At 42.0% G+C, this 72,089-nt stretch overlaps 2 protein-coding genes and 9 non-coding genes across 14 annotated transcripts in view; 4 read left to right on the top strand and 7 right to left on the bottom strand.

The window, feature by feature from the left end:
* Positions 1 to 15,695: 15,695 nt before the first annotated feature.
* On the bottom strand, positions 15,696 to 32,954 carry LOC111216519. Its single transcript, XM_022738046.1, has 7 exons — positions 32,052 to 32,954; positions 23,165 to 23,267; positions 21,185 to 21,250; positions 20,836 to 21,032; positions 18,515 to 19,646; positions 17,070 to 17,205; positions 15,696 to 16,721 (listed from the first exon to the last, which is right to left on the bottom strand). The coding sequence occupies exons 1-6, from the start codon at positions 32,121 to 32,123 to the stop codon at positions 17,078 to 17,080; spliced, it is 1,698 nt and encodes a 565-aa protein (XP_022593767.1). The 5' UTR covers positions 32,124 to 32,954; the 3' UTR covers positions 15,696 to 16,721; positions 17,070 to 17,077.
* A 9,802-nt stretch (positions 32,955 to 42,756) lies between these two features.
* Positions 42,757 to 42,828, top strand: trnac-gca. Its single transcript has one exon. It is a non-coding gene; the product is annotated as a tRNA-Cys (tRNA).
* A 483-nt stretch (positions 42,829 to 43,311) lies between these two features.
* On the top strand, positions 43,312 to 43,383 carry trnac-gca. Its single transcript has one exon. It is a non-coding gene; the product is annotated as a tRNA-Cys (tRNA).
* Positions 43,384 to 43,794: 411 nt separating this feature from the next.
* trnac-gca lies at positions 43,795 to 43,866 on the top strand. The gene has a single exon. It is a non-coding gene; the product is annotated as a tRNA-Cys (tRNA).
* Positions 43,867 to 44,301: 435 nt separating this feature from the next.
* Positions 44,302 to 44,373, bottom strand: trnac-gca. Its single transcript has one exon. It is a non-coding gene; the product is annotated as a tRNA-Cys (tRNA).
* Positions 44,374 to 44,976: 603 nt separating this feature from the next.
* trnac-gca lies at positions 44,977 to 45,048 on the bottom strand. The gene has a single exon. It is a non-coding gene; the product is annotated as a tRNA-Cys (tRNA).
* A 260-nt stretch (positions 45,049 to 45,308) lies between these two features.
* trnac-gca lies at positions 45,309 to 45,380 on the bottom strand. The gene has a single exon. It is a non-coding gene; the product is annotated as a tRNA-Cys (tRNA).
* A 557-nt stretch (positions 45,381 to 45,937) lies between these two features.
* trnac-gca lies at positions 45,938 to 46,009 on the bottom strand. Its single transcript has one exon. It is a non-coding gene; the product is annotated as a tRNA-Cys (tRNA).
* A 544-nt stretch (positions 46,010 to 46,553) lies between these two features.
* trnac-gca lies at positions 46,554 to 46,625 on the bottom strand. The gene has a single exon. It is a non-coding gene; the product is annotated as a tRNA-Cys (tRNA).
* Positions 46,626 to 47,027: 402 nt separating this feature from the next.
* trnac-gca lies at positions 47,028 to 47,099 on the bottom strand. The gene has a single exon. It is a non-coding gene; the product is annotated as a tRNA-Cys (tRNA).
* Positions 47,100 to 69,061: 21,962 nt separating this feature from the next.
* Positions 69,062 to 72,089, top strand: part of sun2 (Sad1 and UNC84 domain containing 2) — a 13,827-nt gene continuing 10,799 nt past the window's right edge. For 3 of the 4 annotated variants that reach the window (XM_022738286.1, XM_022738287.1, XM_022738290.1), the window contains exon 1: positions 69,062 to 69,354. The gene's annotated coding sequence lies outside the window, so the exon portion shown is untranslated. Of the gene's footprint in view, positions 69,355 to 70,344; positions 70,441 to 72,089 lie in introns of all 4 variants that reach the window. The other variant, XM_022738291.1, reaches the window with a different exon arrangement.

Raw genomic sequence — 72,089 nt, 5'->3', positions numbered from 1 at the left:
CTCTTAAAGTGATGCTTACCACTTATCGCTGCGAGTTGTTTGCTTTTCTCATTAGCAAACCTTTGATAAAGTATGGGAAGCTCGAGGTGACAGCTGTTTGGGAAATGATCGCTGCTATGTCTAGTGCAGCCATTATGCTATCTTCAGCCCCTCAAAGGTCACATGTTTTGCCTGTTTCAGTTTTTAGCTGGACACTAACTGGCACTACAAATCTTTTCACCCTGATTTATACCACACAGCACGGCTATGTGCTGTATGCAGTAAGACTTGTAGGAATGTACATCCTGTGTGAAGGTGAGAGGTTCACTTGACAAATTGCATGTGCTTGTGTATATCAGTTTTTATAATAGCCGTATCTGTATGTGCTAAACTTTTTATTTAATGATTTATGTAAACATAATGTACTGAGAGAGAGAGAGAGAGAGAGAGAGAGGGTAACAGACCAGTTGGAAACTGTTCTTGCATGTGCGTCTCTGTGTGAATGTGTGAGCGTGTGGTTAGTGCCTGATGGACCGCAGCTCCCGTTATAGCCCCAGAGCAGTGATTAGAGTTGTCTGTGAGCTGATTAATATTCTCCCGAGACGCCGGGCGAGGTGAGAGAAACGATTATGGGATGGACAGATAATGGAAAGATAATGCCCCCATGGATCACACTGTCAGAACAGAGAGAGACAGAGCGTGAGGGAGGTAGGGAGGAAGACAGGGTAGAGAGGGATGTAAGTACAGAGAGCAGGCCGAGTAGAAAAAAAACTTTTTAAAAAGACTTGGAAAAGTGCAATGCACAGGGATTAGATGGAATAAAAGGGAGGAGGGGTATAGGAGGTGAAGAGGAAAGGATGGTAAGAGAGTAAGGAGGGAGGAGGGGAAAGTTAAGAACAAAGGATGCAGATCACAGAGAGAGACTGAAAAAAAAGTATGTGGAAACCTCTGTCAGCATTGACACAACGCTTAATGCAAAGCTCTCTATAGGAGCTGGTGTTCTTTAGCAGTGACTAAAGTGACATCTGGATTTAGAGACGTCAGTAGACAGGGTGTAAAGATGTGGTCGACACATTTTGCTGGCATGGTTTGGGTTCGCTTGTCCCCTTAGAGGGAAGAGTCACTGCGAATCAATACAAAGTTGTTCTGAGTGAACACCTTAATCCTGTGATGAAACATTTCCATCCTGGTGGGAGTAGTCTCTTCCAGGATGACAATGCCCCCGTCTGCAGGGCATGAGGGGGCACTGAATGGTTTGATGAGTATTAAAATGATGCGAATCATATGGTATTGCCTTCGCAGTCGCCACATCTCAACCAAGTTTAACTCCTAGGGGAGATTTTGGATTGATTAGTTCGACAGCGTTCTCCACCTCCAGCATGGAGCTGTGATCCTGTTCTGGTGACACAGAGTGGCCCAACACCACGAAGACACTTTATGTTGGTTTGTCCTTTAATTTCAGGTCACCTGTTAGTAGTTGTCTATTCATCAATGTAACATGATCCTACTTTTCCAAATTGTGTTTCCAGAAAAACATATTGTTAATTGCTAATGCCCTTGATTTTGGAATTTGATGTTAAACAATCATGTATGGTTGTTTTAGTGTCTGCACACTTTTGGCCATGTAATGCGGAAATGGAGATGGAAATGAAGGGAGAGAGAAAGGAAGAAAAGAGAGATGGAGGTGGAGGGAGAGGTGTTACGGGCAGTCGAGGGAGACGAGGGCAGGGAGGGGATTCATGAGAGTGAGGAAATAGTAGAAAACAGGTACAGAGGAGGTCAAGAGGAGAGAAGAGGGGAGGAAGGTAATCAAAGATAAGGAGTGTTGAATAAAAAGATGGACAGACGTGAAGAGGCAAGGAGAAAGGGAGTTCTTAGAAGAGGAGAAAGTTAAGGAGGGATGCAGAGAAAGGAAGGAAAGGAGAGAGGAAGGGAGCTCAGAAAGAGAGGGGAAGGATAAGAATGGAGTGAGGGAAGGGGAGCCAACAGCAGCAGAGGAGTAAATCCAGCCAGTGTTTGGCCCAGCATAATCTATGCCAACATAATAACGTCACTGACAAGCCTGGCTGACAAACAGCAAGGCTGAGAGGAGGAGAGAAAGAGCGATGGCGGGAGAGACTGAAGACGGGTGAGAGAGGTGATGCAAGGCTACTCAGCAGAGGAGGAGGAGGAGGAGAAAGGCTGTTTGATTAAAAGGAGGAGGAGGTAGGAACACACATCAGTGAGAGAAAATGGAGGGGGGAGGCTGTGGGAGATGTAGAGCAGATTTTTGGGAGATCAGTGTGTCAGCAGCTTAACTGTTGAACACTGAACACTGTTCAGACCTGCTGCTAAGATCTGTCCAGGAAGATCTGATCACAGCCGGAGGCTAAAAATACAGGTGTCAATGCAACAAAGACGTACTGAGAATCCGATCACCCGAACTGGAACTACATTTTGGAAGTGGTCAGAAATGCATGTGGCCTCGTTTGTAGTGTCGTGTGTGTGTGATCACAAAAGAGTTCCCTTAACACACTCTCTTTGTGTGCATGCATAGAAACAAATGTACTCAACTTTATTCATACAGCAACTTACACAACTGTATATTTATGTGCTGAAGATGAAATGCTTCACGTTTATTGCCCGCACCTAAATTGTGTGAATGTAACAGCTTGAGGGGAGAAGCTTGTTCAGTCTAAGTGAAGATAAAGTCATGCTTATAGGTTGAGTTTTCTGAAGTGCTTGTAGTGTTGATCGGGGAAGCAAAATCCAATGATGAATAGTCATGGGAGATTGAGTTTGAGAACAAGCTGATGCCAGGAGTAAATGTAGTTCACATCAGACACAACCTTCACATCTGGGTACAAGTCGTCAGGTCTAAACAGGGTCTGTAATCCACGTGGAGATTTGCTCTGATATTCAGGGGTATACAAGTCAAATTCACGGAGGTCCAGTTTGACAAAATTTCCTCAAGCAAAGTCTCAGCCATTTTTATAATAAACAATCTCACCACATCTTTACAACTGAAAAGCTTTATCTCCTCCTTCTCTCTTTCTTTACATTTAACTTCCCACTTTCGTCCCGATTCCTCTGACGTTGTCTATCGTCTTGTCTCTCCTCTGTGTATGTAGCGTGGATGTATTATGAGAACTTCTACACTATAACCTTATGAAGTCTTTTGGTAGCATACATGTATGGTGTGTAGCCTATCACTCACTGACCCGAGTCTCAGTGATTGGCCAAGTTGCATCATGTGACTAAACCTTTCAAGACCTTTTAGAAGCTAAATGCTTTTAGGAAGCGTAGCTACGTCTTTGTTATAGCACTTTCAGATTTCAGAAGTGTAACATATGTGTTCATCTCAGCCCATTATCCTAGCAGTTACATTTATATCGGTCCATGTAACTTGAGACAGGATTGCGTGGATGTAGTGTAGTGCATCCTATTTTCATCTGGGAGACCATTTGCGCTTGTGTTCTGTCATAGACCTGGAATTAATGTTTGCTTTTTTAAGACCTAACCCGCAATCTGTCCTGCAACAAAGTTGGATATGCTACAAGTGTTCAGTTACCTAACCTCAGTCATATTGTAATACCATACTGTAGCTGCAATTTATAGATGTTGTGGAAAAAACTTAATCTGGGGTTTTTGCAGAACCAATCATTGTCAACATTGTGGCTGATTGATGTGTAGTAATTTCTATCTATATGTACAGCAGAGTTTTCTTTCTGCCACCACCTTCAAAACATTAATCCAAAACAGCATGCTATTTCTGCACCCCGGCAAATCCACCAGGGACGAATGGAGGACTTTAACATAAGTGCTCTCATCACTCAAGTTGACCAGCCGGGCAAAGTTCCTGGACACTTAGTGCAGTCTGTCAGCGGATGAAAAGTTACTTCTATTACAGTGGAAGGACAAAGTAAAATCCTTCTTTTTCTTTATGTAACAATGGTTAGTCTTCCGCTATGTACAGATCCATCAGTATGACAAACCTCCTTAATCAATGTCTTCGACAGTCAAAATGAAATTCATCTTTTTTTCTTTTTTTTTTTTTTTTTTGCATGGGGCTTATGATGCTGATCAACTCAAAAAAGTTTTAGTTTGACCTGGGTTTGAGGTCTTAGGATTTCTGTCTCAGTTTTAGGAGCGTGATGACATTCCTGCTGCAAGTGTTTCTGGAGATATGTGTGTGTTCACCCATAAGCACCATAATTGTCTTTTCATTCCGCGGCTTCATAATTGACCTTTTGTGTGTGACTAACCATCTGTGTGACTCCAGCCGTCCAGTTTGAACATTTGTGTCTTTTTGGCGAAACCGTGTGAGCTGCTCATTGTTCCTTCTCTCTTTCTCTCTCTCTTTCTCTCTCTCTCTCTCTGTCTGTCTCTCTCTCTCTCTCTCGCTCCATCACTGGTGTAAGAAAACGCTGGAATTCAAAGCATGCAATTTGTACTTCCTGTGTTTTCCCCATGTTGCTAAGGTAGCACTTCCTGTCTCAGGAGCTGGAAAACACTGTTCTGATGCAAAACACAAGTGTCCACTCTGGGTAAGCATGATATTATTGTGCTACGCACGTCATTTTGGCAGTAAATTGAACTTGTACAAACAAGCAACATGTTGTGTAATCTATAGAGGAATTTGCTTGTGTATAGACCAAATCAGAGCTAAAAAGAGAGATTATATTGGACTTATATTCATCAGGTGGACAGAAAAACACCTCCAAAACATTTCAGTGTACTTTGTCTGTGCAATGTGTTAATAGGCAGCTGTTTGCTAACACACTTTATTCTGCGATGATATGTCAGTTGGATCCGCTGCCCCCATGTGGCTGAAATTTCTATTACAGCTTTAAAGGAGCAATTTGTAAGTTTTGCTATCGCTACATAGCCAGCGTTAGTATTAACACCAGTCCGGAGGAAATGTTGTGAGTTCAGCGTTAAACTTCATTCCTTTACGCACCAACTGCTGTCTCCAGAGGTGGAAAGAAACACCAGTGTTAACTCTTGTCTCTGTCACGTCTTTTCTGCTACTGAAGTTAGTACGCTAACCAGCTAGCCCGTCTTGTGACTTTGCGATAGTGACTCACTATTACCCTGAAGACATAACGCTGCTACAGTGGGCGGATTATAACCTCTTGTCTTGTAAACACAACGATGACCGAAGCAAGTGAAGTCAAGTGACAATCACCACCACTCGCCCCTGGCAAGAAACCATGTTCAGCGGCAGAGAAAACTTACAAATATCTTCTTTTAATGTGACAACTCTGCAGTCAACTTTTTGGACTTTTTTCTCTTCCACTCTCCAGCATTAGCTGAAAATAGGAAATAGAAAAAATACCTTACTTAGGAAAATGAAGAAACACTTATCATGAAACAAATTTAAAACAACAGGTTCTTATAAAGATTATCTTTAAAAAAAATGAATGAATGAATGAATTGTCCTTTTTGCAGTGCTCCCTCTCTCACACACTTTAGCATTTAAAGTAGCCTTGCTTTGTTTTCTCTCTCTGGCTCTCCCTCTCTCTCTCTCCTTTTTGACAGTCACACCAGGTTCATGACCCCAACTCGGCCACAATGGGGAGACTGAAATACAGTCCTGCTGTCACTTTGTCAGACTCATCTCTCTGTCTCTCTCTCTGGTCCTGACAGCCTGTGACAGTACGGAGGGGGACACACACAAAGTCACACACAGACTCGCATTCTTTGAGTCTTAGTCACTTGCTCACAGAAAATGCCATTGTCAATATCCAGAGAAACAGACGGGGGGGGGGGGGGGGGGGGGGTGGTACTAGTGGAGGGGGTCAAAAGAAAGAGAGGATGTTGAGCGTTGACTTGTGACTTTGTGAAAAGCCTGCCCTCGTATTTTTCAGCTGTCAGCGACGGAGGGAGACAGAGAGATAACAACTGAAAGAGAGAAGGGCTGATAAGTCCAGTGGTGAAGTGATGAACAGCTGATGGTCTGTTTGAAATGAGGCATTGGATGGAATCAGAAATTGTCCCCATTTAGTTCATGTTTTGGATGAGAAATGGCAAGATCCTGCATTGTGGATGTTAGAGATTTAGCATTATTCCTCTTTAAGTCCGTCCATCCGCTTTCTGCTGCTTATCCAGGGTCGAGTTGTGGTGGCATCAGGTGAGGTAAAGTAGTCCAGACGTCAGGGATCGAACGTCGGGCATTCCCAGGCCAGATCAGATATATAATCTCTCCAGCATGTTCTGAATCTACACCGGGGCCTCCTACCAGCTGGTCGTGCCTGAAATACCTCCAATGGAAGGCGCCTAGGAGGCATCCTAACTAGATGCCCCAACCGCCTTAACCGGCTCCTTTCGACGTGAAGCTCCCCCCAGATGTCAAAGCTCCTTACCCTCCTTACCCTATCTCTACATCTGAGCCCAGCCACCCTGCAGAGGAAACTCATTTCAGCCGCTTGTGTCCTCATTCATTCGGTCACTACCCAAAGCTCATGACCACAGGTGACTGTCGGAACAAAGACGGACCGGTAGATCAACAGCTTTGCCTTTTGATTCAGCTCCCTCTTCACCACAATGGTCTGGTGCAACGTCGGCATCACTGCTGATGCTGCACCGATCCACCTGTCGATCTCCCGCTCTATCCTTCCCTCACTTGTGAACAAGACCCCAAGATACTGAAACTTCCTCACTTGGGTAAGAAACTCCATCCTATCCCAAGGGGAGAAATCCACCGTTTTCCGGCTGAGAACCATGGCCTCAGACCTGGAGGTGCTGACCCTCATCCCAGCCGCAAAAAACATTTGCAAGAAAAATGGGAAGAATTAAGACAGTACCTTAGTATTACTGAGTTCATGTTGTTTGGAATATGTGTAGTATTGAATTGAGAAATTAGTTGGTAATTTCGGTTCTGTAACCACTGATGCTTTGTTCAGTCATGTCATTTCCCTCTCAAGTCAAGAAGTCAGTTTCTCTTCTCTCTTCTCGAGGTCATTCACCCAGTGTGACAAAATGTCTTGGGCTTCATATGTAGTGTGTGTTAATCCCATTGATTTGATAGTGTGTGTGTGTGTGTGTGTGTGTGTGTGTGTGTGTGTGTGTGTGTGTGTGTGTGTGCGCGCGTGTGTGCGTGTGTGTATGTGTGGGTGTAGGTGTGTGGGTGTGTGTGCGCATTGGGTTTGTGTAATAAACAGATACACCTGGCTTCTTGCATAATCTAAAGCCTCCAAGGCTGCGGCACACCTCCACTGTAAGAGTTTCCACTGCACTGACTTCATGCTGATGATATGCAGGCACATGCAGATACACATACACACACACACACACACACACACACACACACACACAAGGATACACACATATGCAAATATAGTATGCAGTGCACAAACATTCAAACAAACATGCACACAGACAGTAGAGATGCACTACACACACAACTGGGCACAAAATCGTGCACAGACATACCGTATATACACATGGACACACACACATGCCGTAATTCAGGAAGCACAAACATTAACATGTAAATGTTTTGTTTTTATACAATCACATTATATACAAGCTCTCTGTATATTGTACATAAAGCTGCAGTCTCTTTTTGGATGTGGGTTCATGTGTTTAATCTTGTGTGACTCTACAGTTGATGGTTTAACCAACTAGACGTGCTGAATCAGCACTGAACACTTTTTAATCACAGAGAAAACACACACACACACACTCTCTCTCAGAAAATGGGACACCGCATGCACACACACGTCCTATAAGGGAAGGGTATGACAGGGCGACTGAGCTACAACATAATAACCACTGGGCCAGCGAGGACAACAGCGGATTAGAGAGTGACAGAGGGTGCGGGAGAGAGATCAGGGTCATTACAGAGTGAGAGTGCTGAGCAGTAGGTAGGCCTGATAACAGACCAAAGAGTGAGTGATGAGGAGGTGAGTGGGTTAGAAGAAGAGGGAAAGAAATGTAGGAAGGAAAAAATTAAGCATCTGATCGTCACTGATGAAGATGATATACGATAATGCGGCCAAAAGTATGCGGACATGTGACCATTACACCACATATATATACGATTGTTGAATGTTTTATTCCATTATTCTGCTGCTATAATGGCTCCACTCTTCTGGGAAGCGTTCCACCATATTTTGGAGCCTGGCTGCAGGGATTTGCTCCATTTTGGCTACAGGAGCATTTCAGTCAGCCTTCTCATAGTGAGTGGAATAGATTATTATTTGAATGTAGACTATGAACAGTGTGGATGTTTTGCATGAAGGCTCTGTCCTTATCACTCCCCGCAAGGAAACTGCAGCAGGGAGCGGGGAGAGACGATAACTTAAGCCTAGGGATCCTACGGGTGGATGCTGGGGTGGAGGCAGGGCTTATCAAATGCTTTATGAACAGAAGCAACAGCAGCAGGGGCAGAAATTGTCAGCATAGCTGTCAGGTGAGAGGTCTGGTGGGCATGGCAGCAAAAGAGTAAGCAGAGCACTGATGGCTTAAGAACATTGCCGTGATCAAGATGTTGCATTGATGTCGTTGTAGGAAGAGCATGTTAACTCTGCATCAGCTTTGCATTATTAGTGAGGTTGAACACCGATGCTGGGGCGAAAAAGGCCTGGCCCGCAGTTGGCAATCCACTTCATCCCAGATGTGTTGGACGTGGTCGAGGTCAGGACTCTGTGCAATCTGTCCAGTCACGTTCCTCTGCACCGAACTCACAAACCCAGACCGGAAAAACGAAAATGTGCACATGAACGTTGTCATGTTGAAACGGGAAATAGCCTTTCTCAAACTGCTGCGCAAAGCTAAAAGACACTCTTCTCTAGAATACAATCGTTTGCTGTAGCACTGGAACCAGCCCGGCTGTACACATACATGTGTCCGTATTGTGCATATAAATATGTGAGAACACTCGTATGTTCCAGGTCTTAATTGTCATAGGAAATTAAAAGCAGTTAATACTGCAAATGGAAAATATTTTTGTATTTATTGGTGGGGGGAAAAAAAATGCAGTATTAGTTTAAATCACAAGGCGGCTGCAGAAGAGTAGAGACTCACATCCCTGTCCAGCTTCTCTATTGTGTTTATTGAAACATTGTTCTTTTGGTATCGATAGATGCAGTTGGAAGACAATTTGTATGAATTTATACCTTGAAAACTTAACTGACAAAGTCCTCACTCCCCCAACAGGAGGAATTTGTGACAATATTACACAATTATGATTAATATTTAATTGTTTTTTTAAGTTCCCATTCAGTATCGTTCACATTTCTTTTTCAGATTTTTAAAATGCACACTGACATAAATAGATCAAAGGTCTATATGAACTGACCATCACTGTGATATCACCATGATTTGAGGTTATTTTGGTTATTTTGTCACATAAAATTTTCAATGGTGAGATTTCTGCACAGCAGATCATCAGGAAAGTGTGTGTGTGTGTGTGTGTATTTTGAGGATGTGAGTACATGCAAAATGTTGCAACACGGGTACCACATTACACCACATCCCCCAAGAAACCAGAGACAAATATAGTTCTGGTTCGAAGGAAAGGACCGTTCCTCTTTCTATTCCCTACTGTTTTCGTGTGAAGGAAAAGTGCAGAGCGACGTGATGAGGAGAGTATGATGAAAAATTTGAGGACTATATGAGGGGGAAAAAATCTGGATCTTAGCAGTTCTGTGTGAAAAACAGGACAGGGACAAGAAATGAACGAACATGCACTTCTTGTTTCACTTCTGTAAACCTCATTGGATATCTGGAAATGAGCTAATACCTAGTTACCGTAACCAAGAGCCCTGGGACAAATAAACGTGTTCTTAAAATACTACAGGCTGTCCTGGGGATCTGCTGGCTCCAGCGCACACTCCAGCTTTTTTTTTTTTTTCTTTTCTTCCAGGGACTGAAGAACAGGGTTAATGAACAACTGACTTAGGGTCCCAGAGCAAATAAACTCTTCAAGTATTTTCAGACCAAGCATGAGGACATGGTCAACACCCTGTTCAGACCCTGTGAGCGGAGCTCCCTGTGCAGGAAAGTTAATTTCCCTGAGGACAAAAACTTTATTCATTATGACACCTTGCACATTGAAAAAGACAAGTAAAAAATAAAATTCATGAATGGTTTTAATGTCATACTATGATGACATCCAACTGTGTGCAGACATGTAGCAAGAAAGTTGAACCTCTCATTGTGGGAGGCAACATTGATTTTGAGCGCAACAGATAAACGCAAGAGAAAATGATCTGTCTTTCTCTATCGATTTTGTCTCTCACACACATACAGTCCAGTAATTATGACTTCAGCTTCTTGTAAGATAATAACAGGAAATTGTGCAGGATGATGTGCGGGAAGGCTGAGTACCAAGCTATTGTGTGTAGAAGTAGAATGATGACAAATATGGAGCAGGAGCGACAGCTGAAGTACTTTGTGTGTGTGTGCTTTTGTACTTATTTATACAATCTTTGGGAGGACTTGATCATGCGAGTTTAGACATTTTTGGAAAGTGAGGTAATTTAGGGTGGTCTTCACTTCTCCAAGGGAAAGTTTGAGGGGCTAAGACCTGGTTTTAGTGTAAAAGGTCAGATTTAGACTTGAGGTCTGACTTTTGAACTCTTATCATAACCAAGCCATATAAATGAAAGACTTGAGACTTGAATTGGACTTTGACTTCTTTGAGGTTTTTTCAATGGTATGCAACTTTATTGTTTTCTGGCATGTTGCCAAAGCTGTTACAATACATTACAGTACATTATGAGATAGTCTGGGGCAAAGAGAATACACTAAGGAACCAGATGTCTGGCGTTTGTCAGAGAGCACATGCGGTGGCCTGTTTAACGGTAAAGGTTAGAATGAGACTTGAGACTTGGACTCTCATCAGACTTGAGCTATGAAAATAAATGACTTGATTCTTGACTTGAACTTGACCTCTGTGAGACTTTACTTGACCTCACCCCGAAAGACCTGAAAGCAAAAAAAAAAAAAAGTTTCAACCTGGTGAAATCCCAGAACAGCACAAAAGAGAGAAGGTGAGATGAGCCTTTCGTGGCCACACATCTAATTTTAGGCCTTTGCATTGTAAGGACTTGGTCTCAGCAACGTGTCAAACCACTGTCATGTTAGTGTAATCAGTATTCAGAGACCTGGAAGATTTGTAGCTGACTTACAGTTTGCTTACAAATACATGTGACTTTATTTGAACTCTGCAACTTCGAACTTGACTTCTTCTTTGACAAAACTTGAAACTTGACTTTCACTAGTCCCCGAGGACGTAAAAACATCTCAAGTTTAAGGTGAGTGTTGGAGGCATGTAGTTAACAGTTTTGGGGATAGTTGAAACGTTATGTCAGGGGGCTCCCCGCAGTCAAATCCAGCTCCGCAGCTGGTGTCTATAGTAAAGCCAGTAAAGTTTGAGAGTCAAACTTGCAAATGAGTGTTCAGAATAATGTGCACGCGGGTGTGCATGTGCGTGTCCTGAGACAGAGGGTGGACTGAGGACAAAGTGTGGGAGGGCTAGACGAGGCCGCACATGGAGCCACAACACCCCCACAGCAAACAAGAGGGAGACCAAACTACCAGCCCAGCCCATACAAACACACTCTCACCACATGACAACACTATTGTGGTAGAGGGAGACTGTGTGTGTGTGTGTGTGTGTGTGTGTGTGTGTTGTCAGTGGGGTGGGGTGGGGTGGTGATCTGGGTTTCCTCCAGAGAGTGAAACAAACGGAGTGAGGGAGATTCACTTCCCCATTGGGACAGACAGATAATATTGACACAGTCTGTCACAATAAGAGGCAGACTGAGCCAAAATCTCCAGCCCCAGGCCGAAGGCTGCACTGAGAGTCTGTCCAACAAATGAATTAAATCTGATTTCAAGAGATTTTTCAATCACAAGACGTGTTTTTCTTGAAATTGAGAAAGAAACAAATGATAAATCCAAATGTATCAAATTAAACTTGTTCCACTGTGATTCAGAGCAAAGAAACAAACCATAGGTGTGGTCTCCCCTCAGATGACGGGATGCTGCAATTGTTACCATCATACGCTGATGATACCCTCCTATTCTTTCCCAAAGAAACCTGACAACCACCGCATACCTACTGGCTGGCATGTGGGGCTGTCTGTAGGACTGTCTAGTGGACATAGAAGCAACTAGATGCTAGATACCTTTCTCTGGTAAACTGTGACGAACCAGGCTGGGATTTACTGAGCCTTTACTATCAGGGACCTGAGGCTCTGAGACTCCCTGCTCGAGGAGGTCTGGTTAGCTGAGTTACACGGTTTTTACACTAACCATGCAAACACAGAATTGCTGTCAAGTCAAACCAATTAGTAATTACTAACTAATAATTTTTTCAATTTTTTCAAGAGTGGCATCCATGGCTTATTTTTATACCTTTTCTTTTTTTTCTCATGTAAAAACCAAGTGAGCTCCATCTCTACAACATTGCTTGTTCAAACTGCTTTTGAAACCTCAGGTAGTCACACTGATTTTACAGGAATGTTTGAGATATTTGAAAAAATGCAATTAAGATGAGACACAGAACAGGGTGTGTGTGTGTGTGTGTGTGTGTGTGTGTCCATGTTGTGAGTGCCTGTGTCAGCATAATGAGTCATTTTCTGGGGAATAATGTCATGTCTCCCCTCAGGTCAAAGGGATGAGATCTCACACACACATAAACATAAACACACGGTGAGTCAGCAAGGTGTGTCTGTGTTTGTGTGTGTGTGTGTGTGTGTGTGTTTGTATGTGTGTGTGTGTGTATAACTTGTCTCCATATATGCATGTAAACATCTTTGTGTTTATCTGCTAAAACTGTGCCCTAACCACTGTGACCTCACCTCCAAGTGTGTGTGCATCTTCTCGGGTGTGTGTCAGATGTAGGCGGGCCAACCACACTGTTTACACACAACGCCTCGGTGTGACCTCGGAGGTTGCCGGTGGCCGTGATTGGCTGCCAGCTACCAGCTCATTAAGCCACTCACACGGGGACACCGTGCCAGCAGACACACTCTCCATTTGTTTCACAACACACGGATAAAGTCACACACACTCGCCAGAGGGACACTGCAGGTATGGCAGGCAGCCATGTGCACATGCCCGCCGCTGCGTGTGCGCACACACACCGTGGAAGCACGGAGTCTGTCTGGCCCCTGTGACCCGGCTGAACTTTGGCTCACCCTCATTGGTTGATTACACCACACAGCCTCACACCTAGATGCCTGTTGGCTGCTGGACCAAACCATAGGGTCATGACTTACAGGAGAAGAGAAGAGAAGAGAGAACAATACTAATCCCAACAAGGAAGATTATGACGTTATGAAGAAGAAATGAGAAGGATAAAGAATCACGTTGCACTGCTGTTTGGTGGAAACCTTAAAAAAGTAATCTTTAGAGGAACCAAGAAAAACGCAGATTTTATCTTGATGACAATGTGTTTTTGATACTGTCCAGTGGGTGTTGAAAGGGTTTGGTCAGCAAAAGTGCTGAGAGAATTTTCTCAACCCACAAAAGAGCATCTCAGGACGGGAGTGGGAACAGCCAATCAGTGTCTGTTTATTATAACATGGGTTTTATTCTCATGCGGGTTAGGGTTAACCCTACAATATATCTGGTTTCTGACCACAAAAGAAAAAGGGTGGAAGTATTAGCATATACTAAAAGTACTAAAGTAAAAATGCTTATTATGCAGAATGATGTATTTGAGAAGAATTCCCATTTCATTAATGACATGTTCATCATTTTAATGTTGCAGCTGGTGAAGTTGGGGCTAATTTTAATTACTTTATATTCTGCTGTGTCATTCATGACCTTTCCCCCAGAGATCAATAAAATCTTATGTTATTGTATCTTAAGCTGTGAGTCGACTAGAGGCAGCTCTAGTTCCCTGACCACGTCATGACGTGAGTCCAGGTGTAGAGGCTTCGCTGGCCGCTGCGTTAGGTCTAAACTCCACTTGGCATCACTGGGGCTGCAAAAAGGATCGAGTCCACCATGGAGGCTGCAGGGAGGGCCTCCAGATGGACTTGACCTGTGGGCCAACGCTGCTGGGGCAAGGTCCGATCAACCCTGGCTGGGTCCCCTGAGCGAGTATGATGCTGAAAGACCCCGAAACTACGGTGGCCCTGAGAGCTCAACTCAACTCTCTTAACTTAAGAAAACACATGCAAATACATAAGACGTGCTGCAAAACATCTTCATCAATTTGACAAGAGGCTGACGAGAGCTCCACGTCTGGCCTCAATCGAGTTGTCATGACACGGTCTGGGAAACACCCGATGACCTCTGGGACATCACTGAGGATGTGTCGCAGTTCATCCCAGGATGTATCTTTGAATCAACGAATCAAACTAATGCCATGTTTATGTTTTGTCGTAAGTTAAGTAAAGAAAAAAGTATCATCAAAATGAATGAAATGACAGGTAAATAGTTTCTGCACTGTTTTTGTTTTCTCCAGTGTGATGCTTTGCTTTTTGAACATTATGGATTATGGGAAAACTGTGGCTCAGAACCACTGATCTCTCCATCCGGTTTCCTTGTTTCATTTGAGGAACAAACATACCATCGCTTTGTGTGAAGTTTTATTGCTTTAAAAACGGATATAAATCATCCTTGATTTCTTCTTCTTCTTCCTATTGTCTCTTCCTCCTCCTTATTAATAGCTGCCACTTTCGGACATCTTGCAGCATCTTTGTTCTTCGATTTTGCAATTCAGATTTTTCTGCTTGCCATCTACTTCGCTGTGGCTGCCAGAAAGCGGAAAGGTTCTTTAGCAACACTTTCTTGTGTTTTTAAATTCTTGGAAACAGTGTGATATTGCTATATTGCTATAAAATAGCTTCACAGTAGTCCTATCACAGGATTGAAAACAGTGTCTATCCCCTCAGACTGCCATGACACAGTCTTAAAGTGTGTGTGTTTGTGTGTTTATATGTGTTTATGTACCTTGGGGCCTGGTAAAGTACACGCTGAGTCATCATTCTTAAAGAAAAGAATCTGCTGACCGAATTAGCTCTGCAGGGGAAACCCCGTTACACAACAGAATGACATTTAGACTGCCTCTCTTTCTTTATGACACGTCTTATCTTGCTCTCTTTAGTTCTATATTTTCTCCATCATATTTAGTTTTTATGCCCCAATTTCTTTTTTTAATCTTTTTGCCATTTTATTATTATTACTATTTAATTATTACTATTTATTCTCTGCTGCCTTTCTCTTCTTCTCACTCTGCTGTGATGTTTCATCCCTCTCCACCCCTGAACTGGGCCGTCTCCCTCTTTCTCCCTCTCCCACTCTGTCGTTCATCTTCTGTCCATTCCTGGTCTGACACCCGCCCCCTCCCTCCCTCGCCACCCTCGTCTCTCTTTCACCATACGATACTCCTCTGTTGACGTGTCCGTCTGGGAGTTGCTATAGCAACCGGACATTTCTGCTGACCCCTACCTTGCTTTGCGTGTCAGAGCTGCAGGACGTTCTGTCATAGGGCAAACATTAGCAGAGTGTAAGAGTGCGTGTGCACAGCTAAACACACACTTTAGTGTTAAATGGATATGTGCGCGCATGCACATGCACTCATATGCATGCAAGTACATGTCCACTTAACACATAATCACACAGATACACACATGTACTGTGTGCACACTCAAACACATAAAATCAGGGAAATAAAAACTGAACCAAAAGGACGACTATAAATGAACTGTATATTTGTTGAACATTTTTATTTTATATTAAAAATAACATTCATAACAGTAACAGTTGTACAACCAATAATAATAATCTGAAATGTTTGCAACAATAATTACACTTGAGAGTGGGAGGATTTCATATCCTCCTTTTTTTTTTTTTTAAATAAGTTAAGAAATAGTTTTTCTTTTTCCCCCAGATATCATTTTCTAAAAGCATTTATACATACAGTGTTGGCTAATAACTGGCTCACAGCAATCTCTAGAAGCCAGGTCTTTAAGACTTGCTTTAATGTGGATATTCATAGCATGTTATCTAGGCAGGCATTTGGTTGTTATTCCATTTTGATCTGGCAGTAGTACAAAATGAGCAGGTTATCGATATTTTCCAGTACATCAAGCTACAGTACACGGCAGAGCACTTCTCTAAAGTCAGTGTGGTATGATCAGTGTATGGCTACTCCAGTGTTAGATAAAGTTAGATTCAGACATTGTAAGATAACAGTAATGTTTGGCATTGAGGCCTGAGCTGCGCACTCCAGTTTCCAGTTATCGTCCCAGTGTAGAAATCCAGTTCTCCACGTCTCCAGTTTCAACTTGAGCTCCACATTCAACCCCAAATAATGACTTCATTCTTAGTCCAAGTCATAGTCAGGTTCACCAATCAGTAGTTGAGCTGGACGTCCAAAGTGTACAAGCAGCCAATCAATGGCTGCCAACTGCAAGAACAGACCGCCAGTCTAGCTTTAGGCATCTGATGAGTTTCCATAGATCCACGTTAATGGGATTTAGGGTTCACACGAATGAAATCCAGTGTTTAGTGTGACAAATATCTTCCAGTCCAAGGAGTTCATAAGATTGCACTTCTGTCAAATCCACGAAGCTGGACGCTCTGCGGCAGCTCTGGAGCAGGAAAGGTAACTTTCTCTGACGCTGTCCATCGAAAAACAGCAGCAGTGTCCGTCACCTCCGTTGGTTCCTCAGCGTCCGTCCACTGAGTCAGCTGTCCCACATTCAAGAATCCCATGCTCCTCGTCCTCCTCCTCTGTGTGCCTTTGGAGCAACGTGTCTGGCCAAAAGCTTTTGGTTTTGCTTTACCATTACCTGTAAGAGGAAAAAAGATTTCATAAGATAAATGTGTTGTTTTGAATTTCTTGTCTTTGTATCGTGTCTTCCTTTTCGATCTTTTGAGTGAAGAGCTGAAGCAGCGGGAAATTATGCCACAAAAAAAATGAATCTGCACCGTAAATATTCACAGATTCCCATATTGCTTTTCCTTGGCATCACAGTTTGACAGCAAGAGGAAATATATATTGTCATTTATCATTTCCTGCCCTTCAGGGAGACCAGAGATCAAGCTCAGCTACAGCGCAACATCCCTGCAGCTGATTGGGATTCAAAGCATCAAAAATACTCTCGCAAGAATGAATGATGTTGCTTTTTCCTATTTACCTGCAGCTCTACATGATCATGGCTCTGATGGCTGCTTTGCTGATGCGTTTGCGGTGTTTCCTCCTGCGCCGAGGCGAGGCCGGACGGAACGGGGCCTGACGTGCAGAGGCGGAGATGGGAGCCACGGTATAGAGGGCTGGCAGAGATAAAAACAAAAAGGAAACACAGTAAATACAAAAGTAAAGCAAGTCATGGACTGTTTTGTCTCTTTCAACACAGCTCACATCTTTCTTAAAAATACATACATTGCAATCTGATATAAAAAAAAAACAATAGCTAAAACAAGTAATGCTGGTGTTTCTTTGTCAACCAACTTTGGTACCAAATCAGTAAAGTGCAGACTCATCACTGTCACTGGCAGACCATCAACCAAGAACAAACACAGAGAAGAAGAGACAAAAAAGTAACTCGTAGAAAAAAGCATAACATAATATGAACAAATAAAAGAAAAAAAGGAAACCAAGTGAGAGATGAATAACAGCAACAACAGTTTCATCTTGGTTTCAGTAGCAGCGTGCAGCACCAGTGAAGAATAAACACAGGGCGTGGAGCTCCTGTAGTGGCTCTAACTGCACTCCGAAGGGCACCTGATAACCTTGAAGCCTGCACAACAAAGCCTGTGACTGCCTGCAGGTTTGAGTCAAACGCGAAGCGGTGGGAAGTGCAGCTCTCTGACTGCAGAGCTCTCAGGGGGTTGAGGAAGAATAGCAGGACACATGTGGCCGCGGTGTTTAGTCATACATCTACAGTGAGCTGCTTCCGGCTCGGGGAAACTCTCACACTGATTCTCTCATCCATTCAGTGCTAAAATTACAAAACACTCCTACCGCAGAGGCAACTACTGGAGTATAGTAGTAGTAATGGTGGTTACCCCTGCCCCATAAATCTGTCCTGCACCACATTTGACAAGGGCTGCAATTGTAATAATAAGTCCTCCAGCCTTTATCGGTGTATCCTGCATTTTCCAAATTTTTTCCAAACGACTCCTTTTGGCTTGAAGCAACAGTAGAGAGCTGTGCAAAGACGTGCGTCTGCAAAATCACTCAGTGCATGTCTCCTGAATAAACACAGGCCCAATTTTAATCTTTTCACCTTATGAATTACAACTATACTTGTGTTTATTATTACCATAAATATGTCATAAGAGTTTTACAGAAATATGTGACTGATGCAAACAAACCTTTTAACTGCATTATGAAACCATAATAAGTTAGATGTAGCTGCAAGTGTATGTCTGTGATTTCAGTGACCTGCCAATCAATTACTTGTATTTGCTCATGGGATGAGCAGGGTGTGGAGGTGCAGCCTGCGGCTCTGCTCTCCTGTGTGCCGCAACATTTTATTTGTATTTTAAAAACCAACTTGGCCTGTTTTTAATCACAAACCCACTCCAACAGGCTACTCTGACACACACACACACACATTCTCACGCAGCTGAGCAGTACCTGTTTTAAATGCGGTGGGCTTTGGTCTTTGCTGTGGATGATGAGGATGAAGAGGAGTCTGTCTATCCGGTTCCCTCTGTACCATCTCCAGTAGTTTCTGCCTCCTCTCCTCCTCTGTCAAATGACCATCTCCTCTGGTCACATTAGAGTCTTTTTCCTTCCCCTGATTGGCCAGCTTCGCACCAGCCAAGTCCCCGCTACTGGCTGACCCACTGTCCTCCCTCTCGTTCCCTTCTTTCTGACTGACTGTTTCAGCCTCAGTCTGTTTGTGACTTGTGACCTCTGTATTCTTTTGGCTGGTCACTGAGTCTTTCTGGTTGGTGGTTAGAGGAGGGGTGGGGTTTTGTTCTAATATGGATGGCTGGGTTGGGCTGACGGGTGGGGAGGCGCCGTCCGACTGGGGGGCGTTGAGTCGATACTGCGCCCCCAGCTCTTGGTCCTCCACCCCTCCGTGGTTGAACTGCTGTGGATAATGCGGCTGGTGATGATATTGCTGCTGATACTGCTGTCTCTGCTGATGCTGCAGCACCTGCTGCTGCCTCTGTGTGTGATCGGGATGATGCGCTTCACCGCCACTGTGCGCTACGTGCACGCTGCCTTCCTCCCTGCTCCCGTCATACCCGCTCCCGTGCCCGACCTGCTGCGTACTTCCCATGACACTGTGCTCCGCCCTTGCCTCCGACGGCCTGCTGCTGACGGACCCGAGCACCCCGATGATCGGCTGGTGCACCCTGGGCTGTGTCCAGTGCACCAGCTGGGTGTAGCTGCCCTGCTGCCACTGCCTTGCCACCGGCTCACGCTCCTCAGGACTGTAGTGCTGCTGGTTGTGCTTCAGGTCATCGTGGCGATGGAGGTCGGCCTTGGAGGCGTGAGTCTTGGGCGGGGCTGGGTGAACGGATCGGGGAAGGGGCAGGGGATGGTGGGAGGATGGGGGAGGCTGCTGTGGCGGAGGTGCAGGGGGGTTGGGGTTGCTCTGAATGGAAGAGTGCGTGATGGGAAGTGATGGGGAGGAAGAAGATGAAGAGGACGAGGAAGACGTGGCGGCTTGGCACCTGCAGCTGACGTGATCTTCCACTGAGATGATGGCTTTGTCGTAGCGGGCTTTCCTGTTGATGTACTGGATCTTTATCACCTGGAGAAGAAGTGGAGAGGAACACACGTTGGCACACACACAGTATAAATCATTATTGAGGTTTGAGGTCCAGACAAATCCAACAACAAACCACTCAAACAGAACTGCAGCCAATCTTTCTGACTGTTTCCTTTCACTTGACTGAACATATAGCCGTGCATGTGCAGCGAGGCGTGTCTTGAAACAAGTAGCGAAGACATCTGATTGGTTGCCGACATTTCCAGACAAGCTGATAATTCCCTGAAATGTGGCGGCTCTCTGCCAAAGCCTTTCTGCCTTTACCATGTAATTTTCTAATTATGTAGATGTTCCTGTTCTCAAAGTTATATCGGGTATAAAATCAGATCCTGCAGGTTAACTTGTAACGTCTACCACGGTGTATATATCATCACCTGAAGAAATAAAACGACACCATCAGCACAGAGCTTCCTGAGGCATCGTGTTGGTTTGACCTGGCGGGAAAAATGTCTGTACTATTGCGATTAGCCTATAATAATAAAAACATTTGTCTTCTATTAATATACTTTATTTTTATTCATAATTTGCTTGTAATCAATAAAGGAATATATTTTCTTTCTTTATATTTAGATGAGAAGATTGGGACAGTTGTCTCTTTGTGCAGTAAGTTTATTGATATGTCGCATAAAGACTGGCAACGAGGGGAAACGGCAAGCCTGGCTCTGACTCCGACCAGTGGAAACAAACTTCACCTACCGGACCCTCAGAAGCTCAATAATCAATACTTTATATCTTGTTTATTTTAATTCGTATAACGAAGAGTACAGGCCAGGAGCAGTAACACATGACATATCAGGGGTTAATCAGGCAGCGTTAGAGGTGCTGTCAGGTGGATTTGAATTATACTCTTGGACGGGAGCCCCGTTTGCAGTCTTCATGCTAAGCTAAGCTAATTGGCTGCTGGCTGCAGTGATGTGAGAGTGCTCTCTTGGCAAGAAAACAAATCAGTGTATTAAAAAACAACTAATCCTTTAATTTGGAAAGAAGAACTCTGTAAAGTGATTAAATAAAATGATCATGTGATATTCTAGTGAAAGTCAACATACAGTAATATTTTATCTATTTATTTGGCAAAAGCACTCAGTGTCATGGTGATGAACTTCTCCATAGTTACTGTACCTATTTGAAATCATGAGCTCATGTTTCCATGGCAGCTGTGTGTGCTGCGTACCTGCAGGTATCTGCTGGAGGTGACGGTGGGGACGCACTGCAGGAGCCTCGTGTTGCAGCAGCCCGAACACCTCTGCACCTCCACGCAGGGCGGCCACAGCATGAAGTTGGCGTTGCGGCGGTCCAGCATGGACCTCGTCACCTCCATCACCTCCGTCCGAACTTTACAGGCCGCCTGCTGGGCCGGCTGCGCCTCCACTGTTGGAGGAGGAGAGGGAGAGAGGAGAGAGTAAGATTGGATTATTGGCAGGAAGGGCATAGCAAAGTGATAAGACACAGATGGAAGAAACAGACTGATTGAAAAAGACATAAATAGACCGGAAGGGACGCAAATAGATGTGGAAACATACCAAGACTTCTAGTGTATCGGCCATGGGTGTGGTTTGTGAGAATATCATGCTCATCTTCTTCCTCATCTACAGAAAGAGATGGGGGAGGAGGGGAGATTGGGAAGGAGAGAGATAAAGGGAGACAAAAACAGAATTAGAGATAATTACATATTTTCCTGCTTTTATCTTAAAACTGGGCAACATTGAACTGACACTTTTACAAGCGACGACGGAAACTTATAAAACACGAGGCTTTTGGGGCAGTTTTTAGCCAAGCTCATTGTTCACTGCACAAAGGAAGCCATTTTTTTCTCCTCTCGCTAAAACAATTAGGCTATTTTCTACTGCAATTTGTCTTGTTGATGTCAAGAATACTGTTGAGGAGAGATATGAGTTGTTAAATATAACTCTTGTGCAGATCTGTGAGTGTGTGTGTGTGTGTTTTTGCACATGTCGTCATTTCATAGTGTTGCCCCTTAGTCCTAATTATATGCCTGGTGTAGGTTGCTTTTGGTCACTCTGTGTGTGTGCGTGTGCGTGCGTGCATGCGTGCGTGTGTGTGCATGTGTGATACACAGATGCACAAGATGTTATTTAGTTGCCTCTAATTAACTGCCTGATACAGAAAGAGAACAGTTTCTTATTGTTCTCAGAAGCTGCTTTTCTAATTTTATCTGTGCATTTTTCTGTATCCAAATGTTTTGTAAGACTGATCCCGTCCTTCCTCTTTCATGTATCAACACATGATATGTTTAATTCTGTAAAAACCAGCCGACCAATCAGAATCGTCCTACTGGTTCTGCCGATTCTGATGAAGCTGTAACTTAAAATCTTGTCTTTTTTCAAACTAGTGCTTAAAGATGAAATGGTCATCTCTTTATCAGCATTTATAGCTAACACCAACATGCTAACAGGCTCACAATGCTAATGTATTTATACTAAGCAGGTGTAATGTTTATCATGCTCCACCATCTTAATTGAGTGTGTTGGCATGCTAACACTTGCTAATTGCTACAAATCACTGCTGAGTCTGATGGTTGCTGAGTGAAAAGTCTTTAAAATATCTGTAACAAAGCTCATGGCAATCCATCAAATTTTTTTTGAGACGTTTCAGTCTAAAAAAGTGGTGGACTTACTCACGTTACTGTGGCTAAAAACACAAAACTTAAAAAGACAAGCAACAACATCTGATCACAGACAGAACTTGAACTTGTAGAAAAACATGATGGCAACAACAACTGAACTCGGTCATTGAGAAACTTGCTAAAACTCCCAAACTCTCAGGGCAGTTTCAAAATTATTCCATATAAAAACATAGACTTTGAGTCACTTCCTTGTGCCTGTGTTGGTTCCTCTCTCTGGTCGCTGTTATGTCACCATGTTATTTATGCATTATGAAATGATCAAAGGACCATCTATTAATATATGTATGTGTGACTTGGTTTCTCAGAAGGATAAGATCATAATGAATTTTTTAATCACCCGCCGAGCTGCATGAGCGAGTGTCTGACTGCGTGCATGAGTTTGTTTAGACTCTGTTTTTTGGGGGGGGCATAGAGGGGGGGGGGGTCTCTTTCTGTCACACAAACAAACACATCCATATTTCAGAACGTGGAGAGGAATCCAGAGCAGGAGAACAATGCTGTGACCTTGTGCTGGAAGTTTCTCTCTCTGTCTCTGTCTCAGTTTGTCCGACCCACACCAAGGTCACAGCTACTCTCTGTCTTTCTCTCTCTCTCTCTCTCTCTCTCTCTCTCTCTCTCACTCACTCACTCTCACACACACACACACACACACACACACACGGATCAAGCTGCTTCATCAGTCTTGCGGCTGTCTCGGGTAAATATTGCCTTAACATGGTGCTTGGCATGTATGCTGATACTCTCTCTTACTGCATTCCTATCTCCTCAGGCGTCTGTAGACACACACACACATTCACCTCCTCCACGTCTGTGTTATTAGTGTGTGTGTGTGTGTGTGCGTGGTGATCATTAGTACCTATTGCATTGGTCTCCTGCTGCAGCAGCAGCTTCAGGTCGTCCACAGAGGAGATGGGAGAGTTCCTCACCAGGTCGACCAGCGACGGAGGGAGAGGGTCGCTCTGTGGAGACAGACACAGACTCTTATAACTCTTGTTACGCACTTTGGAAACACAGTTTTTGCCAGGAATATCAACTCTGCTTTGGATTGAATTACAGTAAACATTTGTAAATCCGCAGATATGTCCCAGTTCTGGTTCTTAGCTGAGGAACGCAGCCTAGATTTGCCCGACTTCAGATGACACAACCAGTGTATCTGAAGCCCTCAATATCCCATAATCCTTATGCACAATCATCAGTTGTAAAAATGGGGCATTCAGGTGATTGCAGCTGACTTATGAAGTCAGAAACATATCATGTGATCAAGTAGTGTTTAGCAGGTATTTGCATTTAAATATCAGTTACAAAAAACCCAGAAAACACAAAAGAAAAAGACTTGGTGAAGCTTTATTATAGACATCTTTTTGGAGGTGGTGCAGGTTCATTAAAGGCTTCAAGTCCCCTGAAGGATTTATCCTTTGTGGACTGCGTCCTTTAGAGGCGCCCGGCCCTGAACTGTGACATTATTATTTATTATTATTCCACATAGAGGCTGGAAGTGGCCTCTTTGCAGGGGAAAGAATGAATTCATGGGGGGAAGAAAGCAGTAAAGCGCACAACATCCTACCACACGTATACAAAACAACACATGGGCTTCTTGTGCCTTTTGATAATTTGTATCGTCACCTACTTTTTTTTTTTTATTGTGGTGCCAAAAAGTTATTAGGATTCAACCGAAATGGAACAACAGCAGAGGAAACAAACAGACAGTGACATACAGAGAGAGAGAGAGAGAGAGCTGATGTGTAAATATCTCAGTCCTCCATCTCCAGTCAACTCTTGCTCCAGTTTCACTTCTTCCTGCAGAGGAAATGATGGTTGTGATTGGTGTTTGTTGCTGCTGTTGTCACTCTCCCTGTCTGTTTACCCACAAACACCGCAGTTGCTCCCGGTGTAAAACAGGAAATTAGCCTCTCGCTCCCTGTCGCACTCTCTCTCTTTCTCCCTTTTACTTTCTCACTTTCTATGTATCTCGCCCATATTTGTTCTTTCACTTCATCTTATCCAAAGCATCAAGAAAAAGACCAATGTTTTGTGTTCAATTCAGTTCTTACTTTAAAAAAAAAAGAAAAAGAAAACATCTGCATGTTATAGAACACAAAACTTTGTGAAATATACTTTAATTTAACAGAGTTGTGTAAGTAATTTATGTGTCACCTGAGAGAAGAGAAGGAATGTGATATTTAATGAACTTTTAATGTATGCCGTTGCAGGACTTCATTATGGATTCAGTCTGGCTGAACTCCTGCGGTTTCTTTATGGAGATCAAAGGCAGATTACTCAGTGTTCTGTGTCACATTTTGCTTTGCTTGGCTGTAAGGTGATACTATCTCAGCGCAGTTGGAGCAACATTTGATGGAGTCACATGCCAGGAAGATGCCAAAACAAATTAAGGAGTGTTAAGAATATAAGAGGAAAATATTTTGGTGAACTCTCTGAAATGCGAGTTGAGAGTAGAAGTAAAGGCTTCCATCATGATACAAAATTAATGACTATAGATATATAACATGTTTACAGTATCTTACGAGTAAACATGTCGCTCCTCTAAGGATGGAGGCTGCGCTCGCTCCCCAAAGATCAGTTCATCTTAATCTCCCGACTCACAAACACAGAGAGTCAGATAGATTTATACATTTAAATGCAGAATAATTTCCCTGCTGTTAGAAATGTCTTGTATATTATAAGTTATATTTGTAAGGACTCGCACCTGTACTGATGTTTTATGAACTTTACTCGTAAATGCAAATGCGGATGCTCCCACTGATTCCCATTTTACTGATAAAGTCTGATGTATAGCTTAAAATAAAAAACTGACATGATAAAGTGACATGGTTTTCCATTAAAAACTATCAGTAGCATCAAGAGTCTGTACACTTTCCGCTTTCGGTAAAGTCTTTCTGCTACCTGTTTGTGATTCGTTTCGTTGAACATAAAACTTTTAACCTTATTCAACAACGAAAAAAAACGCTAATATTAACCCAAACAGAACAGTAACGCTTCTAACTTTAACCCCATCTTCTAATATTTAAACAGGTTCCTACAGCACTCGTTCCTGATGTGATGAGACTAAATGTAGTTACTGTTTATCCAGAGTTGTACTGATCGTTAACCTCACCTCAGCGTAGCAACCGGTTTAAGGTTTTATGAGGGTTTTTTTTTTTTTTTTTTTTTTTTAAATAGGCAACATCTTTAAGTGTTTAGAGGACAGTTTCCAAGAGACAAGTATCAAGAATATCACACAGTGGGGTCAGGTGATGTGACCATATAATATGATATTATGTAAAGTGCCAAACTGTTATAGACAGGCAGCTATTCCTGTAACATCTGTGGTTGTATTAGGTTGAGTTTGCTTTAAAGGAGCTATGTGTAAAGATTTCTCTGCAGCCGAACGTGGATTCTTGCCAGGAGCGGGCGGTGGTGATGGTCACAGGACAAGAGCTTCAGCCATCGCTGCGTTTACAAGACAAGAGGTAATAACACGTCCACAGAGCAGCGCTATGCCGTCAGGGAAGAGGCTACAGCGACTCGCTATCGGAAAGTGACGAGACGGGCCGGGGCTAGCTAGCTAGCATGCTAACTTCAGTAGAAGAAAAGACGTGATAGAGACAAGAGTTAACATTGACGTTGCTTCCCACCTCTGGAGACAGCTGCTGTCGAGTGAAGGAATGAAGTTTGACGCTGACCTCGCAATGTTTGTCTTAGACTGATAAGTGAAAGGATGTTAATGCTAACGTTCGTTATGTAGCGATAACAAAACTTGCAAATAGCTCCTTTAAGGCAGTAATTGCGTTATACAGTTACATTTACTGCGAAAGACAATTGCCCACTTCTGCCTGACAGTCCAGGGCATGAAGTCTTCAGTGGATGAAAATGGGAAAAAATGTATATTTTTAAGATTATTATTCTATTTTTGTTCATATTTTTGGATTTTTTTCCTACAAAAGATCACCAGCTAGAGATCGAACCTTTTTATTTAATTACTGAATCTCATCGTTTCATCATTTTATGTCCCTCTTTTATGTTAATTTTCTATCTCTCTCTTCACTCTTCTGTCTTTCTGTCTCTGTCTGCTTTGTGGGCGGCAGTGGCTCAGGACACCTGGATGACTTTCACAAGCCATTGGCTGACCTAGTTAAGCAAACACACACACACACACACACACACACACACACACACACACACACACACACACACACAAACACGCTCGCCCCCTCTTTTCCAGTTCACATACAGATGCTTAACCACTTAACTGTCAGCCCAATTTGTCCAGAGAGGCTCACACACTTATTCTCTCTCTCACACACACACAGAGGCAGTTTTCACTCGGCAACAAGCTATCATTACAGTCCCAGTGCAAATTGCACACACACACACACACACACACACACACACACACACACAAATTAGAGAGTGGAACACAGAGGAAATAGTTCCTCACATGGACAAACAACAAACCGCTGGTTAAAATATAAGAATTGTACAACAAGCTAATAATAGTGGTTTGAGCAGAACAGCTAAATTAACCAGAACAAATCTGTCACCAAGTTCCTTATTTGCTGTGTAACACACATGCAAAGACACAAAAATAGGCCTCAGTTGTTGTTGTTGTTGTTTTTAGTCTCTGAAAAGCCTGTAAACACCTTTTCTGCTCAACGCTGTTATGGAAGGTTTGGTCGTTTGTCATGTGTAGCTAAGCTGTTGGGTTGAGAAGACTGTCTGATAGGATGTCATGATCTACAAGCAGGTCATACACACACACACACACACACACACACACACACTGCATGGGGCCTTGGAGAAAGCCTGGAAGGCAAAGAGATTGTATGGAATGTTTGAGGAGAAAGGTGAAGTGTAATGGAATGTAATTATGGGGCCAGCTGAGTGCGCACACACACACACACACACACACACACACACACACACACACACACACACACACACACACACAAACATGCAATCAAACAGAGGCGCAGACTCCGTGAGAAAAAGTAAACACACACAAAAACACAGAACAAGAGTGTGTGACTCACAATCACACCACGCTGTCACAACACATGCCTTCTTTTATCAGAGATATGGCAGATGGCCAAAATACTGTCGCATAAACTTGATACTCACAGAGCTCGGTGCATGGGCACTCACTGTCTCAGACACACACACACACACACACATGCACAGACAGCAGCAGAGATGAGGGTTCAGATGATGGATGGAAAGACGACAGAGGAAGAGGACAGGAGCTGAAAGGAGGGTAGAGGAGAAATGAAAAGAGGTGAAGGAAGAGGAGCTGTGTCTTTGAGCAAGGCAGTAGGCACGTCTGCCGGCTCAATTCTGCACAGGTACATAACAGCAAGATGAATTTCCTCAATAGACACGACTCTAGACTTGAAATAACGGATCAATTGACCTTATTTTGAAAATAGAACAAACACTGCAGTCACATTTTTTGACTATTTTCTGACATTTTAGAAACCAAATGATTGATCAATGAATATGAAATGTATTGAGCTGATTAACTGACACTGAAAGTAACTGTTAGTTGCGGCCCTCTACAAAACAACACACACGGCTGTGCTATAAGACCCGGCCTCTTCGTCCTGTCGAAACCTTCAAACTGATTCCATATCAAAAAAGGTAAATGAACACCAGCCATTTTGAGTGAATAGTTAGCATTCCAGGCTAACTGATACAATTAGCTTCATGCCTGCAGCTGCCTTCAAAGTAAAAGCCCTCCAGCGACTGGGAGTCTGACTGAAGGCAAGGAGGCATCGCTTGAGGGCTTTTACTGTGAGGCCGCCACATCTTTTGTTATTGATTCCAGCAATAATTTTAAAATCGGCCATTTCAATGGTCCCATATCGTATAAAGGTAAATGTCCATGTGTTTCTTAAAGGTAAATGTCCGTGTGTTTTTTGATTATAGATCAGGTCTAGTTTCTGTACTAATACTGTGAAAGTATCAAAGCGCTCAGTCCACAGAGACATGCACACAGTCAGTATTCAGAAACTGAGCCTTAAAACCAGCCGTCAGGACTTCTGTAACTTTGTGATGTCACAACAAAGCAGTCACTGCTCTCAGCCATGCCCCAAGCCCCGCCCACCTGGATACACCATCCAACCTTGCAGGATTTGGTCTCTCTGAGGGTTTTACCTGAAATCTGCTATATATTTATCTGATCACTCAGAAAACATTCAGCCAATCAGAAGAGGGGATCAGATCCTCCTCTCTTCTGATTAGCTCATCGATCTGTTGTTTTTAGAGCTCCAAAAAAAGCCTGAGATAGGAAATGTAAAACTGCAATGAGATGGTTTTTGGTTCTTAAAACCACAAATATATATTCTTAAAACTTCAAATGAAACATTGGAAAAGTGTAAAATATGGGACCTTTAAATATTCTTTATTTCTATATTTCTAACCATTTTATCTAATAGAAGTTATCTTCAATCCTCATTACTATCCCTATTATTTCAAACTATCCACTGGACTCTGTGACTAGATTTTCCCTCTAATGCTGCAGCGCACAGAGCTTACAAACAAATAATCTTATGAGCCACTGCGCTTTTCTATCTGACACATGCACGCACAGAGGCATAACCCCCGTGCTGTACACACACCAAAACACATGCACATATGTCCACTAACACATAATGCAGCTACCACTCGCCCATGCACCCAGATGTGCGCACACACACACACACACAAATACACACACTGCTACACGGCACACAAAGTCCGTGAAATCCCCGGCAGATTAGTTGTTGTTCTTATGTAAAATGGATCAAGCCGGGCAGCAGCAAATCGTCCCAGCTCGCCCGGAGAGACAATAGTCTGACAACAACCTGTTCAAAATCCATGTGCGGGGTGGGTCATTGTGAGCGTGTGTAGTTGTAACAATAGTGATTTGAACAGCAGATGATGAAAGAGTTGAGGTCTGACCTCATGTGTGAATGCTTTTGTGTTTTTGGCTCCAGTTCTGTTTTAAATGGATTTAAAAATGAACCGTAACAACTCTCAGTGTGTGTGTGAGTGTGTGTGCATTCATCCTAGTGCATTCTGTGTTTAACACCATATTGTATAAGCGTTAAGTTTTGACTGGATTACTCACAGACTCGCAGCAGCTGCACAGTAAAAAGAAAATGATCTTTCCCTCTTAAATTATGATAATATTTTCTGGATCATCCTTAGTGAACCTGTAGTGACATTGCTGAATAATGTGTGTGTGTCTGTGTGTGTGTGTGTGTGTGTGTGTGTGTTTCTGTGCATGTGAAGTCTTTTCCGAAGACAGATGCGGCAGAACTAAGACGTCAAAGATGTCTCCATTTTTCCCATCACTGGACTGAACGTTGTGACAAGATGAGGATTAGCGTGTCACAGAGTCTCAGCCGGACTCACACATCGACCTGACGCTGTCTCCCTCACAGGTCACATGTCAGGTCAGTGTTTGTTTAAGTATAAAAACGTGTCAGACCTCCACAGTGCTACCTTAAGCTGCAGCTGATCGTAACACGCACGAGACGTCGAGGGTGCTAATAGTTCACAGGATCACCAATATCAGCCAGTTTCAGCTCAGTGACCAAAGCGCCCCCTGTGCAAGGTGCCGGCCCTCTTTGGCTGCAGCTCACAGGGCAGGGTGAAGTGTTTTTACCATCCTGTTTCCACTGTGTGAATTGTAATTTTTTTATGAATGTCGAGAAGTGCTTCGTTCATCGGTTCCAACAGTTTCAGGATGTTGTGCGTTCGACGAAGAGACGCGACGAGAAACAAGCGTATGACAAAGTTAAAATGTCCAAAAGACGAGACCTCTCCAAAAACGCAGGTTGAGTTCTGCCCTCTCCACACCGGCATCACCTTCAAGGGACAACAGAGCTGAGAACATAGATGCTAACTACGTAGGATGCTTAGACTATCCTCAATACAAAAACGTTAGTAAATAGCTTGCCACATTCACCCGTACATACATCACACCCATCAAGGGCAATCATTTTGGGTTCAGTATCTTGCCCAAGGACACTTAGACATGTGGACCGGAGAAGGGTTTGACCCACCGACCTTCTGATTAGCAGACAACCCGCTCTACCTCCTGAGCCACAGCTCGTGCGCTCAGACGTAGGTGGATAGTCGGGTGTAGCCTGCTGAGTGTGAGACACCGGAGACCACACTTCACGTCCTGGCTCCTACCAACAGTGCACTTTGGTTTCTAACAACTATCAATAAGAGATTTTACTAAATACAACCAAGTCGTTTTAGTAGATGAAACTTGATCACCAAGGTGCTTCATCAAAAATCCCGATATGGGTTTTTGTAAATGCTTGCTACACAACAACGTTTGACAGAGGTCACCTGACAGCTCATCCACATGACCCACAAGTGTTAGAGCGGGGACATGACCAAATGAGAGTGTGAACGACAGGGACATAGGAGACACGTGTGTTTGCCATCTCATAAGAAGAAGTCAGTAAATACTGTTTAAATATATTTATATTAAGACGAGGCGCTCGAGTGGAAAAGAAAGAGCAAAAGCAAATGCGTAAGACCTCCGTGCATTTGGACCAACGTTTTTGTCGTCAAATGACGTTTAGCTCGGATATTGATGTGCAGCCTTTTCTCTCTTCTGTATTTGGCCTCCTGAGAGTCTGTGTTCACTGGCTGCTCGCTAAAGAAACAGGTGTCTGCTGGAAACACGAGATAAGATTGTGTTAGAGAGAAAGATGATTTCATTGGTGGAGTGACAACAGGACCTCGATGCTGTGGTGTGACAGTGAAAACAGCAGCTGGGCTGATGATGGGTGGATTTTAGCTCCAGCTGTGTACGACAGGTTAACTCCTGCTGTTGGGCCTCCAGCCAAGACCCTGCCTCACCCCCCTCCCTCCCTCCCTCCTCTCTCTCTCCCTCCCTCTTTGTGACACTGTGACTCTTCCATGCAACACTTCACAGCCATGAAACATGAAAAGGAAGCGCAGAGAGAGGCAGACACAGCACAAGCTGCAGAGTCACAGAGGGAGAGCTACACACACTGATGTCAAACACGCACAACGCTGCACTGTTCTTTTTGCCTCGCACTTAAACTGTAGAAAACATTCACACCGCACAGGTTGTAGAATCATCTCAGGGGACCATGAATGTCACTCGCTCTTTATAAGTGAAGGAAATTCTCAACCGCCGAGATATCACGTCCTCTCATGACTGTCATCGTCTTTGTGACACACAGTATCTGAGTCAGAACATGAACTATTATCTTCGTTGAAATTCAATCTTCACAGAGCTTCCTCCAGACTACTTGGTATTTTCAGGTTGGCAAAAGATCCAGGTACAGAGAAGGAAGCATCAGCACCGCCCCCATCAAGAGCGTTTAGATGGTAAAGAGCCCAAACTAGTGTCTGAGGCACACTGGCATCTTTCCTCCAGCTCACCCAGGTATTGTAGTGGAGGCACAACCAGGCTATTATTACCAAATGGTTTAGACAGAGACATAAATATTTGAGTCATGAAATCAAAATGGACCAAAGTTTCCTTTAAGAATAATAATGTTTTTCTGATATTTAACTATCTGTCTTGGTGGTTGGTTGCCTTATAATCATCACCACATTTGTATTAATTACTACCTCATTGATGGTTTTACCCTTAAATCAAGACTTTATAGACATGTCAATAAGTACGACTATGTCCATTTTTAATCCATGTCTGTTAGTTTCCCCTCACCGACTAGAGGTCATGCGGTGTGTTTACCGGCACATCCCGGTCTTACCTCAGCGCTGCCGAGCCGCAGACGGGCCGCTGAGAGCGCAGCCAGCAGCAGCAGCAGGACCCAGGACCTCATGTTGCCGCCCAGCCTGAGGAGCCGCAAGCGACCGGCTGGGCATTTAGCACCTCGGCGTCCAATCCCCCGGCAGCACCGAGCCTCGTCCCGGTGTCGTGTGCTTGTGCGAGGCACGCGCTGTTAAATATCCCCCAAAATGTGTCACTGCCTGCAAGCGCCGCTTGTCCAAATGTTTGCTCACGGTGACTCACACGCAGGCTAGACGTCTGACTCTGTCCATACCGCTGTTTTGAAAACTCACAAACGGAGACGTGTAGGGTGCTGTGGGACAGGTGCGTAATGCAGGGTGCTATGATTGACGAAGGCTACAGCAGCACAATTCCCAATATATCAGTCTGCAGCGTAAGAGTGAGTCCCAGTGAGCCCCCGCTGTGAATCCAAAAAATGTCTCCAAATGTGTGATTTCTAAAAATGAGTCGTTAACAAGTGCTCGATGCGTCCACTTTCCTGTCAAGACTCCAGTTTCAAAAATATCAGATAACGAGCTCCCGCTCCCAAAATCTGGGTTAAATGTAAAATGAATGCAACATTCTGGTCATAAGCAAAAACCCACAACTCCAGAGCACCGTGCGTAAAAGTTGGTCACCTTGGAATAGCGCTTCGTGCGTAATTCTCTGGACAGCTCCGCTGCAAAAGTCAGATTATTCTCATCCCAGCGCGATTCACTTGACTGCAGATTGCATCTGTCTAATCTAAGCGTCTCTCTCTGCGATAGCGGTTCCCTGACACTTTGCCTCTCCGTGTCTCTGTTCAATCTTCCAGTGTTGCTCCTTTCACCGGCGCCGCAGGATCATGTTCTTCTCGCCCCTCGCGCTTCTCCTCTCTGGTTGCGTTTTGGGCGGTGAGCAGCTTTTCCAAATAGAAACAGGGCCTCCCTCAAGTTTTAAGCATCAAGTCACACTAAGAAACGCCGAAGCATACCGGAAACCGGGCGATTTTGCTTTCAAAGTAAATGAATAGATTGAGATTTTCATGGAAAATTCACGATCTCGGCGCTGAAAGTGGGTCTCCACAGCACCGGCAGAGAAATGAATGTGTATGACAAAAGATCAGCAATGATGATAATAACAAATAATTTCACAAGATGGATATATGGCTCATAGGAATAAAGAAGTGCTGCAAAGTAGGTGAAATTCATATACAGCAATTGCAGGTTAAAGATTGCCATTAGAAGCATGTATGAGTTTATGTGGTGAAACTTGTTGGTGGTAAAGGCAACAAGAGCACTTAACTTTTCAATTATCCACTATATATTAATATTTAATAGTATTTCTGGTGTAGTATTTTAATTTCAGCAATGCCACTATTGACAACTCCAGTAGTCATGAGGTATTATTTTGAAAGTTCCTGACCGGAAGTCTAAATGCTCAGGTGTCTAACTTGACTGTGGTCCTCAACTTTGCTCCAGGGGCCTCGTTCCTCTCATCTTGAAGGCAGGGCTTACCACCTCCTTATTAGGAGCAAGGAGACTTCAGGGCCCATGGGTGCTCTTAAAGGGGAAGTTTGGAGCCAGGACACGAATTATTAATTCCTATGTGCATTATAATAACATATGTGTCATGTAACAAACATAATGTTTTCTTTTTTTCTTTTTCCCAGGGGAAATAAGGTGTTTTCTAAGGTGATTATAATATTTAAATTCCTCCAGACATCTTTAGTTTTTCAATTTTTTAATATTTTGTTTAACATGGTCTTCCCACATAAAAAAAAGGAAAACTGGGGCTGTAAGCAGAAATACACTTACTTCCTCGTTGAGAAATCTGGCAGACGTACTCGCAGACCTTTCAGAACGGTTAGCGTAGTTAGCATCGCTTATTTGTTTACGTTCTTTGTTAGCTCGTGACTGCCACTGGCTGACACTGTGTTAGCGGTTGTGCTAATGCAAACTGTGGCTCTCTGTACTGACAAGGTTTCGGGTTTATTTTTCCCGCCCCCCTCGTCCCCACAAGTCGACAGGATTGGTTCCTTAGTTTTTGTGACATATGAAACCCTGTCTGTCTGAATCTGTTTTTATGAGACTGTCATTGGTTCACTGCAGTTGCAAGGTCGACTGATTATTGACTGATTATTTCACTCATCACATGTTTTCTATAAAACATCATGTTAACAAGGTTAAAAACTTGATTACTACAGAATTTACAGACAGTGATGAAGTTAATCAGACAACATTAATCCATATGATTTAACTGTGTTAGTCTGTGTATTTAAAGACATTGTTTATAGCAGATGGTGATATTAAGTATTGGGACCACCCTCCTATTTATATTTGACTCAGGATTGCACCTTTTAGAAATATAATGAGGTCACTATAAACAAACAAAAACAAAAGCATTTTTTATTGGATTATAATATTAAGAGGAATATTAAGAACTCCAAATGGATGCTATTTGTGAAAATGCATTTTGTCTGTTTCTCTCCCTCTAATGCAAAACGCAGAAAGTGCATTACATCATCAGCAAATTCAGCTCGGCTTGTGAAGTTATGAGTCAGAGCTGGGGCAAATGGTTTTCCGCAAAACCTTTAAGCATTTGTTGTAATCTTCTCGGATTATTGTGTGGATTGAAGGGTGCGGGTTGGCAAACAGAACAAAACAAAGAGGACCAGAAAGTTTGGACAGTTCCACGGCTGCTTTTCAAAATCACACTCAATGACCATTTACTGCTTCAGTTGTTCAGGCAGGAGCGAACTCGACAAGAAGAAAATGCTTTTTGTCTTTTCAAAACTCAAAGTCACAAGCAGGCGGCCGTACAGAAATAAATCCAAAGATTAAACTGAAAAATATGGTTTGAAAGTCATAAAAGATTCCCTACAGGCACACTTAAGACATGTTACAACCCTCGTGCTTCATTGAGAATTTCAGAATCTACAGTACAGTATGAATGCTAATCAGGACAAGTTGAATCTTATCATGTTTGTTTCACATCTGCGCTCAGGAGTCATTTGGATCGCAAAGGGCATGACTGATGTTGGAAGCAAATTACGGTCATCACGCTGAGATGGCGGGATAAGATATCAACATGGTATCATTAGACTTTCCAGAAACGCTTGTGAGGCTCAAAGGATTTATTTATTTTTTTGAATGTTTTATCCATAACATCTTAAATATGTGACATTAAGACAAGTGTCTCGAGCTAAATTAGCAAAGGAATGTGAAAACAGCCCAGTCTGGAGCGCCAAACTACACACAGTGGAAGGGAAACGTGTCTCTTATCGGGCAGACGTTGCAACGATATGTACTTTGCTGGTCTGTAAAGGGTTCGTCCTGCTCTGTGGCTCGTAGATATGTTTTGTTCTGACCTGAGAAGTTCGCTGACCACAGGACAGATCTGCTCACATTTCCAGAGGAGACAGGCACTGTTTTCCAGGAAGCTCAGTGTTTCATTTCGGGGTCACGGTTGGATGGATCGCCATGGAAGTCAGGGGTCATGGTAGATTCTTCCTCCCTGCAGAGGGAAGACAGAGGAAGCAGGCATCCCTGTGTGGCTATTCCTGGACTACACACACACACACACACACACACATATAGCCATGTATATACACTGCTAAATATTGACCTTTTACCTACGTGTGCAGCGTACAGGGTGACTGACAGTCTGTGGGGACACACTGCTCTCACACTGACAGGATGAAGTACGAGCCCTCATCTCAATAATGACCGCAGTGTACATGTACTGTGTGTGTGTGTGTGTGTGTGTGTGTGTGTGTGTGTGTGTGTGTGTGTGTGTGTGTGTGTGTGTGTGTGTGACAACTTGAAAGCGTATCAGGTTTACAGTGTTGCTTGCTCTCAGTCCTTAACATGGAATTCCCAGTATGTCAGATAGGAAGGAGATGTACTGTGCATGTATCTCTCTCTGTGTGTGTGCGTGTGTGTGTGTGCGTGTGTGCGTGCGTGCATGCGCGTGTGTGTGACATTGCGAGTCACAGGTGTGTGATATCATGGTCTCTATTTGTGTGTCATTGCAGAGCCAGGTGTAGCACGGAGGCAACGTAACTGCGACGTCATTTTCTTCAGGTAATTCATTTTCCCCGTGAAAAGTCACAAAACTAAACAGGACAAAACACAAACATCAGCTGTTGGACTAAATACAAATCATATCACAGAAGTCAGTCCACCCACGTTTTTTGTGCATGTGAATAAAGTATTATGCTGGCTTTATTTTTAGCTGCTTCTTTTTTTTTTTTTTTTTTTTTTGAGTGGCTACATCCTGATAAATCTTACACCTTCCTGCCAACAGACTGTATTGTTGTCCAATAACTATTCAAAGGGAAATTCCAGCAAACCAGTATTGTATAGTACCAGCACTTCTAATTTTGAATTTCATTATTTCAAATAAAACCTCATTTGTTTCCTTTTACTTCTTTTCTGTTTTCTTCCTGGTTATATTCAATCCGGTGTCTGTAAACGTATGAAAGCATCTACAACACTGACGATTGGCCAATGGCCGCATTCCACACTTTTATTTGATTGGTAGCAGAGATACAAAAGTTTACCTTATTACCTAGCAACTGTGAATTCAGCCAGAAAAAATAAATAAATTTAAAAAAATTACTGTCCTGGTTTTTCACACATCAAAGGTGGCAACCCTATTACCAAGTAAACACCCACATTGTTTAAACTTGATGCCACCTGTTCAGTAAACCAGTATTTATTTAAAAATGTAAATGTATACTATCTGTGCCAAACCCCTGATGACGTCACCAGGCAAGCTCCCCTTTAAAAGCTTTTAGAAGAGCCGTAGCTTTGCTTTGGATGACTCACGGACATTCGCGTGTGGCTTCAACAGGAGCTTTAAGAAAACATTTACCAAACCTCCAGAGGAGGAACTCAACTGTCTATTGTTGAGTTTTACTTTGGCTTCAGGAAATCCAGTGCTCTGACCTGTAATCAAACCCAGCTGCACCTGGCACTTCTGGTTTTGAAAGTCATTCAAAATGTTTGGTGTTTTTCCTCTTTAACCAAGACCTGGGCCTTCAATAAGCAAGGATGGACAAATGCGTGTGTTCGTCTTCCTGCGTCTGACTGTGTGTCTCTTTGAATTTGGCCCAGCGTGTGTGTTCAGACAGATTTACTGACTTAGTTAGTGTGTCAAGATGAAGAGCAAAGATAATGGTTTTAATGTGATGCAGAATCCAAACAATTTTCCCCTGACTAGACAGCCAGTACAGAAGTAATTAAAGTAATCAGACAGTCACGTTTAGTTAAAAAGAGGAGTGGCCCATGTTGGGTGAGTTAAAGTCGGAGTATCTGTCTGTTTCAGATCCTCTGTGGGCTGCGTCTCACCAGTCTTTCTTTTTTTTGTCTCCTCTCTTTTCACTCTTCTTTCCTCTCACTACGCTACTTCCCTTTTTAAACCTCACTGTGCGTGTGCTTCTGTGTGAGAGTGTTAATTAACTTCCTGTCCAATATCCTGATCTAATTAATAGACTGAATTTCTTTTCCTCCTGTCCCCTTGCCAACTTCCTCTGTCACCGCAGCCTGTCGCAGGATGAGGCAAACAGCCGCTGCTCTCGCACCAGGGTTCAAACTTGGGTCACAGACTCAACGCGCAACATCTACAACTCATTCTGCTGGTGTCTAGCCAGTCTGTATTAGATCTGGACTGAATCTTCCAGCAAAGATTATCTCCAATAAATCCCACAGGATCAATAGCAGAAAATCTCTGGTTGGCTGCTTGGTTTATTTACCACTTTGACAGAGAAACAGTTATTTTAAAATTCTACTTTGTTTGCACCAACAAGTAGGACATACAATATAATGAGGCCAGTGATGTAAAATAAATAATAAAAACATAGTCTAATATATGATTTATAACTTTTACTACTACTAAATAATGTTTTCAGACAATCATATTATTTGTTTTTCATAAAAACCTTTATTTTGACATTTCTTATCCCGATTATCTTAAAAACCATATTATAACATAGACCAATCAAATGTAATGAAAGAACCCATTAATAATTTCCCTTGACATCTAGCTCTTGTTCCTGTGGAGGTGGTGAATGCAGTTGTTGTGAGTTACTGTTTACCGAATGACTGGAATGACAGTTTATATTATGCTCCCCCTCGAAGTGGCGTCCAAATTGTCTGGCTCCATGACTGGGTAGAGTAAGCTGAGCATCAACAGTGGATTGTCTGAATTACCAATGGCCATTAACATCCATTCATATGCTGTATTTACATTGCATTGCTTTGATACTGCTTCATGTGATGTGTTGTAGCAGACTCTAGTGACATAATTCACCATAACTGTGCTGTATGTTCTCTACACACCGTTATTCTGTGTGTCTTTCTGTGTTAGCTCTGTGGACAGGGTGACATGGTCTCGTGGTGATTGTTGCTTGACAAGAGCTTCGGCTGTTGTTGTCTTTATAATACAAGAGGTTACAGTACGTCCCCTGAGCAGCGCCACGTCTTCAGGGCAGATGAAGCCTACAGTGAGTCGCTATTGGAAAGTGAGGAGTCGGGCCGGGGCTAGCTGGTTAGCGTGCTAACTTCAGTAGAAGAAAAGATGTGGTAGAAGAGTTAACATTGGTGTTGCTTTCCAGCCAGCTGTTGGTGAGTAAAGGATTGAAGTTTGATGCTGAACTCACAATGTTTCTTCTAGACTGGTAAGTAAACAGCTGTTAATGCTAACATTGGCTATGTAGCAATAGCAAAACTTGCAAATAGCTGAAGTGAGAAGCTTTTACGGGGTGAATAACTATTTACTCTTGTCTTGGTTGTGGGCAATGCCATTTTTTTTTTGTTGATGTAGTCATTAAAAGACTGACACATTTGTGCAACAAAAAAAAGAAATTGTCCGTCACGATCTTCCTGCAATTTCCAAATAATATTATTTCCACCAGTAAGGCATTTGGAGGCTGCCTCTCCATCATTTGCAGATCACAGTCACAGGGAAATGATTTTGGTTCGGATTGCAATTGAACCTTTTTTGTATTCGCGTATTCTTGTTGGGAGTCTGAAACAGCATTTAGACGAACACAAGACACTACACTGATGAAATTCTTTGACGATTACCAGCTGCAAAATGCAGACACCCCCGCCGATTCACTGTTTGGAGACACAAACACTGAACAGCCGGTGTCTGAGATACAGCTGGCCTTTACAGTGAAAGGGTAATAAATTCATGAGGAAAACGTAATTGTATGATGAAATGAGTAGCCAGGCAAGGACAATTAAATTCTGCAGCTGTAGCCCTGGGAGGAACATTATTATCATCATCATCATATCAGCAAAGTGTGAGACTGACTGATTTCTTCGAGGCGAGACATCAATAATTACGTATCTATGTATTAATAATGTACCCCATAAAGTTATATAAGTATAAGCTTGGTAAACATGGATCAAAGACGTTTTACTTCAACTATATCCCTCATAGGGGTCTGATTAATCCCATATGGGCTGTTCTGAAGAGTTCATGTGATGTTTAACCTGTGCATCAGCAAGTTTTATCAACCTACATTTTGGAATCAAAACAGCTAATGTGATCATTGGAAAAATTAGTTGTACTGCACCCTGAGGTACACAATAGAATAATCAGTCTGGAACCAACAATAGTAAAGTACAAGCAAGAAACTTTGCCAAACTGTGAGTATGAATAATATGTGGTAGTTTCCCTCCCAGGTCTTGATTTAGATTTTACACGCTCATATTCCATTTTCGGCGTCATATTGTATTGGAACTGGTGTTCATCAAATTTTATGTGTGGCCCGGAAAAACATGGCCTCCCATTGGCATTGTCGTGGCTCTGTGAATCACCTCACAGTTTGTTTCTCAAAGAAAGCTTTGATGAGATGGAAAGCAAATGAGGGAGCACTGAGTCAAGAGGGGAAGGCGTGAGGGAGGAAAAAGGGGGGGGGGGGTGCTGAGAGGAAAGGAGAGGGAGAGAGAGGGAGGGAGGAAGGGCAGAATCACGACTGTATTGTTGTGTGTTTTCCCAACGTAAACAGCAGAGGAAGTGGAACAGAGCAGCTAAATATACAAACAGCACAATGAGGCAGCGAGCGTGGAGCAGCTGTGGAACATGGCTGTCACCAGGTTCAGGAGTGTTGAACACGGAGGACCACCTTTTATTCATACAAGAAGAGCAGACTGAGGGTACACGCCGAGTTACAGATACAACCCCACATCCAGACGGTCACCGCAGGCTCACGCACAGTCACGCCTCTGAGCCTCACCACACGACCACAGTCAGCTTTACATGATACTACAAGACACTTATTGTATAATTTACCTATCAACAGCCAGTCGTTTCAGTGTTGAAACTAAAAGGAACTAATCACTTTGTGTTCATTTCAGGCTACATACATCCTTAGACATGCATGCATTATCTATTACACATCATCCATCCATGTATGAGTGAGCATATATTCAGTTTTATTTATTCATTTATTCATAATTTTGGAAAAACTACATTATAATTATGTGGTAATGCAGGTGCCATTATTATAAAAGCTTCTTTATTTATGCATTAAGCTCTAAAAAACAACATTTAAAAGATATTTGTGAAATCCTTTACTTATGTAAAATTGGCATTACCATAGTGTTTATATAATACAATATAATATAATAAGCAAAATGTATTTAAAGTATCAAAAGTAAAAGCATGAGAAAAATGCCTCTCTTCGAGTATTATATTATCATTACATCATTTGATTATCATTACTAGTGCATTATTGTGTAAATAGCATTTCACTGTTGTAAAATGTTGTCGAATCTATATTATAAGATCATTATATAAATTTATAAACTGATAACTATAGGTGTCATAATGTAGTGGGGTAAAAAGTTTAATATTTCCCTCTGTATTGTAGTAGAGAGGTTTAAAGTAGCATGAAATGGAAATACTCAAATGAACTGTGGTATTTGAGTAAATGTACTTATATGCAACAACCACTAGTTATGATGGAGTCACACCCAGTGGACACAAAATGATAAAAAAGAATAACGTGAATTGGTGAGTCCAGATAAATTGAACGAGCTGGTTTCATGAGACAGCCGGTGTGAGGGACTCCAGTTCGCTAGACCTGCTGGACAATGAAATGTAAGACGTGTAAAATGAACATTTAACATCACTTTTTAAACAACATTTAAATGTCACAGTTTCACATAAAAACATAGGTGATATTTGGACATTTAACATGTAAGAAAAACATCACATAATACAGACACATATTGTTTTTGACATTTCACATGAAAACATGAATTTGTGTGTTTTGATACACTGTAATCTACAATTGCAAAAGAGCAAAGAGCCTCAGGGATGGAACCCGTCAACCATGCCTTGTAACCCAGAATAGCTGGAGACATCTAGACCTCATGTACGGTACCTAAGCTAATGTGACATGACAAAGCACTGGTATATTCTCAATGTGTTTGTGCCTGGTTTCCCCCATGGCCAGGTCATGTGGTGACTGGACCTCTTGGCCATGGGGAAAAAACAGGAAGAATAGCAGCAGACGTTTTTTCCTTATTACTGTAGCAACAGCGGATGCAGTTGTTTTGGCTTTATATGGACATGTTGCATGACTTGATTAGTTATGAACACATGACAGCGTGACTGGACAACATCTGCTTGATCCGTATTGACTTATATGTGCCATTTAAAGGACGATTTTATCCACAGCACCTGACTGCAGCATGAGTACGTACAGTTTCCAGCACAGGAGGCTGAGCAGTGCGGGTTCACGTCACCACCACCATCATCCTCCTTCACTACCTTTGTTTATTATTTTCCTGTACTCTTCCTCGGCCTCTCCATCCTCTTCCTCTTCGGCACCACTTGCTGCTTGCTTCCCCCCTCTTTTCATCCTGCTTTTCCTCTCATCATCCCACACGTATATTCCACTTCAGCTTCCTTCCCCAATGTCAATGGACTCAGAACAACCATGAGATGACAGGTTTTAACTGGAGTCCAGCCTAAAACGTCCAGTGATGATAGCTTGTCTAATGTGCAGTCTTATTTCTCTCTTCCTGCTCCTTATGACAACCAAAACACTCATGCTGTTTCTGAAACAAATCACAGTCTGCTCTGTCGCCAAACTGCTCTCAGGGCAATCAGTGGACACCAGTGCCCATTTAATTTGTTCACTGATGTTTCCACTGTGCTGGACTAATGAGCTACTGTGCTAATCTTCACACACCAGCTATCCCCATTTTCATTGTTATATAATGAAGTCTATTGACTTTATTGATCCCCTGACTTTTCTTCTAAGTGCCACCAGCAAGTGATACTTTTCCCTTACCAGAGAAATACCTCAACATCAATGATGGATACACATTTGATGGATTTTCATAACATTTGGTACAAATGTTCATGTTCATGTTCTCAGACCTTCGGACTCCACTGTATGTACAGTAATTAAGTCAAATCTGGTCAGAAGTGTTTAGGAAAATGTTGATATTTATCAGTAGTAAAATGAAAATTGAAACTGTTTTACTGTCATTATAGTTTTGCCATTTCTTTTGCGTGAGGAGAATAACTCAGTGGCACCACATTTGACTGCAGATCAAGTGTTCACCTAGTCAAATATCGATATCCGCCTAGTGTGGTGGAGATTTTGGGTTGATTTAGCTTTGTCAAAAAAGTAGCTTTCATCTCTACATAGCTCTAAACTGGAACAGTTCATGTGAGGGGGTATAGCTCAGTGGTAGAGCATTTGACTGCAGATCAAGAGGTCCCCAGTTCAACTCTGGGTGCCCCCTACATTGAGAAATTATGGTAAAATTAAAAAATAAAAACTACAGGTCTTCACCCATCCGAAAATTCAGGCCTGAACCCAACGCATGTACTCCCTCGAAGGCTCAAACTTAATCAGGCCAGTCTGTCACTTTAAAGCTGGGACCTGGACCCATGCAGAACTGACAGATGTCAGACCTGACCACGGCTGAGAGACACCGACCCCGATCTGCACCAGTCTCACAGCTGATTGTTATTAACAAGTTAACGTTAATTTGTCAGTTATGAAAACAAAACTTGTGTCATGCCTCCGTGATCAGTGCTCTCTGTTGACGGCCAGGTCTCCTGAAAATTGAAACAGTTTGTCTGTCATCATAGTTTTGATGCTTCTTTTGCATGAGGGGAAAAACTCAGTGGTACCACATTGGACTATAGGTCAAGTGTCATTTAAAGTTTTGGTAGAGTAGTAGCTTTAATCTCTACGTAGCTCTTAACCTGCATAAAAGACAGGGGGTATAGCTCAGTGGTAGAGCATTTGACTGCAGATCAAGAGGTCCCCAGTTCAACTCTGGGTGCCCCCTACATTGGGAGTATAAGCACCAGACCTTTAAATTTAAATGTATGAACTACAGTTCTTCCCTACCCTCATAGTGCAAAACTTCATTGCATTTGGTACAGATGTTCGTGTTCTCAGACCTTTGTTTGCCACTGTATGTACAGTAATTAAGTCAAATCTGGCCAGAAGTGTTTAGGACCATGTTGAAGTTGATCAGTTATAAAATGAAAATTGAAACAGTTTTTCTGTCATTATAGTTTTGCCATTTCCTTTGCGTTAGGAGAATAACTCAGTGGCAGCACATTTGACTGCAGATCAAGTGTTCCCCTCGTCAAGTCTCAATATCCCTCTAGTGTGGTGCACATTTTGGGTTAATTTATCTTCGTCAAAAAAGCAGCTTTCATCTCTACATAGCTCTTACCCTGGACTATAGACAGGGGGTATAGCTCAGTGGTAGAGCATTTGACTGCAGATCAAGAGGTCCCCAGTTCAAATCTGGGTGCCCCCTCTCTTTCTTCTTTGGTTCAATTGCTTTTATGTTGCCTATGGACCTCAAGCCTCTTTGGTTTCACAAAAAAGTGGATATACTGTACAGGCATAATGTTGAGCTGAGAAACAAACTCTACTAGTAGTAGTACTAGTTGAAGTAATACTCTACCCATTTATTTTAAGTATCAACCAGTTACAGCCCATACAAGCTTGATAGGTGGCTGTAAAAGGTTTCTGTTTTTTTCCTTTATGGGAAAACGGCAGCTGCTGACAGCTGGTTACTATGAAATCAACTCTTAACAGTGCAGTCAGTGCAGCTTATTACAGACTCTCCTGTTAGTTACAGTTCACACTAGAGATTTTTAGGGGTCCATCCGGACCCTGGGACCTGAGACAGGTCAGGTCCTGTTTGTTAATGTTAAATTAAAACATTTCATGCCTACACTCCCAATGTAGGGGGCACCCAGAGTTGAACTGGGGACCTCTTGATCTGCAGTCAAATGCTCTACCACTGAGCTATACCCCCTGTCTCTAATCCATGTTAAGAGCTATGTAGAGATGAAAGCTACTACTCTACCAAAACTTTAAATGACACTAGGGACCATCCAAATTTGACCTGGGGATTTATTGATCTGCAGTCAAATGCTCTACTGCTGAGTTATTCCCCTCAAGGATCAAAACTACGATGACAGACAAACTGTTTTTCAGGAGACCTGGCCGTCATCAGACAGCTCTAATCATAGATGTACTTTAACACCTTTCTTGGCGAGGAGGATGGATTATATGCACCACAACCAGGCACAGGAGATAAGGCTACTAACTTTATTAAGTAAGACACAAGTTATGTTTTGATAACTTAGAACTTAACTTTGATAATGTAAATTAACGTTAACATGCTAATAAATATCAGCTGTGAAATTGGTGCTGATTGGGTCTGTGTCTCCCAGCCGTGGTCAGGTCTGACATTCGTCAGTTCTGCATGGGTCCCAGTCCCAGCTTTAAAGTGATAGACTTGTCTGATTCAGTTTAAGCCTTCAAGGGAGTACATGTGTTGAGTACGGTGTATGGAGACCTGTAGTTTATACATTTTACCTTAAATTTATAGGTCTGGTGCTTATACTCCCAGTGTAGGGGGCACCCAGATTTGAACTGGGGACCTCTTGATCTGCAGTCAAATGCTCTACCACTGAGCTATACCCCCTCACATGAACCAATCCATTTTAGAGCAATGTAGAGAGGGTGAGACAGAAGTTTTGTTTTGATAACTCGTAAATGAATGTTAACTTTGCAGTTAGCTGTGAAATCGGTTCAGATCAGGTCTGTGTCGTCCATCTGTGGTCAGGTCCAACATTTGTCAGTTCCACACAGGTCCGGGTCCCAGCTTTAAAGTAATAGACTGATACGGCTCATTTGTTGGGTTAGGGCCCGTAAATTTAAAGGTCTGGGGTCTACACTCTGTGTAGGGGGCACCCAGAGATGAACTGGGGACCTCTTGATCTGCAGCCAAATGCTCTACCACTGAGCTATACCCCCTCACATGAACCACTACAGTTAAGAGCTATGTAGAGATGAAAGCTACTTTTTTGACGAAGCTAAATCACCCAAAATCTCCACCACACTAGAGGGATATTGATATTTGACTAGGTGAACACTTGATCTGCAGTCAAATGTGGTGCCACTGAGTTATTCTCCTCACACAAAAGAAACAGCAAAACGACGAAGACAGAAAAACTGTTTCAATTTTCATTTTATAACTGATCAACTTCAACATGGTCCTAAACACTTCTGGCCAGATTTGACTTAATTACTGTACATACAGTGGCAACCGAAGGTCTGAGAACATGAACATGTGTACCAAATGTTATGAAGATGCATCAAATGCTTATCCATCATTGATGTTGAGCTGGGTCTGGCATTTCTTGCATCTGCGTAGGTACAAGTCCAGCTTAAAAGTAGTACTTTGGTCTGCTTCTAGGAAGTACATTTCCAGGACATTGTGGGATCAGGCCCATATGGATCCATTAAGATCTCTAGTTCATACATTTCACCAAAACTCTACTTGAAGGCAAAGTGGAAACTATTGCCAATGTAGGGGGCACCCAGATTTGAACTGGGGACCTCTTGATCTGCAGTCAAATGCTCTACCACTGAGCTATACCCCCTCATGCTGAATATTCAATTTTAAGAGCTATGTAGAGATGAAAGCTACTACTCTACCTAAAATTTTAGCGACACTAGGGACCACCCAGATTTGACCTGGGGATTTCTCAATCTGCCGTCCAATGTGGTACCGCTGAGTTATTCCCCTCATGCAAAAGAGGCATCAAAACTACGATGACAGACAAACTGTTTTTCAGGAGACCTGGCCGTCATCAGACAGCTCTGACCATGGATGTACTTTACCAACTTTCTTGGCGAGGAGGATGGATTATATGCACCACGACCAGGCACAGGAGAGAAGGCTACTAAGTTTATTAGGTGAGACAGAAGTTTTGTTTTGATAACTCATAAATGAACATTAACTTGTTCACAGCAATTAGCTGTGAAATCGGTTCAGATCAGGTCTGTGTCGACCATCTGTGGTCAGGTCCAACATTTGTCAGTTCCACACGGGTCCGAGTCCCAGCTTTAAAGTAATAGACTGATACGGCTCATTTGTTGGGTTTGGGCCCGTAAATTTAAAGGTCTGGTGCCTACACTCAATGTAGGGGGCACCCAGAGTTGAACTGGGGACCTCTTGATCTGCAGTCAAATGCTCTACCACTGAGCTATACCCCCTCACATGAACCACTTTAGTTTAGAGCTATCTAGAGATGAAAGCTACTTTTTTGACGAAGCTAAATCAACCCAAAATCTCCACCACACTAGAGGGATATTGAGATTTGATGAGGTGAACGCTTGATCTGCAGTCAAATGTGGTGCCTCATCATGCAAAAGAAGCATCAAAACTACGATGACAGAAAAACTGTTTCAATTTTGATTTTTTAACTGATCAACTTCAACATGGTCCTAAACACTTCTGGCCAGATTTGACTTAATTACTGTACATACAGTGGCAACCGAAGGTCTGAGAACATGAACATCTGTACCACATGCAATGAAGTTTTGCACTATGAGGGTAGGGAAGAAGTGTAGTTCATACATTTAAATTTAAAGGTCTGGTGCTTATACTCCTAATGTAGGGGGCACCCAGAGTTGAACTGGGGACCTCTTGATCTGCAGTCAAATGCTCTACCACTGAGCTATACCCCCTCATGTACATTGGCCCAGTTTGGATTAAGAAGTACCTGAATAAGAGGTATTCAGTGATCGAAGCTACTTTCATAGTCAGTATGTTTATTAATCAGCATCAAAAATTCACCTCCCATAGGTTTGAAATGCAATGTGGTGCAATATATGATGAATATTGTATGTTGTGACGCAAAGTTATACCATACCAAACCATACATGGTTGATTTTATACAATGAGTTGCAAATAAATACAGTGTAAAGCGGGATGAAAATGCTCTGCCTCCAATTAATTGCTAAATAATCTTTGGTATGTTGAGATGAGCCTGTATCCTGCGAGCTGAGCACATTATTGGGGAATATAAGGTCTCAAGCGTTACAGAATGCCTGGTCCAGAGGTAATCATGAAGAGTTTTATGCTTTGTTTGAAGTCTGAGTTAGAGGAAATAGAGAGAAGTGAGGACAGCATCAAGGTTATATCCTCCCACATCTTTGGATTTTCATAAAAGTTTTTGCAGCTGGGATAATTATAATACATGAATAAGAATGAGGTGACACCAAGATTTCTAATGGTTGAATTTGAAATAACGTTGTCATGCAGGCTGAGAGTGATATTCGACAAAGTGGATGAATATTCCTTAGGCCAATAATCCTGATTTATGGAGGGAGTTTTCTGACAGCCAGGATCTAATTGCACAATACAAACCCATATAACACAGTAAGATATAATATGGTATAATTCAGTACAACATGATATGATACAACACCATATAAAGCATACAGGGGGATATGATGTTATGCAATACCATGCTAAAATTTGCAGTCCTGTTACTGTCCTGCATGAGCACTGAACTACAGCCTGTTGTAACAGTAGTGTACATGTGAACTATTACCATTAAAACAAACAGTGTTTGGGTCTGGTAAGCTACGCTGCAACATTACAGTGGCGTATTTCTCAGCAGTTTTTAATGCCTGCATTCCTCCGCACCTTTAAGCTACTCTTTTCCTCACCTCTTAAGGTGCGGGTGGCTCTGTTCACAGGTGTAGCACTGTCTTCACACACACATGCACACACACACACACTTTGATCTGAAGTGTGGTTTGTTGAATTGGTGGGAATTTCCACTTGTATCGCTGTAGGAGGGTCGCCTTCCTCTACCTTCCAATAAGAAAAAAGTCTTCTATTTCTTTTTCCTCCAAGACTTCTGAAGCTTCATGAGGATTGCCCTTTGGGGCTGGGAGCCCTGCACACTCCTCCTACTCATCTTCCTCACTCCCTTTTTTTCTCTTCCTCTTCCTCCTCCTCTTTCAGCCACACTCAATCCTCCCGTTGTTCATCGCCCTGTGATCCTTTCACAACCAGGCCACCAAGTGTTTTCCATAGGTTTCCTATAAGGTCTTGTGTCATACATCAAACAGCCCCTTCATGCACTTTCAAAACATGTTCACTGTGTTGCTGACAGAAGCTTATAGGAAGACAGAGTGAATGAGGGTCCCTGTCTTTCGCCTCCATCTTTCAAGTGATCTATTAAGAGTATAAAGGAGAAAAACTGAAGAAGTAATGAATGAGACGTTCATTTCAGCGTGGAGCAGTGTTGGCCTACCTTGTCTGCAAATTAGTGCAGCGAAGCTTCGGCAGGATTTTCCATTGTAAAAACAAATAATGGCCTTGAAACAGGGAAGCACCTCCTTCAGGCCCTCCACCTCTTTGCCCCCCACCCCTGCTGTGGTTTGAGACACCAAAATATGGACTGGACGATACACAAGGCAGCAAAAAAAAAAAATAGATTTAGAAAAATAAAGCCACTTTTGAAAGAATGTGGTTCCACCTTTTTCAAGTTAATTAGATAAAGTCAATGTGCAACTAAAAACCAGTTTTAAAAAGCACATTTTAACTATTAGTTCATATTAACTTTGGTCATAAGTTCACAGAACTAAACGTTAGTGCAAAGATGCATTTTGGAAATTCAATTCGCATGTTTAGATTATACTAATTTCCTGGAGAACATCTTACCAAACATGTTCAAAGGACGAGAGACTGTAGTGCAACTTAAATGTCACAGGTGTAATCTCTGTAACAGAGGCCTGCTGCAACTGAGTTTCTTTCCCCTCCTCACTCTCAACCGGAGCACAGCTTCAAAATCAAAAAGAAAAAGCTGCAGGGCTGACAGATCTGAAATGACTCAAAACCATCCTGCACCTGTGTCTCCCATCTCTCCCGACTCCAGCAGTTGACCTTTTTATTTCGAGATGAACAACTTTCAGTGAAGAGCGACCGCAGCTCTTTCCAGCCGAGGTTATTTTCCCAACATGAGGGCAAACAGACAAAAACAAACTCGGACTCCAGTTCTTAATTTTGGAACAAAGCGTCATAAGTGTCTCAGAAAAAGCAACACGCCGGTGCGAATGATAAGCGTACACGCATGTGTGTGTGTGTGTGTGTGTGTGCGCACAAAATCGTGACTCAGGATGCACGTACACCAGACACAAATACACATATCACACACGCTCGAAGGAAAGCAACTTCCCTAAATTTTGCCATCTGGGGACATTTTGGTGGTTTGTCTGTGTAAATTTGCACAGTTGTGGTTTTTACAGAGCTGCTAAGAAAAGTCTGTACGGATATGTGGAGCAGTGGAAATGCGTCAGTAGAGGAGGAACATTCACCTCTGAGGACAAATTCATCCATTCACACACACACATTACACCCTACTTTGGTTTGTGTTTAAGGGTGTGTATGACCCTGTATGGTCAGGGTCATGGTCTTGAATGTAGTTCAGACTGGGTAAACAGGTGAATACTGAAAAGCTGCTAAAGTAGGTTGTCTATGAAACGATCTTTTTACGCTGAAAAATCAAATTTTCTGTTTGTCCAGAAGCAACTGACCATAATCTTTGAACATCTCTCTCACTCTTAAGTCCTCTGTGTGACCCTGCAGTAACCTGGTGCACCAAATATTTGTACTGTACTGCTGATGCCTGCAACAGCTCTGGACCTGAGACTTGTGGTGGAGACCAGACTAATTAAAGATTGGATTTGTTGCATTTATGTATAAAGTTTGTTCCTGGTAAAGTAAAATTCCAGTAAGTTACCACCTTGCGATTGTATGCCTCCGCCACTCAGATTAGTTTCAGGTTACATCCTATTTATCCTGAATCATATAAAATATTAACCTTTTCTGTTAAATGTTGTCGTAATTTCAGTCTTAAGTCTTGAGGGAATGGCTTAAAAGTGTTTTGTGATGTCACACTGACCTTGACCTTTGGGCTCGGTCAAGGTGTTTTCTGAGATATCGTGCTTAAGAGAAAGGGTCGGATCAGGGAGGCATGAAAGAACACAGCAGCAGGCAGACATTTTAAATATCAGTTTATCATTTCAGACCTGAAGACCTGCATCTTGGTTTGCCTGATTTGGACTTGAGGGAAAGGACTTGAGATTGGACTTGGGTGTGTCTCAAATGTCTTGATATGTGACCCCAGACTGAGGTAAGTCAGCCAGTAGGTTTGGTTTCACCTGATGCATGACAGTGGATCACAGTTCATTGCTCTCAACAACTGTTTGATTATTTTATATGTGATTTTGCCTCATTTTGATGTGTACCAATCATGGACCCTCACTCACAGCATAATGATTTCATCCATATTGCTATTGGACAAAACAACTGTCATCATATACTTTTAAATTTTAACTTTTCTAAAATTAAGACAAACAACCTTGTATTTGGATTGGTTAAAATGCGTTTTTGAGATATTCAATGTCTTTTTAAAGAGTTTGATAAAGTGTAATGGCCGGAAAATTTAAATCCTCGTACGGGGATATAACTAGGATTGGCTCTGGCCCCTCCCACGACCCTAAATGGATAAGCTGTATAGCTGATAAATGAATGAATAAATGAACTTGGATGCATATGGTTTCCACTACACACTGTCACAATAATCAGAAGTCTTATAATTCCTAGAAAGAAAGGGAAGAAAAAAAATGGGGCAGAAGTGGAGGGCAGGTGAGGGGTTTAATGAAGAAGTAAGAGGGGATGGAGGAAGGAAAGGTTGAAATGAAGAGAGAGAGAGAGAGAGAGAGAGAGAGAGAGAGAGAGACTGCAGGAGAAATGACTGTGAGGTACAACTATTTCTGGAATGCACCTTCACTTAAAGTCTAACCAGGCAACACACACACACACACACACACACACACACACACACACACACACACACACACATTGTGACAACCAACCTGTTTCTACAGTATATGATAAGGTAATGAGGGCATTGGGTTTCCATTCTTTCTCCACAAACACTATCTGATTCAGGGGACTTCCTGCATTCTTTGATATTAATACTTCACCGTGCGTGCTGCTTCATGTGTGTGTACACATGCCAGAAACTATATACACCTTATAAATGTCAATCCTGCAGAGGGGTGTGTCAGTGTGAGTGTGTTTGCATTTATTTCTTTCATCTGTTACTTGGTGCGCAATATATTTAAAATTTAGTATTTTATCAGAACTATATATAATGTAAAGAGTGCTGATAGCTTGAGTTTTCTATGTCTAGTTGTATTTTTGGTGTTTGATGTATTGTACAGATGCACCAAATGAATAGGACACAGAAAGAAAAATGAATGAACTACGTAACTAAACCTGATTTGGTCTCTCTGTACATTTCTCTCTTACACACGTCGGTTGCTTTGTAAGTGAGTAAAACTTTATTAATATGGCACCTTTTTTTAACACAGGTTACAAAGCACTTCACATCAACATCATGTTTAAAAATACACATTTAACACACATATGAACGGAGACAGGATACAGCATACGAGTTACAACCCCCCTCTCTATAATGCAGGATGAGCATAACAGTGAGTGCGTGAGTGGCAGGTGACTCCGCAGGTGTTGGAATGAAATGAACCGAAAATAAAGACGAGCAGGAATCAGTGCTAAAGCTAGCTAGCTAGCTTCACTAACTAGCATCCACTTTCTGAGTGAAATAAGATGGACCCCCAAATGTTTAAAGCACCTCCTATTGATAGTTTTTAATAATAATCCAGCAAATGACAACGTGAAAGCAACGTGACAGGGGTCTCGTAGGGATTAAGTGAAGGTCCCACAAGAGACCCAAAAAAATCAGTTATCACAGGTTTAATGTTGTAAAGGGACAGATCTAAAAACACAGTAAAATCACTAAAAAGAGCTGTGTATGTTTATTGAAATGTTCTGTATTGACAGTTGTAGGCTGTATGACATTAAAACTGCCGCTCATCTTCTAGCAACAATGGTCCTCAGATGTCAGTCAAACACTGCCATGGCAACACCCTCCAGAGATTAACCATTTTATCCTCTTTTGAAAAATGGAAAATTCTGCGCACCGTAAGGTATTATTTTCGTTTATATTTCTTTATACAAAAAAATGGTGAAGAATTCATATTTAAAACTTCAAAACCTAAATGTCGTGTTTTCAGTTTGGACGAGTGTGAGTCCGTGCTTGACGTTGGTTTGACTTCAGTTCTCCCTGTTGCTGTCACATCCACTGTCCTTACTGTTTCCTGTTTACACGAGACGACTTCCTCTGAACTTACGGAGACTTCACACCAAAGAGCCACAGATCTGTCCTCTCTCTCTCTCTCTCTCTCTCTCTCTCTCTTTCTGTACAGATAAATCCATAAACAATACCAGAGGGGGGATGAAGTATCACTGGCCCTTCTGCTCTTTTGTCCCTCCAAAGGAACTGATCAATGGTGGAGAGTAATAGCAGGAAGCTGAAAGTTAAAGCGGCTCAAATGGCCAAATTTTCTTTCATCTCTCTTTCCTTTCAAGATGGTTTACTGCGCAACACACACAAACACACACATTTAAACACAGGCACACATGCACACCGTTCTGAGAGCTCTCTAATGTCCTGCCATGCAGGTGTGTGCTAATCTTCTAAATCCAATAATAATAGCAATCCTGATCTTCATATGAGCCCAAGTAGATCAATGGAGCAGCTGTATGGTGTGTGTTTACGGATTAACAGACAGGTACACACGACTTTACACAAACACACTCGTATAAAGTAATACACATTGTATTTGTACTAATTAGTCCAGTAAGAGATTTGGAGACCTTTTTTGTCCCCGTTGTCTTTTTAAGTTTTGGGTAATTTGGTTTCTGTTATACAACAATTTGAATTTCTGGCAATTTACCATTAAGATGTTGATGCTAATGTCAAACTTGGCAGCAGGCCCTTTCAGAAGAGGACATCTTTACTCACCAAAAAAGGTGGTGTGCTGGGTTTGTTCACCATGGTAAGGTGCCAGTCGTGCAGTGTCTGGTTTGAATCCTGGCCCAAGCAATACCTTATTTATACTGCAGGCTCAGACCTTCATTGGTCACGCATCGTGCGCATATGTTTTTATAAAAAGAAAATTATTTTATTTTAATTTTTTGCATGAATTTGCATTCATTATTCAAGGCAGTGGGTCTCCCAAAATATCCCTTGTTGGCTCAGTGGTACACTTTGATGAGTGTGCAACAATGGGCAGGACTACTGTTGAATAGAACACACACACACACACACACACACACACACACACACAGATGGGGGGATTTACAGCACTGAGACAATGGAAGAAAAGGAGGGAATCTAATACACTGACATCACCTCGGAGAAGTTTATGATCGTGTGAAAGAGAGAGGGATAGAAGAGGTTAAGAGGGATGCTGGAAAATAGATGATGATGAAGAATGACATCATAAATTTAGCAGTGTAATTTGATAATTCCCTTTAATTGGATTATAGCGGCTGAGGTGGTTTGGGAATTATGGAAACAGGGAGGACAGAGATGGAAGAACTGAGGAATGATCAAAGAGAAGGTGAGGGAAAAGGATTGACTGAAAAAAGACAGACGGAAAAAGGAGCCAGGAGATGGTAGGACTGGGGAGGGAAAGGAGGGAAGAAGAAAAGGGAGAGGAGAGGGAAGGGCTGCTGATACAAAAGTAAGGAAGGATCCAGTAAAAGGAATAAAGAACTAGGCAAAGATACAGATACAGACGATGATGGGAAGACAAGGTGCAAAGGACCAAAGGAAAGGAGCAGCAAAGAAGGTAGTGAACGAGGAACCAAGGAAGATGGACAAGGGAGGAGGAAGGGAAGAATAGAGGGGAGATTACAAGGAAAGACTGAGGGAAAAATGATGGGGGGATGGATGAAAGAAAAGGATGTGAAAGTAGGGAGGGAACAATTACGTGGAATGATGAAAAAGAAGAAAAGAAGTTGAAAGAGGAGAAGGAGCAACTAGGGAAAGGAAAGAAGAAGAGGGGAAGGAAAGGGAAGGAAAGAGGCTATAAAAAAGGGATGGAGTAAAGAAAAAGGGGGCAAGGAGAGAGGGAGAGAGAGAGAGAAAGGGGAAAATCCAAGTTCCCCATCAAACCACAGTTGAAAAAGTAACTGGGCAGCTCTTTCATCAGCGTGTGTTCCTGTGTGTAAAGCCGTGCATGCTGCTCTGTAGCTGCATGCCTGATGTGACGTGTGCGTATGTGTTTGGTCGTGGCCCGAGGGCTCGACTGAGTGAGTGACTAATTGTGCTGTCTGCTCGCCATAACACACACACACACACACACATGCAAACATGCACACACACCGAGATTACGCAATCGCCATCAGGATAATCTCCTTGGCCCGGTATCCCCCCCCCCCCCCCCCCCCCCTCAGAGGATGGATATCGACACGTCTAGATTACTCTCTCGTCTGGAAATCCTTCACTTTGCTTACCTAATCCCTGACCTCTGCTTACATTACACCATCCATGCATCCATCTCTCACTCCATTCCCATGCTCACCCAGCACTGAACATTAATCCGACACTTCTTGGAAAATTCCCATTTCTTCCACCATCACTGAGCTGTTTGGTCTGACTCCAAATTACATTACAAAAGGATGTGGTCATTTTTAACGTTTTAAACCCGTCTGCATTAAGTTGGATATTATGTAAACAGTGGGCCGCTCTTACCAGCCAGTCCACTCACGAAACGGCAAGATTTCACCGTTGCACCGAATGCTCGTGGACGTGATCTAAGATGACCTTTCATGCTGCGTTCGCTTTGGTTACTGTGACTCATTCTGCTTGTTGACTATTACGAGTTTAAAACTGAGGAAGCTGAATTGCTGTCTCATAATACCGTACTTCTCCATTGAAGTAAAAATTCACAACATCCCAGTTTGCAGTCAGTAACTTCTTCAGAGTAATTTGTCTTTATATCGTCGGGTGATTCTTACATCTACTTCTAACCTGATTTTGTCCTTATCCAAAAAACTCACCAGAACTCTTCTCTAATGTTGCTGTACCATTTCTCTGCCTCCGCGCCGGCGACATCCAGGGCCGGAGATATTATGTTTCCAGGTTTTCCGTCCGTCCGTCTTTCCCATTCTCGTGAACATGATATCTCAGTAACCGCTAGAGGGAATTTCTTCAAATTTGGCACAAATGTCCACTTGGACTCAAGGATGACCTGATTACATTTTGGTGGTGGTGCCAGTCTAGTTCTTTATTTTGTAAAACTTTATCTGTGTCGTACATCCCGCCACCATATCGGTGCCATTTCAGGAAACGCTATGAGTCAAATCAGAGTGTAGGAACAAACGATCTACATGGCCTTTTACATCGACAACGACTTGTTTCTTATGGGACACAGTTTGAGATTATTGAATGAACAACTAAATTAGACAATTTTTAAAATTACCTTCCTTATGTAGACACATGAACCACATGGCACACTGTTGAGTAAGGCTTTGTTTTAAAGCTGGATTTTTAGTTACATCTAGTTTAGCCTTACCTGTAGAATTAATACAGCCTATGTTGCATCGTCATGTGACTTCAAAAGAAAGGAAGAAAGAAAGGAAGGATTGTGTTGTTAATCTGCTGTAGTGTTGAAACTGGTATATGTTGAAATTACCTTCTCTTGTTGTGGTCTTACAGTATACGGCGTGATATCTGAATACACTTTGATGTAGCCAGTTTCTGTTTGCTGTTGCACCAGCCTAATTTCCTTATGGGAATCATTAGAGCTTCATCTTACCTCTAATGTCGTGAATAAAGGCTTTAAAGACGATTATGTAGTTTGCTGTGGCGGCCAACGTCCCTGCTGTTTGATGTAGAACAAGACTCTACTATTATTCCTCATACAAATACAGATATGGGCAAATAAGTAATATCCGCTTCCTATTCATTCCTGGGGCCGAAGGAACAGTGTGATCAGTGACACACACACAAACAAACCTCACACACTTCTGGACCACTGCCTTCAGGTTGAGGATTAACCCCTTCCTCCCCGCCTGCTTCCTCCTTGGCTGTTCATGTTTCGCAAACCAGGTGTGCTCCTCTTCTGTCCTTCTCTTTTTGTGTCCATCAGTAGAAAAGTGATGAAGCGACATAGATAATGTCACCATATGATTTATTATTGTATATTTTCTGATCCGCCACCTCTATAACTTTAGGCAACTAAAACCACTTGGCTAAGCTTAGGGAAAGTTCCTGATGCTGGCGCAGGGAACAGGATGTTTCACTCCTCCTGCTTTTGTTAGTCTGAGAGGACAGTAATTACCATCATGACTGCAAGAGGTCCTCCTCATACGTTTATACGATTTAAGTTTTTCAGTGTTGTCACTTTTTTTTTTGCATGAGTTGTAACAAAGGCAGAATGATTTGTTGGAGGAACAGGACCAAAACACTAATATCAAGTTTCTGAATTTATCCAAAGAATTGCCCAGAAGCTTATCATGAACTGAATTAAATAACTGAATGTATTTGGAGAAAGTGGAAAGATTAAGATCACTGAAAGCTTTGTGAATGGATGTATGCAAGTTAATGCAAGTACTAGTTGACGACTCTCTTGACTTTTTTATTTACACATTCTTGCACCTTGCACGCAGTGTCTGTTTGTTCTGATGATTCATCCAGGAGAGTTGCACGTCCAGCCAGGTGTTGAAAATGCTTGAATGGCCAATTTCTCCATGGATTGAATACATGAGTAGGGCTCTGGTTACCGTAATATAACTCCAACTTCTTATCTACTCTATTAGATGACAACTTGTTTTAATTACAAGTAAGAATATGAATACAAATATAAGTCAATTTGTGGAAATAAACTTTTCAAGAAGTTTGTTGGAGAATGAGAACAAACTCTCTCTTTCTGTCACTCTCCAATTATCTGCACTGTGAGGACACTTTCTAAGAACACTGCACAATACACACAATACAGAAAGTTACTCAAGTACTCTTGATATTCAAGATTTAAAAGACGATAAAACACGCTCAGACGTATACAGAGAAGTCCGCTTCTCTGCAGAGCTGACATTTATCATATTGTCTTTTCTTTTATGTGACATGTCGGTGATGTTTATGATCGCTAGCAGCATTTTCACCCCCGTGTGTAAGGCGTGTGTGTGTGTGCGTGCGTGCGTGCATGCGTGCGTCGGTGTATGTGTGTCTGTGGGTGGGTGCGGTTGCCGGATGAAAATGGAGTGTTAGCCACAGTTCAGGTAGCACTGACACACAGAGCAACAAGTGAAAATCAAAACACAGACAGCTGCTACCCACACACAGAGTGGGTAGTTTACCGTGGAGGAGTTAGCACAGACAAATACAAACTGAAAGGCAACACAGATGAGGCAGATATGAAGATGTGAAAGACAGGGCAGGAAGGAGCGGGAAGGATAAAAAAGAATTCATAGCCACTTTAATCTTGATGGATTTTATTGATCGTAGCGGCTGATGTGAGGCAATTGACAGATTCTAATGATCATCACTAGTGTTGTGCATGAACGCCCAATGCTGATCAAAACCACGTTCTTTTAAACAAAGTGCTTTTGTTGCCAAACCCTAACCACAGATGGGACTCTAGATGCACTTTGTACGCCCGCCAACCCCCCCCCCCCCAACCACCTCTTGATGACTGCAGTAATAAATGTAGCGCTTCATTCATTCAGAAAATAAATTGCCTCAAAACATAACACAGCCAGTAATTCTGTTTCCCACAATATGTATTTTCTGTTGCAGTTTAGTTGCATAGACACTTGGACTAAAATGTCCCATATTTTACACTTTTCCTGTTTTCTATTCGAAGTCTTGATTCATAAGAAGATAAATTTGTGGTTTAAGAACCAAAAACAATCTTAATGTAGTTTTACATCTAGTAGCTCTAGTAACAACAAGTCGGTGAGCCAATCAGAGGAGAGGAGGCTCCGAGCCTCTCTTCTGATTGGGTGACTGTTTTCTCGGTGATCAAATAAAAATCTAGCAGATTTCAGGTAAAAAATCAAATCCTGCAAGGTTGGATGGTGGGTGTGGGTGGGTGGGGCTTGGTACATGGCTGAGAGCGGTGACTGCTTTGTTGTGACATCACAAAGTTACAGGAAGTCCTGACGGCTTGTTCTCAGGCTCAGTGTCTGAATAAACGCTGTATGCACTGAGCGCTTTGATACTTTCACAATATTAGTATAGTATAGTATTGAGTTGCAAATAAATCAATATAACATGACTTGTGACTCTTTTTAAATGACTGAAGACTTATGTTTTGAAAACTATTAAGGCACCATCAATACTTTTTTGGTATGGTTATGTTTTTGCTTTAGCTAATTACGTAATGTATCAGTGTGTGCCCCTTAGCCAGGTGTGTGATCCTGGATCTAAACACAACAACCTGTGCTTGTTTTAGTGGGTTAAAGAGCAAATTCATTCATGAAGAACCTCAAAGTTTGTTGTCCCATTGAGTAACTGGATTGACATTGAATAAAAGTATGAAAGTTACAAGCGGGTTCAAGGACCAGGAAGTCAGTCAAAAGGTTTTGGCAGCAGGAAAACATATGTCTAATATCTGCAGGTCATGGAAAAATCAAACTCTCTCTGAGGTCGTGATCTGGGCAAACATGGATGTCTGAAGTTTGCTTCACACTCTTCATCTGGCGGATTTGTTCTCGTAAATCTCTTTCCCTTTGCGCACTCAGACACACACTCACTCCAACACAGTCAGACACTCGTGCTCTCTCACACACTCCCTCCATCCATCGTGGCCTTTCATGTATCAATGGCTCCATTGATAGGCCTGCGTGAGTCTCTCTGGGTGGATCCTGCTTTTGGGGTTTAGCCCTCCATTAGACATCCTGACCCTAAAGTTCCACACACACACACACACACACACACACACACACACACATACTTACACATGCACGGATTACAAAAATACTAATAAATCAATCATTATAAATAAATAAATTGTATATAGCCATTTTAGCCATGTAGGTGATGTGAGGTTACTCTACCTGCTAGGCTAGGATGTTACACAATCTGTTGTGCAGTTACTGTATCAAGAAGTAACAATGCAGAGATTAATTTTGCTCTTGAGTGAGAGGATATTTGCCTCCACAGAATATGCTACTTTTCAAATATGTATGGGTGGGAGGGGATTATTCTGCTTATACTATGGCCAGCTATCCAAATATGTGGCAATATGCTCTTGTAGTTTGAGCTGTGTGTTTGCACTGCTTTATCTTTGTCAACCTGGGAATAAATAACTCTAACATCAAAGTCTGTTTAAAGGGCTTGGAGAGTAGGCCTACTATTGCACACGAGAAAAGGTTGTACAGCACAGAAAGGGCTTTTTTTAAGATGTGCAAAGTCAGATAAATTGCCTCAAGGGAAGTCAGCATCTGCTGGGACTAAAGACAACAAATTTGAAAATTTAAAAAAAAAAAAAATCTGGGGTTGCGGAGTTACAAAGACGTGAGCCAGATGTCTGTAGGTCGCTCTTCATCTTGAGCTTGAGGCTCCAGGCTACATTAGCCACTGTTAGCATATTGCAACGGTATCTCAGACAGAACTTTCAGTGGTTGAGTTGCATTGTGGGAAATGTAGGTGCGAGGTTTTGACACGGAAGAAGAATAATTGGAATAAAAAATACCATATATCTGCTGCATCGATTTTGTCAATAGTGAGTCCATCAATATTATTATATGTTAATGTTAAATCTGTGAAGTACCCTTAATGAATTCAGAGGTCAGAGGTCAGAAATAGCCTTGAGCACATTTGCAGCGTGTGTTATTGTAAGTGTTAGATGCAGAGTTTTGATTTTTCATGTAGATTAACTTGGAGTTTAAAATGGCTGTTTATCAAGTCACAGCTGATGCCACTGTTGCTAACTCAGAAGGATGGGCACTTGTTTGGTGCTGTGTAGCATTTGTTGCACTTTTCCAGTATCACACTATCACTGGCAAGTCTAGAAAGAAACATAAAGAAGAAAGGAATGATGGACAGATAGAAAATAAAGGATAATAGAACACTACTAATAATAATAGAAATTATTATTGTCACAATAATCATAATAAAGATAATAAATCAGTTGCTGAGGAAGGGCTTTGTGTAAAAATAGGTTTTAAGTTGACATTCAAGAAGAGAGACAGAGTTCCCTGACCTGATGCTGGTTGGGAGGCTGCTCCAGATCCGAGAAGCCAGAACAGCAAGAGCATGATCACCCATATTAACCTGAACTTAACCTTTACTCTAAATTCATTTAGATTTAGCTAAGTAATCCCAGCCTAAAACTTAATCAATCTTATATAGTGAGTTTATTTAGGAGATGCTACCGACATATAGATAAAGATATTTCTGTGTTATCCTGTTTCAGACTGGCTGTGGGCAAGGCTCCAGACGTGAGCTCACCGGGAGACTCCCTTTGGTGTGGTGAGGAGGTGAGGGGTGAAGATCTGTGGTGTCTGCAGCACCCACCAGGTGGGGATGCATGTTTTTTTTTAAAATGAGTATAGCATCATACCTACTGTGCTCAGAAACACACCCACCCACATTTTTGCATGCACACACTTGCACATGTGCATTCATCCGCAAACAAATACTTAATGTGCACACATGTAACCCGCACGTACAAAGGAACAGTGCGTGAACGTTTGAGAGGCAGACATGTCACTGGAGGGTTGATGCTTCAAATCCCTTGTAAGGTTAAACAAGTGGAGATGAGAGTCAATAAGGAGTAACTGCTGCTTATTTAAAGACTCAAGCTGCCATTAAGCAAGGCACCAAATCCTGCAGCGGCTCCAGTGCAGCTGCCCAGTGGCCAACAGCAGACACTGTGGTTTTATCTGGCACAATCCAGGAATGCAATTCATCTCCTCCCTTGGGTCATTACTGTAAAAAAAAAAAGAAAAGGAAGAATCTTTGCTTACTCAGCTTGTCTGGTTGAATGACACACACACACACACACACACACACACACACACACATATACAAACATCAGACATATCGTGTCACATTTTCCCTCCGTATTGTCTAAACTCACTTTTTACGACCCACTGTTCTCCTTCCGATGTCGAAATCACTGTCTGTGTGTACGTCTATTGATGTGGTTGTATCCATCGTTACACACTATACAGCCCTCTCACTATTTATAGACTAAAACTGTCTTATTGTGATCCATCCCTGGTTCACAGCCTGTCATTGTCTGCAGTGATTCACGGTCTTACACCCATAGAGATAAAACTATGAAATATTTATGACAGTAACAGACATGTCTAACTCACTGGAGCTTTCACTCATACTCATACTGTCTGAAAATGTATGTATATATTTGAACTAAATTATACACGACAACCAATAGTTTCAGAGATTCTTTAATAATTTTTAGTCTAAAAAGTTGTTTTTTTTTGTAAAACACCCATTTGGGTGACAGTATTTTTAAAACAAAGCAAAACTTGCATTAAAAACACTGGCATTGACCAAATCTTAGAGAACAACAGCAGCAATAATGTCTGAGGAAAAAATAAACCCAAAAAACAAAAAACAAAACAAAGATAACTGAGGGAGAATGGGAATTTAAGCTTGATTGATCATAAAGGTGCAGATGTGTAACAACCTCAATGCACTGTGTCTGTGGAGTCATTTTAAGTTAACGTTAGGGAAAGATCATGGTTTCGGTTAAATGTTAATAAAATTGACGTGTGCTTCAAGTCAGTGTTGAAATTTTTATTATTACAGTAAACCAAGTGTCTAAACATAACCATAAAAAATGTTATCATGCTTTAGTTGAGAGGATATTGTCAATCATTAACATCATTCCTCATTATGTTAATAAAAAAACAATTTGGGTGGCATTACAATTCTCTCAAAACATATGCTGCAAATTAATAGAATATAAATGTGATTTCTAAGAGACATTCATCTATACGATGGGAAAGTTACATAATTAAAAGTTTACGATATTCCTCACTCTCTCCCATTATTTAAACCGTCTGTCCCTCCATCTGACCATCTGAAAAAGTTACATATTTTTTTAGTTGTCTCAAGCTAACAACAGCCCTCTTGAAAACAAGATTACCCTTCGAACAGCACTATTTATATAATTAGTGACAGTAACAGTGAGGTTGACTGCCAAAAAAACCTCAAACTTCATGAGTTGTAAAATGATTTACAGTTACATGGGAGCTGTAACTAATTTAATGGTTAAGCTTTAGTATTCCTGACAGTGTAGCTTGGGGATAAATACTGTATACATGCAGTGGCTTGTGAAAGAAGTCAAACTTGGACAAAGCATTAACACCCACTCACCGAGTAAAAATATAACACCGAGGTGGTTTAATCTTCTCAGTGGCTTTGGAATAACATTGAGGTGAGTGTTAACCGTGCACCGGTCTACTCATCCTCAGGACAATCTGAGGAAGTGCAGATGATGTGGACCGAAACGAAAAACAACACAGGTCGCCTTTTAAGGAGGCTGTGGCTGCATGAAACCGTCGCTGCCTCTCCTCCCTCTCTCTCTGTCCACTAGCTGTGATGTCACTGATAAAGAATTTCCCACTGGCGAGACTGCAGGGAGGCTTTGGTTAATAAGTGACAATATCTGACACGGACTTATTGGCCCCTGTGCCACACACACACACACACACACACACACACACTCTGTCTCGTCTCATGTGTGTCTTTCTCTTCAGTCTGTCCCACACGGACACACACACATGTTTATACTTCTATCTTTGTGAGGACATACTGCATTCTCCAGCCCTTTACCCTCACCTCAGCCTTCACAACAAAATGCCCAACCCCAACCTTAACATAAACCTGTGACCATAAAACCAAGTCTTGGTCTTAGAGCAGCCCTTTGAAGGTGTGTTAGAAAGACAGACCTAAATGTCCTTACTTTCCCCAAATGTTCCCATAGGTCAAAAACCTCAAACTGGTCCTCAGAAAGATAGCCATACAAGCACACACACACACACACTGACAGGGACATAAAATGTGATGTATGCTCTGTTTGTCCTGTTGCCTATTTTACCCTCTCTCTTTCTCGCTCCCTCTCTCTCTCACACACACACAAATTTTTGTCATTGCATAACCGAAAAGCCACAAGATGTAAACACGACACTGTCAAATTATCTCTTCATGCAGTCAGTCGTTATGGTGAAGATGTTACATTTGCCTGTTTCAGACGCAGAGCATTATTACCATCTGGAGTCGTGTTTCCGGACACACGATGAATCTAAGTTCAGTATTTACTCTTCTTTTAGCTCTGTTTTTGGTCTCCATCACTCCTGATGGAAATATCTGGCTCTTTAGCTGCTAAATGCTCTGCTATGTTCACTAGCTTTGTCTTTGTGCTTTTGGTGCTGGATAGGTAACATACTGTAAAACAGCTGCTTGCAACTGCTGGAAATGAGTGTGATGAAAGTGTTCAATCACACAAATTAATATGCATGCCGTAGAACCAAAATAATAAGCTAAAAGACACTAAAATTCTCTGCTCAGGAACTGAAGAGCTGGATAATAATTCTCTGTGGTGACACCAGCTGCATTAGACGTGTCATTTTGATCCATTGTTCGTGTAGAAATAATCATTAGTGCAGGATTAAAGTTAACAAAAAGACACTGTGGTATTGCAACATGCCACATGTGTACATCTGTTACAATAATACTCCTCCTCAGCCTTCACTTCCTCACAGACATCTCTGACTCACCTTGATGAAGTCACCGCAGTGAGGTCAGTGTCCTGCTTGACTGGGAGCGGATTAAACCTGCGGTACGTTGCTGTCACACTGGCCTCAGGGTAGCTTAAGCTTGACCGAACGGGGCAACTCTATGTGGCTCAACAGATTAAAATGTGTGCCATGGTGCGGGTGATGTCATGAAGTTGAGTCGAGCTCTGCACATGACCTATATTGGGTATCATCAGTCTTTCTTTGCTTTTCACATGGACTTCAGAATATACTGTCTGTTACAGGGTCAGTTCACAAATAATGGAAAAAACATATGTGTCATTTGTCTAGATTTTGCTATGAATACATTGAATTTAATAGAGATGAATGGGACTTTATTTGTGGTTTTGTTCAAGGGGTCTAAGAATAGGGGGTATCGTGTGCTGTGCAGTAAAACCCCCTCAGGCAAAGACCTGTCCCTTTAAGTACACTGTTTTGCGGAAAGTGCTTGTTGGCTGCTATGGAAGGAAAATCCATCCTGTTTATTCCATCCAGCACATTCCAAAAATTACAAAGGTCATACTTTGTCATCTTCCTCGCAGGAAAACAGATTTGAAGGTGGAAATGACCGTGAGCTTTCTCATGAAAGTCTGTGCATGTGCGCATTCTTTGTGAGAAAAACAACAAAAGCGACTGCTAACATGGAAACTTTATCAACAATTCATTGGAATTTTTTTTATTATTATTATTTCTATTAGGGAAACCCCATGGACGCTTTATGGTTGTCACCATGGCGACAACACAAGGGGATGAGAGGTTGTTTTTGCAAGACATAAGATGGCTGATTGGACAGGAAAGAAAATAGTGCTATCATCATGTCTGCTTCTGATTGTTTTCCTAGAAGTTTTCAGCTTGACGATCTCTGATAATTAACCAAATGGAACTTAAAAAGGAAAATCATTGTTTGGCTGATCTGTGCACCACTTAGTAGATGGAGTCTGTGATGGGGATGTGTGTCTCCTTTCATTTTAAAATGGAAAATGGATGGGATGTCAGAACCTGCCTTATCACTTCCAGTGTTATGGTGCGTGGGCCCATTTATAGGTTCTAGCTCAAGGACACCTGACGAAGACACCGGATTGCTGTGGGGGTATTTTGTGTACCAGTTTCGCTGTACACTGTAAAGGTGGTAGGCCAGGTGATAACCAAAAGATGTCTGGACTCCATCCCAGATTTAACCATCTAAATTTAAGCTTCTCACCAGACTCGCACCATAAAATATTTAGTGTATGTGACCTAGAATAAATGGAGCGAAGCCTGTGAGGCAGTTCAAGCAGACAGTCAGGCAGACGCTCTGCACTGTCACCGCAACATACATATATCAAACACACCTTTTACAATATGGCTTTCTATTGAATCTGTCAGTACTCTGTCTACACTCGTGCAACACTGCTGACAATATTTACTGCTACCGCTGCTGCTCAGTCCCTCATTGATCCACCTTTAGGCTCTACGTCCCAGTTCCTTGTAAGCAGGTTTTAGGTGACCTCGGCACAGTGTTACTGCGAGGTAAATGCTCACGTCAACATGCTAACATGCTCACTATGATAATGCTAGCATGTTGATGTTTAGCTGATATGTTTTCATTGCTTTAAAGATAATATGGTATGATAATTAGTATATGCTATATAGCTATACCATTAGAATGGAATATGGATTAGGGAAAGAGCTTGATTTCTCCTCAGGGGGGAAGTTTATTTTATCATTTATGATCCTTCCCCAGTCTCTGCTGTGCTGACTTTGATGTATGTTTAATGGAAGTGATGAGTAGGGGCCTCGATGCCAAATATCAGCTTTAAACATGGGACTACTTAATATTTGCTCATGAGCTGGATGTTTTGTTCATCCAGGAACAAAACAAACAAATCTGGGTCTTGTCAGATTTGTCGTGTAAATAAAAGTTATCGTGTGTAAACAACCTGCCTTACATAATGTTAACCTTATACAGTGTACACACCTGCAGTACAGTGTGTGCATTCAGTGTTATGACTGGTGGATTTTTACTATGTGCTGCCTTGATAAGACATAGCCGGTGATGACTCAGACTGTGTGTGTGTGTGTGCATGTCTGTGAGTGTGGGCAGTGTGTGTCACTGTCTATAGGTGTGTCCCCCCGTCTGTTTAGAGATTTCACTCTCTCTTACCCCCCCCACCCACGCTGTGTGCCCCCATTTTCCCTCCTTCTTCGTGCCCCTTTTACCCGCCCTCCCCCCTGTCACACTCTTGGTCTCAAAAAAACTAAACAAATATCCTCCACATACACACATTTCACTCTCACTCTATTTTTGATCACATTCCAACCCAGTGACTTCAGACCAGAAATGGGAAAGTGTGTGTGTGTGTGTGTGTGTGTGTGTGTGTGTGTGTGTGTGTGTGTGTGCCCCCATGATGTCAGCTGTTTGTTTACATACTGTGGTTGTGTCTGGGGCACCAACTTGGCAGATAAGCAGGGTGGGAGTGTGTGTGTGTTTATGCGTGTGTGTGTGTGTGTGTGTGTGTGTGTGTGTGTGTGTGTGTGTGTGTGTGTGTGTGTGTGTGTGTGTGTGTGGATTGTGGGTGTTGAAGTGAGAGAGGACGGACATGCCAGACATGAAAGAGAGCATAAAAAATGTTCTGTTGAAAGTCAGTGGAATGGCCTTGGGAACGATGAGCTTGTCAACTTCATAGACTCTTCATTGTTGAGCAACTGATAATTGAGTGTATTCCTGTTTCTCTGTCCGTCTTTCTCTCTCTCTCTCTCTCTCTCTCTCTCTCTCTCTCTCTCTCTCTCTCTCTCTCTCTCTCACCCCAGCCAGAGGAAACTGCTGCATAATGATAACAGACTCGGAGACAATGGGTTCAACGGGCGTAAATACGCATGCACAAACACACGCATGTTCACGCACAATACATACACATACATTGTGTTGGTGAAGCTTGGGGGTCAGGGGTCCTGCCTGTGCTGCTGATAGTCTCCAGACCTTCTGAAATTATTTATCAAATATGGAACAATCCGGACATACCAGCCACATTTCTGAGCTCTTTTTCCCCCCTTCAAAATGACCTGTTGGAATAAAGAATTATCCCTCTCCCTCCTTCCCTCCCCCTGCCCGGACCTTGTCTGCCTAGTGATAAGGTCAGATTGGGTTTATTTTGGGCTACTTGCAATACTGCAAAGAGTACCAAAGCCCTGAGGGTTTCCCTTAAAAGCATTTTGTTGTGTTTTGGGGGGGTTCTGTTCATCTCAAGTGGCGAACAGGCTGAAGGAACAATTCCAAAAACCTGGCCTTTCTTTCTGAGAGATTTGACCTTGGCTGGCTTCATTACCTGCTACTGGTGATTCTTTTCTTCAGTCATTCAAAATATATCAAAAGGTTTTACATACAGTACATTTCTTGAAACTAGATCATCAGTGCAGTGCCTCATAGTCTCTCTAAAAGTGTTATTGTTTATCAATAAGGTTCTCATGTGCAATCAACTCATTATATCCATGATACTCTATTATACAGTCAATATGGCTTATTATTATGGTTTATTATTATTCCATTTTGCTATGGACAACATAAAAAAACACGTCAGGTACAATTTATTGTAATGTTACAATAAACTGCTTAATAAACTGGCAGCTGAGTGTATATCTAATATGTTACAACTACCCTGCAACTGAAGCTCCTGTGACAATACGCACAGCCAACAAATAAATAATATTGCATTGATGCAAGGATGTAATGTATCAAGATGCACCATGATGATGAATAATCTGTGAGGAAGATTTCTACCCTAAAGGCTTTTTTTTTGTACATTTTGCCAAACAAATTCACATTCTGCTCAACTGACAAAATTTGATGACAACAGTATGTGACTTGATTGGCAGTTTAGGTTAAAGTCAGCTTTTTTATTATGTAATTTGATTAATAATATAATTTTGCTTTCCAAACATCACTGCAAATAGAGTAATGTTTTTACACTTTTGATTTGACTTTGGTCCTATTCATTAAATTGCCAGTTCAAATGTGCTTGAGGAGCTTTAGACAGTGTAACAGTGTTCAGCTGTTGAGGACATAGTTATTCATGGCCAGATAGCTCCACTGTGTGTCAGAATACCTGAATAGCAGCAACCAAAGGGAAATTTGTTTTAGAGAGGGCACATATATCACCACTAGAGGGGGCACCATGTTTGTGTTGTCAGATTTACTGTTGCTTCAACCGCTACAAGGAGACCGGAAACAGTTTCAAAGTGTACAACATCATTCCTATGGTCGTGTACAAAAACGAATTGAGGTGTTTAGGGGGGTGGGGGGCTCTCAGCTTTGTGCTATTTCCTGATGAAAATGTCTTTTCGGTCCTAATAAATTATCTTTTGATGATTAAAAAAATATATGGAGTTACATCAGTTATTACCTTTGTTTAAAATGATAAAAAAAAGTCAATATGATTTGAGAGGAAAAAGCACGTTTAAAAATAATTTATTGAACAAATATAGAAATGTCCAATCTGAAAGCCACATTGACATCTGTATAACAAAGTACAGGATATATTTTATTTTATTATTATTATTATTATTATTTTTTAAATTTATTTATTTATTTATTTTTTCTTGATGTTAGCTTATTATGTTAAACATTTTATAAACAGGGTATGCACAGTAGGCTGTACGTTCAGCCTTCACCTTTTTTGACTGGTATACTACTATTACAACTACTACTTATAATAATAATAACAATAATTATAATAATAATAATGACAATGATAATAATAATAATCATCATTATATAATAATAATAATAATAATAATAATAATAATAATGGTAATTGTTATTGTTATTATTATTTGTCGTTGTTATTACTATTAATGTTAATATTATGCATATTTAATAATATGAAATTGTAATAATAATTCACCGGTTCGGAATCACAAAACAGAACTTTTATTTTGTAAACAAGCACCGGAAGTCCGTCTCTTCATTCTGTCAGCTTGCTACTGTCAATATTTGTAGTGGCGAGAACCTCCGAGCTGTCACGACGAGCGTCCGTCTGTCTCGGTGCCTCAGCTTACTGTCATGCCATCCAGCTCTATACTTAACTTATGGAAATTCATCAATAATTAAATTGCTGTTTTGGGACTTTGTCAGAGTTGAACGGAGGCGAGATGTCTCTTTAAATTGCTCGGCTCTTGGTGGTCGTGCGGGCTGAAGAGAAGATTATCGTTTCCTGGCTGAGAATTTGACAGTTAGTTGTACCGCCCGACTGTTGGCGTGGTGTTGTTGTTCAACTGCGACAGACCTCACAACATAAAGAGGTAAGTTAAGGACACTGACTGGACGAGTCCAGTTTATGTTCAATAAGGGTCACATGGCGTTACGTAGAAAAACGCTGACTTTTCGTGTGTCGTTGTCCAGTGCTTCATGTTAGACTTTAGGATGCTGTTGTCTGCTAATTGCTGCGTTGATGGACTACCGTTAATTTGTTTATGTAGCCTAGCTAGTTGCATTTCATCAATACTTTTAAAACATACCCGATATCTGTGCTGCTTAAATGTTAAAATTAATGTTAAATACATCAATTACCAGTTAATGGAGGCATTAACGTTAAGTGTATTGTGTAGACGGGTTTTTGTATATTTTCAAAACTAGATTTGTAAACAACTACTTTAAACAAGTTTGACTAAGAAGTGGTTAACCAGCCAGATCATTGTGCAACTAGCGTTCATTTATGTAACAAAACAAATATTAATTGCTGTGATGTTTCTTCTAAGAACAGCACTCAACAAGATTATTTTATTTTTATTTTTACTGCACGAACTATGTTATAATGTTTGTGAGAGCAAAACAAGACCATGCTGTGTCATTAGAGCATGTAGTATTAACGTCATCATCTTGTAACTAGTGAAGATGCACTGCCAGCATAAACTAGGGTAGTAGCTAAACTACAAGGGACAATTATTCCTTTGTAATGAGATCCCAAATGGCATCCAGCGACAACCAGGGGTCATTTTGGGGCTTCAGAGGGTGTTTCCTGAAAAAGTGAGGTGTAGCTAAAAGTAGGATGGGATTGTTTGAGGATTTATGGCTTTTCATTTTCAGTACAGCAAGTTTGTGGGAAATAAGTATTTAAAAGCACAAGTTAGTTTGTCTTTATTAAGTTATTTTATTTGCTTGTTGTGGATCATGTGCAGTTTTAAACATAAATGCTACCGGTTGATTGACTGTGCCAGTGTTAGCTTATAAGCAATTTTCATTTGTATTAATTACCATATTGTTTGATATAAGTTTCATTTTCTCATTTAAAGATTTACAATGGATCATTACATTTTGCCTGTCTGAGATCTTCAGGCACAACTTTGTTCCAGAGGATATCAGTCTTGGTCATATTCCCCAGCACCACTGTAAGCCTATGTGAAAGCTAACATGCAGGAAGACATTGAAGGAATAGAGAAAAAGAAACAGAGACTGTGAACGCAATGCAAGCATCTGGTTCATGTTGATACTAACAGACCCTATTAGGTAGCTGCTCAGCTTAAATGAGTGTAGTTAGTGTTTTCCCCCTCTACTTTACAAAGGCTTTGGAGTAATTTCTCTAAAGCCAGTGCCCACAGATGACTCAGCCGCTCTTTATGTCTGAGTCATATTACACAGGCACTGTCCTAAAGTTAGCCACAGTATTAGATCGTTTGCCAGTTAGTTTTGGTTTGATGAAGACAGATTCTCGGTGGCATTCCTTTCTTTGCCCACTCCTTCCCACTGGTTTCATTTTTTATTTTCCCCCCGGTCGTTCATTCCTGCACTTTTTTTCTCTCCCTCTTTTTCTGCTTTTTTTTTTCTACTCCCTGGAAAAGTCAAACTCCCTTGCTGGCTTTTAAACCCGCAACAGTGTTATACGCACATTTTCACACTAAAATATCTCACACACATTCCTGTGTCATCTTTCCTCCCCTTTGTCATTTCATCCCTTTGTCCACCATTCAGGCTTTCATCTTTGTTGTGCTACCCGCTGTCTTTCTCTACCTTTCTCTCCACCCTCCCAGTGCCTTTTGTCACAGTCTATCTGCTCTAGCTATTTCTCTCATTACCACTCTGCTCTTATGCTCCCATGTCGTTTTCCTTCTTTGTCTGTGCTCTGCCAGTGTCAGTGGTCAGGATACTGGACCAGATACAGCTCCCCGCCCTGCCCTGCCCTGCCCTGCCCTGCCCCTGCCCTGCCCTGCCCTGCCCCGCCCTTAGCAAACACCACCACTACATCCCAATCTCTGCTCCCTCAGAGTTTGATCCAGTTTAGATCACTGCGAGCAGCTTATTGGGCTCGCACTAGAGCTGAAGCGATTAGCTGATTACTTGATTAGTCGATCAACAGAAAATTACTCAACTATTTTGATCATTCATTTGATGAGTTTTGGAAGCCATAATAACCTAAATGTGATGGTCCCAACTTCTCCGATGTGAGGATTTACTGCTTTTCTCTGATTTTACATAGTTGTTGTTGTTTTTTTTGTTTTTTTTGGACTGGGACATCTTTGTCTTATTGCACTCTGCGATACTGCCGTTTGCATTTTTCAACGTTTTTGATGTTTTATAGACTAAATAAATAATCAAACAAATAATTGACAGATTGATTGTTCATGAAAATAATTGTAAGTTTCAGCTTTAGCTTACACATGCTTTTACATTTGCCTTTGTGTGTGTGTGTTAACCGCTACTTACCGCTATGGAGTCACCCGGATACAGCCAAAAGAATTTCACTTGTATTTGTTTATACAATAACTCATTACCCATAAATGGAGGATAAGAGGATGTGAGATACCAAAGGGATGACTAAGGCACCTCACTGCTGTTCAGGAGACATGTTTCACTCTCGACTTTTGCTTCTAATTCACATCCTGTGGGCAGATCACTGACAATACCTGACACGCAAAGCTTGTGCCAGATGTGATGTGCTTCTCTTGTGCTGTCATTCAGGGTTGAGGTTGGTAAGATGTCACATGACGGTTCAGATGAGATTTTAGAGGGTTAGTGCTTCCTGTGCTGAATGAACAGCACC

Source organism: Seriola dumerili, unplaced genomic scaffold (assembly GCF_002260705.1).
Source record: "Seriola dumerili isolate Sdu_G_001 unplaced genomic scaffold, Sdu_1.0 BDQW01000035.1, whole genome shotgun sequence".
Taxonomy (NCBI): domain Eukaryota; kingdom Metazoa; phylum Chordata; class Actinopteri; order Carangiformes; family Carangidae; genus Seriola; species Seriola dumerili.
The sequence above is the reverse complement of the archived record's forward strand: the minus strand, read 5'-3'. Positions and strand labels throughout refer to the sequence as shown.

Bases quoted from the DNA above. Each gene is read 5' to 3' on its own strand.
- LOC111216519 (XM_022738046.1), bottom strand. From the start codon at position 32,123: ATGAGGTCCTGGGTCCTGCTGCTGCTGCTGGCTGCGCTCTCAGCGGCC. The intron at 21,033-21,184 runs GTATGTTTCCAC...CTCCTCCAACAG, and splicing joins CCGATACACTAGAAGTCTTG to TGGAGGCGCAGCCGGCCCAG. The intron at 19,647-20,835 runs GTACGCAGCACA...CTTCTTCTCCAG, and splicing joins CCTCCAGCAGATACCTGCAG to GTGATAAAGATCCAGTACAT.